The sequence below is a fragment of the Podarcis cretensis genome, assembly GCF_951804945.1.
Source record: "Podarcis cretensis genome assembly, chromosome: 3".
In the NCBI taxonomy this organism is placed as follows: domain Eukaryota; kingdom Metazoa; phylum Chordata; class Lepidosauria; order Squamata; family Lacertidae; genus Podarcis; species Podarcis cretensis.
In genome coordinates, this window is record NC_137172.1 from 83,251,027 (window position 1) to 83,323,115 (window position 72,089).

Sequence of the window (72,089 nt, forward strand, 5' to 3'; positions counted from 1 at the left end):
TTTAAGGAGGCGCATTTGATGTCAGGAGTGTTGAACAGGAAGATATCCTGAATCCAAAACCCAGCGGAAGGGCCCGGTTTACACAGGAAGGCAAGATGGGTTTCACACAGGCAATAAAGGGAACTCTGTAAGGGAGAGGAGGGTTGTTGCTGAGTATTCCCTAATCTAGATCTTAAAAGAGGAGGGCTCTTTGCTGAACCAGCGCCATTCACACAACCGGTGGTTCTCAGTCCTGGCTGCTAAGGAGCTTGAAAGCGGTTTTAATTTGTCACCTAAGGTCAGAACAAACCGGATCCCCTACAGAGACAACTTGTCCACAGCTTCCTTCGACTGGATTGCGGGCAGGGTCTCTAAAGAGTTTGGGGTTTGTCTGGTTGGTTCTTCTCCAGGGCAAATTTATCTTCTCAAGTGGGTCAGCCCACACCTCCGGACCCTCAAGACAGGACTTTGGGGCAGAGGGCCAGGGCGGAAAAGGCAGCACTTGCGTTTTGAAGGCAGAGAAACGAATAATGCGCGATGCATTGCCAACTAAAGAGCGGAGGGCGTAAGACCACGGACTCCAGATTTGCAAATGTCAGCGATTTCACCCTCTGTTAGAAATAAGAGATCGTATTTTGCCTTGATAGCCCTGGTGAGTTTCCACCGCCAGAAGCTCTATTAATTCCATTCCTCCAGAGTTTTTATCAGCCAGGAAATGCAGGCGAGAATAAAGAGTTTATTTCCGTCCTACAACCTTATCCTGGTCGCTTTGATCCTTTCCCACGGAAGGACTCCCGCGGCGCGGACAGGTCTACTTTTTGAGCTCAGAGTGTCAGGGAGCCGGCAGCCGACCCACCTTGCAGCGGTGTCGCCTCGGAAGTCAGTCCCGGAAATTGCGAGGCGTGTCCCCCCAAAAAAAACAAGTGAGAAAATCTGCGTGACAGAAGATTGCTGCGCGGCAGAAGATAGCCCAAGCGGCCAAGCCCCATTGAAGCCAGCAGGGCTTAAATATTCCCACTCAAGAAGCAGGCTGGCTCAACCAATTGCAGCAACAAGGCACGATATTTCATATTTTTATTTTTATTTTTATTTTTATTTTTATTTATTTTTTATTTTTTATTTTTTATTTTTTATTTTTTATTTTTTATTTTTTATTTTTTATTTTTTATTTTTTTATTTTTTTTATTTTTTTATTTTTTTATTTTTTATTTTTTTATTTTTTATTTTTTATTTTTTATATTTATATTTTATTTTATTTTATTTTATTTTATTTTATTTTATTTTATTTTTATTTTTTTATAAATTTTTATTATTTTTTTTCCATAAAAACTCCAGTCATACAAATTTCCACATCACATATTTTAACTTTTTGGACCTCCCTCAACTTCCTTGACAATCATTCGTAGTTCAATTTCTATCTTCACATTCCTTAAATTTTAGTATTGCCTTTAAATACAATATTTCTGTCCTCATTTACATTCTTGCAATATTCCTTATATTTTCACAAAGCTTCTTTAAAACACACTGGCGTTGTGTATTCCTCACATACAGTTTTCAAATATTCTGTAAATTTTCCCCAGTCCTCAAAAAACTTGTAGTCCCTTTGGAATCTAATTTTTCCAGTTAGTTTGTCCAGTTCTGCATAGTCTGTTAATTTTGTTCTCCATTCTTCCAAAGTCGGTACTTCTTCTTGTTTCCATTTTTGAGCCATCAATATTCTCGCTGCTGTTGTTGCGTACTGAAAAAGTTTACAGTCCCTCTTATTTATATCCATTCTTGTTATTCCCAGCAAAAAGGTTTCTGGTTTCTTAACAAAGCGATATTTCAGCATTTTCTTTAATTCATTGTATATCATCTCCCAGAAACCCCTTTACCTTCTTACTTTCCCACCACATATGCATAAATGTACCTTCTTTCTCTTTACATTTCCAGCATTTATTACAAGTTTTGTACATTTTGGCTAATTTTACTGGTGTCATATACCATCTATATACCATTTTCAAAACATTTTCTTTTAATGTGGTACATGCTGTAAACTTCAAATTTTCGTTCCATATTTTTTGCCAATCTTCCATATCTATATTATATCCTAGATCTCTGGCCCATTGAATCATTACCACTTTTACTTCCTCATCTAACGTGTGCCATTCCAATAAAATTTTGTACATTTTTGAAATTATCTTACAATCATTATTAACAATTTCTGTTTGAAATCTTGAGTCTTTTTCTTTATACCCTTTTTCTTTCACACCCTTTTTAAACATTTCACTTATCTGATAATAATGCAACCAATCATACACATGTTCTTTTACTTGTTCATATGGTTTCAATCTCCATTTCTCTCCTTCTTTCACCACCAAATCTCCGTAAGTAATCCATTCACTTCTCATATTAGTTTTTTTGACTCCTATAACCTCTAGTGGGGATAACCAATGTGGGACCCCCATTTCTAATATATTTTTGTATCTGTCCCAAACTTCAATTAGCGATCTCCGGAAGATATGGTTTTCAAACGATTTATAACCCTTTTTCTTTTCTTTCCATAGATGCGCATGCCACCCAAATCTGTTATCAAATCCTTCCAAGTCCAGGAGCTTTGTATTTTTAAGTTTTATCCATTCTTTTAACCAGCAAAGACATGATGCCTCGTAGTATAACTTCAAATCTGGCAGGGCGAAGCCTCCTCTTTCTTTTGCATCTGTTAATTATTTATATTTAATTCTCGGCTTTTTGCCCTGCCAGATATATATTTTTTTAATTTTTATTTATTTATTTATTTTAATCTTGTTGTTGTTACACCGCTCAATGCCAAAGTAGGCTCCTAGCAGATTTACAAAATCGATCAAATCTCCTCCAAACTAAAGCGAGCTTCCTGTCACCCGGGCCCCACGTCCATTCTCAACAATGCTCAGGCACACTGTATTTGCCTTTTGCACGGTGGGCCTCCGCTCCGTAGGATGAATCCCACTAGCTTGGTGAAGGGGGTTGCTTCTAAGCAAGGGTAGGAGGAATTAGGAGTCCGGGCTGATTTTGAAAGGCAAGCTTCAATCCTGGAGGACATGAAATAATAAATGAGTGGTCTCTGAGCATGTGCAAAGAACCATTCCCTCAGCAGGCACTCCGCAATGAGTCCGCCCCTCCTCGCCCACTCCCCTGCAGCTGAAATGGGAGAAGGGCGGCAGGGCTTGCATTTCATTCTTGGGGACATTCCTCGCCTCTCCTTCCTTCCTTCCTTCCTTCCTTCCTTCCATCCATCCATCCATCAATAACGGCGAATCACCGTTTCACCTCGTTCATTTCAAGCGGAAATGGAATCTGGAGTCCGTGTGGCTCCAAAGGCCTTGCAGAGTTTGTGCCTGGTTTAGCAGCCACATGGGGGGAGACACCTGTGCCCCTTCCCTCCGGGGTCTTTGCCCCAAGCCGCAGCCAGATCCGTGTTTGGGAGGAAGAGGAGGGCACGCTCCTCTTGCCCCTCCCTTCTTCCTGCCTCACGTCTGTTGGGACCTACACAGCACTCCGACTCCACAAAGAAGTTAAGGGTCTCTGTTGTTGTTTAAAAAAACAAAACAACAGAAAGATCCAGTAGCCCAGTTTGGGCACCAAATCCACCCGAGAAGCCTTCCCTCCCATTTGCTGTTGCAGTGTTTGCCATGACTTCGACGGGACGGGGCTGTGCTTTTGAGGACCGTGATGGCCTTCGCGGCTACAGCGCCCGGTTGGACGCAGCCGCGGCCTTAAAACTCACCGGCGTCCCTCGCATAGCTGTCAACATGTTTCATTTTTTAAGGGAAATTCCCTTCTTCCGAATAGGATTCCTCGCAAGAAAAGGGAAACGTTGACAGCTATGGTCCCTCGGAGCTCAGCGGGACGCAAACACCTAGGTTAGAGAACCTGCTCATACAGTTTCCATCATCCGTGCCTATCGGCCATGCCGGCGGGGGCTGAGGGAGCTGGAGGGTCACAGCAGGGCTGGGGAGATCCCGGCACAAATCCATCCCTGCTCAGCGATGAAGCTCGTTTTGGCTTGGCTTGGCTTGGCTTGACTTGGCTTGGGGTCATCCACTGCCCGTTTCTCAGTCTAATCTACACTGCACGGTTGTTGCGATGATAAATTGCGGGGGGAGAGGGAGGGAAAGAGAATTGCGTGCCTTGCTTTAAGCTCTGGGAGGGATTGAAAAATGTGATCAGATAAACATAATAAGGAATCCATCGCAAACCGGTTTAATTAGTTTAGAGGGTCAGGGTGATCCCCTTGCCCTGGCCAAACGTGAGCGCCTCTTTTGCCTCCTGCTGAGCCCAGCTCTGCTTTAAAACACCGGGATGCTAAGAAGCAAAACTCGGCGCCGCCCCCTTGCTGGTTGGGTGGAAGGAAGGATCTTTGGATCTTTGCGCGCGTTTCAAAGACCTCCGGGGATCTGCCAAGAGCGTCGCTCTCTGGCCCACCCGGGCAGAGAACGGCTGAAGCAAAACAACCGCCTGGATCAGAGGGCAGGGCTCCTGCCAAGAGTTACTCATTAGCGTCGGCGGGTCAGGGGGTTCGGAAGTCCCTGCGGAAATCTGCGGGACGCACCTCCACTGGAGCGCAACTGGGAGGAAGCGAAGCGACTCCTCTCGGAATCTTGTTGCTAAGCACACACCGACCCCACCACCCGCAGAGTGCACGCATAAGACGCGTTTTGGGGTTAGGCCCAGCGTCCTCAGGATTAGGGGCTGCAGCCTAGGACAAAGGGCTGGGCGGAAAATCGCGCTGCTAAACCTCGCCGGCTTTTCCATGGGGCTTGCGCAGGAAGACTGACCCCGCGTGCTTTGTGCAGCAGCACTCGTAGGATCGTTTGTTTGGGAGGGAGGGTAAGGACGCCTAGGATCGCATTCATTCCACATCTTGCAGGGCAGTGAACCTCACTTCCAGTTAGGCTGGGCCCTTGGAAACACACACACACACACACACACACACACACACACACCCTAGTACACCCTTAGCAAAGGGATGCTTACAAGCACTAGAATGTCTTCTGCTTATTGGACGGAGCAGGCGGTCTAAAGTGATCCAGGATGATGATCCTGAACATGGACGTATCCAAGGGAGGGGGAAGGGAGGGGCAGCTCCCCCCCCCATCAATAAAAAAAATACACAGCAAACTGAGGTTCTGAATAAATGTATTGGAGGAACCAGATGTTGATTCCTCTTAAACCCGCCTATTTTATGGAGAAAACAAATCAGGGCTGATACTCTTATTCCATTTACAACGGCGTTGTAGAAACTTTTCCGGGACCCTTTTGTTATTCCCTAAACAAAAGGGCACTTTTAAACAATCTTTCGGCGGGCTTAGTATGAGTCCTATATCTGATGCAGCCCGTGTATATAGTACTGTACTAGGAGACAAGCTGCTCGCACCACGAGTCCTGTCAAAGCCTCGGTGCTGACGCTGCTTGTACTGCCTGCGATGAACGCTGCCGAAAGTTGGTTGCTGCTGCGGTCCCGATGAATTCATCCTCGTACAGTTCTCAGATGAGACTGGAGGGGAGAAGACAAAGTTCGAGTTCACCTTTTCCTCCCAGTCATGGAAGTAAATTATATTTTATTCCAACAGATTTGTTTATTTAAAAACAAACAAACAAACCTCAAGTTCCAATAAACTCAAAGCGGTTTCAAAATATGCTCTCAGATCGGATGTCATTGACTCGACTGCAGGCGGGTGACAGGGGTTTGCAGATTGGGGCCTAACCCGCGGATGGGAAGTGTGCAACGGGACTTACTCGCGTGTAAAGCGGGTCCCGCTCAACGAGTGGGGATTAAGTCCGAGGGGGCGTCCTGCAGATGCACTCCCGTCCCTTGCCGGAGATGAAAAGCACTCGAGCGCATGTTAGATTTCACGCAGACCGCGAATCTGAAGGAGAGAGAGGGAGAGAGAGAGAGAGAGAGAGAGAGAGAGAGAGAGAGAGTCCTCAGAGGACAAATAGTCCACCAAGAGAAACCGACCCCTCCCCTTTTTAATTTTGATTTCCAATATGTTTCTTCCAGCCTCACGATCTTTGAAGTACCTTTTTAAAAAAATGTTAACGTTCTACCATTGCTTTGTTGGCTGATAGTGAACGTGCAACAGGGGAAAGGGGGGAGGGAGTGGAGAAGGAGAGAGAAGCGCTACAGAAGCAAAGGAGAAGGAGGAGGCTTAAGATTCCTCCTTGTTCCAGAGTCTGATTTGGCCCGCGAAGGCGAAAAGGAGAAAGTGTACTGTTTTCACAGCGAGCCACGCCACGTCTCCTGTCCTCGGTTTTGCAGCAGTCTGCGCGCTGCAATGCTTGCTAGTCATGGTCTACTCGGTCGTAAGCGCCACGGACTTCCATTGGAGACACATCCTGGACACTTGCATACAGGATTGCAACCCAGATTTAGCTCCCCATGACAATAATTCCAAAGCAAGCTATAAAATAATAGCTTAACTCGTTCTCTCCCACTTTTACTTTTTTTTAGCTCACCACAAAATAGACAGTGCCCCTGGAAATATTTTGATTGATCTTCCATAATTAGCAGACGCTTTACCTGGGAAACACAGCAGGCAAACAAGGGGTTTGTTTTGGAACTCAGATTCCTCCCCCCCCCCCAGCCATTAAAAAAAATCTACGCGTGTATAAGATGTATAAATAACAGAGGTAATGTCTGTCGATGGATTTCAACAACATTTACTTCCCAGTCTGTATATTTAGGATGTCAGGAAAAGGCACGTGAACGGGAAATAACATAACATCCATTTTTTTTGCGGAGGGGGAGATTTATTTCTTTTTACTAACAGGCTGGCTTCGGCTACAGTCTTGTGCCCCCTTACTTGGGACGTGACACGAGCTGAATAAAGTGGGACTGGTAAAAACCGTAGGATCGCGAGCTACACGATGCCCTTATACCGATTCTAAGCTAAAAGCGTTTAATAGGAGATTTCTCGTAACGGATAAATAGTATTAGTGATGGAATCCTGTTGATAAAAATGACTACCCTTCTTATCGAACTCATTGCAGTTCCCATCTTAGCATTTCATCTCAGTTGTTAAGACACTCGCATTAGGGGAACAGATGCAGCGTTCACAACATCTCATATCGGCGTCGCGCTGCAGTTTAAAGCCACGCGCGTCTCTGCAGGTTCGATCTGCATCAGCAACTTAAGAGACCAGCGGATGGGTCCTTAAAGGTATATTCGTCCCCATCCTCTATAGCAGCAGACTTTGCAAGACTCCTTTAAATCGATTTTTTGGAAACATTCTTTTTTGGCAGATCGTCTGCCTGAAACCTTGAAGAGGAGAGTCCGGAGGAATGAATGACAACCTTGCGGGTACCTGCACAAATTGCTTGGCGCACTCTCCCAGCTTTTTTCTCAAAGGGATGCGGAGGCAGAATTCGCCTTCCGTTGCACTTGTAGAAAGCCCGGCGAATCCAAGCATCTATTATCTATTATTTTAAAGACAAGCGGGACACTGACAGACAGCTGCGGAGCCCCGGGTGGAAAATCTGGGCTCCGGGAGGGAGCAAGTGACTGAAAGATCCCAGCATTTTATTTTGGCGAAACGGGACTCTCTTTAGTGGTGACGAAAGATGAGCCAAGGTGCCTTTCGTAGCACCGCGCAGCCGGATCCTGTGAGTGTGGATTTGGAAGCAAGCCTCCCTGTGTCGGAGGAGACTGACTCCCAAATAAATGTGCGTGGGACTGCCTGCCCCCTCCCCCCCCCGCGCCACCTTTTCTGTCCAGGACCGCAGTAGTGAGATGCTATGGTCTATTCTAAAGCCTTTTTCTCCTTCCTTTTTGCTCAGCGCAGATTCCTTGAGATTCTCTGTCACACTAACACGTCGTATTACACGCCGGGACACACTGACCTGCCTCGCTGAGTACAAGGTGCAGGGGGCCCTGCTATTTTTTTGGGGGGGGAGGACGGTACCCCGAAGCCTCATATCTCGGAACAAGGCGCCTCTTCAGCCCTGGAGGGCAAAGAAGCCAGTTCAGCCTTAGTTGTTGAACGGAAATTCGCTTTAATCGTGCCCTGTCAAATACTTTGCCCCCCTAGTAACTACACACACACACACACACACAGTGGTACCTCGGGTTACATACGCTTCAGGTTACATACGCTTCACCTATGCTTCAAGTTACACACTCCGCTAACCCAGAAATAGTGCTTCAGGTTAAGAACTTTGCTTCAGGATGAGAACAGAAATCGTGCAGCGGCAGCGGGAGGCCCCGTTAGCTAAAGTGGTGCTTCAGGTTAACAACAGTTTCAGGTTAAGAACGGACCTCCGGAACGAATTAAGTACTTAACCCGAGGTACCACTGTAACTATATATATAAACACGAGAATACATTTGTTTCAAAGTTATTTATCTCCCACTTCCCTTTCTTCTCCTCTTCCCTTTCCTGTTAAGGGGTCTTGTTAAGTCAAACAACTTTATATATATATATATATATATAGAGAGAGAGAGAGAGAGAGAGAGAGAGAGAGAGAGAGAAAGTTGCGTTCAATTGACATTGCTTTCTGCCGATTGAATATGTTTGTTACTCTTTGGGTCGATAGCTGAATGGTTAAACGGGTGCAGAATTTCTTAGATGCCCTTTAACACCAGCAAGAGATACCCAGGAAGGAAGGAAGGAAGGAAGGAAGGAAGGAAGGAGGGAAGGAAGGAAGGAAGGAAGGAAAGCTCAGAAGATGTAATCTGTAGCCTATTTCTATTCTGTCTCTCTCTTCCTGCATAAAGCGAAGCGTTTCCTTGGCACACGCATGTCTGCTTAAGAGTCACTTTGATTTGCTGCCAAGGAAGCGTGCACAGAACTGCAGCCTCTACAGATAAACCCTGTTGCTGATCCCCGCTCCCCCCCCCCCTGAACGACCCTTTATTTCTCCAAGAAAATACTAATAATGATCAACCCCCCGATTTACCCCTCTGGACACAAGACAAGACCGAGGAGGAAAAGTATTTCCCCCAGGAGACCCGTTGCTGCTTTAGGTTCCAGTGGAAAGGGCAGACCGCCATTGGCAACTGCTTGCCTGGGTGACCCCAGTCGAAAAGAGCCGCCCCACCGAGACCCACCAGCGACCTCTTTTCTCTAAGACTCTCGCAGGAGCTTTAAAGCTTAGCGCTCCTTGGGCGTCAGGGCCAAACGGGCTTAAATCAATGGGGCAGGGCTTGGAGCGTAGCTTTGTTGCTTGGCTAGCAGTATTAACAGCCCGATCCATAGCATAAGCTCCACGTTAAAAATCAGTGGCACTGACTTTTAACCAGGTTTGCTCAGGAGAGTAGTGATTATATATGCATGTGTGTATGTGTATAGATTGGGAGCGAATTATCACCGAAGCTGATAGACAAGACCGAAGTCCCCTTCTTGTAAACGCTGACCTCTCCAACTGCCCTGGCCGCCAAGGAAGCGACAGATGGATTTACATTTTTTTGTGACACGTTAAATTCCATCCTCCAAACGTTCCCATTCGCTCTGTTGCTCGGGCTCCAGAGATGCATCGTTTTAAGAGGAGTAAGGGCAACAATAAAAACAATATTATAAACGAACAGGAGGGAAACACACGCGCGCGCATTCAACTTCAGACTCTCAAAAATGTGCTCGGGGAAAGGATTGCTCATCCAAAGAGAGTAAAATAAATAACTACATCGACGCACTGTGTAAGAAAATTGCTGCTCCGCTGTGGCTTAAAAGTGGGACAAAAACTGAAACACGTATCCCTCTTAGATTAAACTATGCAGTTCATAATTCATTGTAGAATAAATTGAGTTAAAAACAACAACCCCAAAACCGACCTAGATTATTTCCATGGTGGGTTCCAACTGAGTGTGTTAGGCTGTGAGATTACCTGCTCCAGAGTAATCCCATTAACAACCCTGGGGCTCCTTCGGAATGATCACAGTATGCGAATGGCAAGTCACTGTGTCTGAATGCCTCTAATTCCAGGCGACCAGTATTATAACCTGCTTAGTTATAGAACAAAGATGTCCGCCCAACTGCAAAGGTAGCCTTATCTGTAAAAGGGAGAGGTGATATTTGCCCCTGTCTCGGTCTCCTTTGGGGGGAAGGGAGGGAGAGAAATCGAATAAAGGAATCACAATAGTAAATAACAACGTAAGGCCAAGCTGGCAGCGGGGCGGGGGAGCAATAAATAAATATTTAATAAATACAGTTTGGATCTGAAAATGATTACTGGTGAAATAAATCAGGTAACGATGCCCCAACTCTGTCAGGGATAGCTCTCTCTCTCTGGTGTGATTATTGTACCTAGAAAAAGGCTCAGCTGAAATCAGCAGTATTTTCTTCTAAGAAAATGCACGTTCACAAAGAGAGCAGAGGAGAGGAGAGAGAGATGGTTTTGAAGCCTGCTCGCAGTGTTGGGATGAAGCCCGCTTGTTGCTTATAAATTTAAGAATTTTAGTGAAAAAATTAAATTGGTACTACAAACACCCAGAGCAGGAAAAAAGCGTGCGCGCGCGCGCGCGCGCACACACACACACACTCTCTAGGGCTGTTCACCCGACTGGCTTTCTCCAGAGGCAATAAACAAATAACCTTTTTAATGACAATATAACAAAAAAAACTTATTTTATCTTCGCTTCTGAGAATGTTCGCAAAGATAGCGTACATAATTTTGAATAAGCATAACGAGGTCCACAGTTCAATTTGGAAAGTGTATACAGTGTGGTTAATTTGTATAATCTGCCCCAGGTTGTATGCTAATCGTTTGGGAAATTATCAATTAAATCGCAAAAGGGGGGGGGGGGAGTTTAAAACAGAAGAGGTGGTGCATGGATGAATATTTATTTACCAGGCACCATCAGAAACAAATTCATATGAGATTAAAATTATATTTTAACCTTGCAGTCGGTATATTATCCGATGAATTGTATCTATTATTTGATTAAAGCTTTCAGTCCCAGTTAGACTCTAAGGAGGAATATGAGGGGAAGGGAGACAGTGGGTGGCACTATACCCGCATTGACTTTATGGGAGTCGCAGACTCCTGGGAATATAACTGATGGAAATAAAAGGATCCTGCTTTCACCGAGGAAAAAAATCCTTATGTTCAATTCACATTTGAAAGAATATAGGAACAACGGTCTGTGCTCTTGCGCAGGAGAACTTCCCAGTAAATGGTGCGCTACGTCTTCAGTGCTCGGGTGCAGTTTTAAACATGTCTAAAGATCCCTCTATATGGAGGATTAAATATGTAGCTCTTATTCTACACATGTGGTGTGTTTTTTAATATTTAATATTTTTTAATATTTAATATTTTTAAAAACTAAACGTTCACTGCTCAGTTTATGCTGGAAAGGAACAAAACAATTGTCCTTAGGAAATATATCCATAAGAATGCATTAATTATTCTCTCCGCCTCTAAATAAAAAATTTGCCATACTTTAAATAAGTTTATATCTCAGTTTATTTATTGTTTATTTTGGGGTTGGGGAGCAAAGTGAAAAACGATTGCAAACGGCTTGCGCTATACCAGCCTGAGCTGTCTGTAATTTTGTAAAACTTTCTGAGACTTCTCCTTCTGCAACATTTACACTGCTTGAGCACACATTACCCAGTCGCGGTTATTTCCATTTTACGGATGGAGAACTGAGGCTGAAACACCAGGACTCTCCCAGAGCCACCCAACGGGTCTCCCCAAGGAGGTGGCACTAGAACCCAGCCCCCCCTTTCCTCCTGATACCACCCAGATCTGAATTTCTAGATTTAGTTGATTTTTGGTTAAATGCTAGATAAATCCAGCACCTTGCCTGGAGAAAGCAAAGGGCTGTAAGAATATGAAAGAGACGGGGTTGCTTTGGGGTGCTAGGAACGGAAGAGAGGGTGGCAGGCACCCCTTAGATTGCTCCCCCGCTCCCCATCCACTTGCTTAACCTTCTAAGGAAGAAGCAACCGGTTTTTTTGGGGGGGAGGGCGAGGGGACCCGTAATTTCTGATTGGCCGAGGGCACCTCCTGATTGACAGCCGTTCCGGTCCTTTGGGCTCCGCCCCGTCGCCGTCCCTTTATTGACACTAATGAGCAAGTTCTTCCCACCCGTCTCCTGCCTGGAAGTGCTGACAGATCAAGGCAACAAATTTCAATTACAAGCCCTAATTTGTGTCCGCAGAGCGTTTGTTACCCATGTCAGAGCTGTTTGGCCCCTCAGACGAAGCAGAGCTTGCAGGAAGAAGAAGAGGAGGAGGAGGAGGAGGGGGAGGAGGGAGAGGAGAAGAAGAAGAAGAGAAGCGCTGCTTTTCCAAAAAGGAATAGATCGGGCTTGGAAAGAAAAGAGGAGGGAAAGGGAGAAGAGGAGGAGGAGGAGGGGGGACACGAACCCCAAACCTCTTTGGGCTGCCTGAATTCGGATGTAAAAGAGAAGGAGGCGACGCGAAGGCGGACGGCGCGGCCTGGAAGGAGGCGATCAGGCGCCCGGGGAAGAGTGGCGGAGGGCTCCCAGCCCGGCCCGGGCATGGCGGAGAAAAGGCGAGCGTCCCCGTGCGCCATGCTGAGCCTCAAGGCGCACGCCTTCTCGGTGGAAGCCCTCATCGGCGCCGAGAAGCAGCAGCAGCAGCAGCAACAGGAGCAGCAACAGCCGCCCAAGCGGAGGAAAGCGGCCGGGGAAGAGGCGCCACCGGCGGCCGCCGAAGGGGCGAGCAGCTGCCGGAAGGGCGCCGCCGAAGGCGCGGACGCTTTGGCGCCCAGCGCCGAGACGGGGCCGGCCGCGGCCGAGAGGAGCTGCGGCGTCCGGGCTCTGCCTCCCGGTGAGTGAGCGAGGTAGCGCCCCGGCCTGTGGGGTGGGGGGGTGGGGAATGCCCCTCTCGGGCTCCCCTTCTTTCCGTGAAAGCCCGTCTCCCCAGGCGCCCCGCTTCCGAAGGCTTCCCCCCCCCGGGGGGGCGATCGTACTTTCCTTGCACCCAAACCGAGTGGCCTCTCCGGGGACAGCTGTCATGGCCCAGAGTTTGCCCTGGGTCCCCTGCTAAAAACCAGGCAATCTTCCATGTGCCCAAGTGCCCCCCCCGCAGCTTTCCCAGGTCTGAGTGGGTGGGCGAGTGGGGGGAAATGCAAGATCAACCCTCATCTGGTTGAGTTCAATGGGACTTGATCCCAAAGAAGTGCCCAAAGGCATGCGAACACAAGAGTCTTATGACGCTAAACCAAACGTGTTACGGTACTTGGTTTCAGACAGTGGGCACAAAATCAGGCCTGCGTAAATCTTACTGGTACAGAAAGGAATTATATACATGAGGGGTTTATCTTTAAATTACTGGTTGTGATAGTACTATTAGATGTTCTTAATTTTATCAGATAATTGCAGATGGTTTAAACCCTTATTTAGCCTGACATATATAGCTCATCCTATTTTATTTTAGAGCTGAGTTAATAAATCATCTAGTTTATACAAAATCCAGTCTTAACGATTTCTAGCTGACATATTTTTTTTTCTTAATAGGAATGCTCAAGCACACCCACTTATGTCTTAATTGTTCTGTTTAGGTGCCAAACTAATGAACAGATACTTAATAACATTCTCGGTCTTTTTTCCACAGTATTGTTTTCATATCTGCTTCAGCTTTAACTAATTAGAAACACAGAGGTTTTAAGTGCACCCAGAGTCAGAAGATGTTGGGTGTCTTTTATTAAATATCAAATAAACATATACGAATAATAATTATACGGAACAATACATTCCATATAATTTGTTTCTAGTCATTCATTTTTATTATTTTGGTGCCCTCCCACAAAAAATGGAACTAAAATGACTAGAATATTATCTTAGGGATTTATTTAGCGAGAAAATGGATTAACATCCTTTATAAAAATAAAGAAACCAGTTCCTTTTATATTTAATCCATTTTATATTTAATCCATTTCAAATCCTTAGGATTTATTTTCAAATGTGTTTTGGATTGGAATGCTTGGCTTTCTATTTTAGACTGCAATCCTATGCCCACTTATCTGGGAGTAAATTATATTGAACTCAGTGGGTCTTGCTCAGTAGCGTCTAGGGTCGCACGGGCAACCTAGGTGTAACCCACAGAAATCTTAAGAACGTCTCTACAGTACAGTTGAAACGCCGATTTTATTGCTACGATCATGTATACTTTTATAGCATTTGGGCCTGCGCAGTTTTGCACCTCATAATCCCCGAGAACTGTTGCAGAACCTGCCCAAAAGTTCCCCAGCGAAAATGCATGTCGTTCAGCGAAGAAAATAGCCGTAGTTTATGAAAACTCATACCATCATAAAGATGCTGCAAGACTCTCAATCTTGCAGAAAAGCCGAGGATCTTAAAACCGCTGTTGCGCGGAGTTGCGCTATTATGGAGGAAAAGATGAACCTCGAACTAGATTGGCAGCTCGATCCTGACCCTGGTTCGGGATTTCCACTGACAGCGACGGGCCTTCCTCGAAGCGAAGGCCCTTCGACCTCCCAGCAGACGGGCTCGAGGAGGCCGGCTTCCTTCAAGCCGCCCTTCTTGACCCGAATCGGGGATTCCTTCTGCTCGGAGGAAGGGCCACGTCTTTCGCAAGGACGCGCGCGCCTGCTCCCACCTCCCCCCGACCCCGGCCCCCTTCCGGGGCTCGTCTCCCTGGTGTGTCGGGGAGGGAAACGGGCACTTCTTCCCTTCCCGCCTTCGGCCGGGCCCGGCGGCCTTTCTGCAAGCGAATCCCTTTCCCAGCCCTCTTCCTCGTGCGTTCTGGCCCGGCGCAGAGAAGCGCGCCAGGCTGCGCCGAAGCGAGCCAAAACGCGGCGCGGGGGAAGGCGCAGGACGCACGTGCCGCTGGGAGAAGGAAGGGGCCGCCGGCTTGGGCCTTTCTCGGCTTGGCCCTTGATCCCTAGAAGCGCCGGCCTTTCCCGAGAAGGCGCGCAAGGCAGCAACGAGGGCACATTGCGCCCCTCGCCTCTCTAGGTTTGGCGCCGGCCTTTCCCGAGTAGCCAAAGACGCGTCAAGGCAGCAATAAGGGCACATTGCGCCCCGCGCCTCTCGAGGTTTGGCGCCTCCGGGCCTCGCGTTTCTTTGCCCGTCTAATCCGTCGCCCGCTTTCCCCCTCCTGCAGGTGGCTGCGAGGACAGCTTCCTGAGCGCTCCGTCGCCGCCGCTGTCCCCCGGAGGCCCCGCCAAGGCCAAAGGCTCCTCCCGGCCTGCTTCTCCCTTGCTGGCCCCGCCGGTGCCTCGCGTCGACCTGCAGGGCGCCGAGCTCTGGAAGCGCTTTCACGAGATCGGCACCGAGATGATCATCACCAAGGCGGGGAGGTAAGGAACGAAACGCGAAACAACACGAGCAAAGCAAGGCCTCCCGGACCCAGCCAGCCAGGCAGGCAGCCATAGGAAAGAGTGGCCGAAACACTTTGGAAAGAGCGGCAGGCCCGCAGCGCCCTTAGGCGCCTTCCCCGCTTTCGCCAACGGCGCTGCGCCGCTTGGAGAAGGGCCGAGGTTTTGTGTTTCCTCTCCTGGCAGGGATTTGCCTCCCCGCGAAATTTGGTTGCGAATGCCATACATCCATTTTGCGCACTCTTGACAGTTCTCTCCCTCACATTCAGCCGGAGGGGGTTGCCTCAAAACAGTACCATTCATCTCTTAATAGCCTTACTTTATCTGCTTAACAATCCTAAAAGGTGTTTTATTTCCAAGCGGCATTCTGTTACTCTAAACTACTTGTGAGCAGGTCTTTGTAAACTGTTGAATTCTGTGTCGTTTGTTTAAGGTTTGGTTATTAGATAGGTCATTCTGCCCCTGACCTAGAGATACTGATTTTAAAGTAAGTGGCAATAAGGCTTTGCAAACTAACAGCCTGATCTGGAGTACTTGAAATAAAATCACTTGATTTAAAATTGAATTGTTTACAAGTGATGGGGTCATTTTAGAAGTGAGCCATCTGCCTCTTAAGAAGTCTGTATTGACTCTGTAGAAATATATATAAGACGTGTATAATTACAGTGGTACCTCGGGTTAAGAACTTAATTTGTTCTGGAGGTTCATTCTTAACCTGAAACTGTTCTTAACCTGAAGCACCACTTTAGCTAATGGGGCCTCCTGCTGCCGCTGCAAGATTTTGTTCTCATCCCGAGGTAATATTTCTGGGTTAGCAGAGTCTGTAACCTGTATGTAACCTGAGGTACCACTGTACAGTGCCTGACATTTTTAGCATGATTAAAATTCTACTAGATGTTTTCTGAGTAGATTATTGCGGAAGATCAAGTCAAATCCATATATACAGGAGAACCCACTGATCTCTCTTGGTTTTGCAATGTGGATGGCTTAAGATGTTATATGTTGCAGCATGTTGTTTCACAAGATAGCTTTCTCCACCATCTTAATTAAATACAAAGTCTTTATGCTACAGAAGCTGGATGTTTAAATTGCCTCTTAATTTCTGTAATGCTTAAAGTTGAGAATACGATCCCAAATCTGTCAATATGTCAAAATGAATTAAGCAAATTGATTTATAAAGCTGGATAGGCCACAGTCATTTCAGATGATATAGAAATATGTGGACTTCTAGGTTTCCTGTTCATTATGTTAAAGGGCATGAATGCTAGGTTCTTAAAATAACTTTTTTTCTTCCCTTTCCAAAGGATACACATGGTAAAAACCTGCACAGTATAAAAGTATCTGAACTTATTAGAAATTACAAAAACATATTTTATTGAATCCATATGTTACCTTCTACATTTTCAGAGGGGTTTTATTAATGATTGAAGTGCAGTCTTAAACAGCACAAGGCAACATTTGTCTTAAAAGTTGTCCTGTCAAAATTTTTCTTTTTTATCTTACAGGTGCACTGAAATAACAGCAAGAACTAGTTAGCAGCAGCTAGTTTTGCCCTCTTTTTTAGTTAGCCATGATGTCAATAACTCCTTTCCCCCTTCCAAAATCTAACTTTGATTTCATGCATTTCCAACAACATCAGTAATACAAGAAAATAGCATTGAGCGTTCATTTGTATAGAAAGAAAAATATAGCATGCCTTTGTGAAAAATATCCTTCAAAACAGATGAATAGAGACAGGTATCGGGTATATGTTAATTTGAAAATAAAATGTATTTTAAACTACAACCTATAACCACTTCAGTGTGATTCTAGCAAAGCTTCACATGTGAACCTTTGTATTAGTGTAGATTTGATATCAATTCCTGTCCCTAAGAAAATGAACTTTATAATATCTAAAAATGAAGATTTTACATATCTTCTGAATTCATAGAACACATCCCTTGGCTTAAACGATCCCTCTGCAAGCCCAATTGAAATGAATGGGAGCTGTGCTCTTTGATTGTACTTTGTCTATACTAGTATAATAAATCCTATGGCATTGTCATGATTTTATATTTAGACTGTCATTCCATAGAATTCCATTATAGAATTGCTAATTGTTTGATATTGTTAAATAATAAAAAGGCTGCAGTCCCAAGCATATTTATGCAATCCGAAGAGAAACCAGAGTATATTTATTAGAGAGTAAGTTCCTTTGAAGTTAGTGGGATTTCTTATGAGAAAACAGGTTAGGATTGCACCTCAAGTAACTAATTCACCTTCTAGTGAAATCCTATTCATGTCTACACAGAAGTAAACCCCGTTGAGTTTAATGGGATTTACTCCCAGTTAAGTTTGTATAGGACTGCAACCTTAGACTTAAATTGTAGCCCAATCCTGATTGCATTTCTGCAGAAGTAAATCCCATTCATCTTAAGCATATAAGGAAAGTCCCGCTGGATCCGACCATAGACCATTTAGTCCAGCATTCTGTTTTCCCGCTGGGCAACTAGATGCCATTGGGAAACCCCTGAACAGGCAGTGGTCACAATGACACTCTCCCTGATTCATGGTTAATACTCTCTTAAAAATATTTTTGATGTGATCTAGGTAATCAGTACAAGCCTGCACTGGAAATAAGAAACAAGCATCACCCGTGGTCCTGCTCATGATTTCAATACACAGTTGTGTACATGGGGAAGATGTTCATTGCATACAAAGCCAGTGCTGGATGCAATGATCTATGTGGCTTAGAAATTACTTCAATTTGCTTAGAATCCAAACTTCAATCTCTGAAAAATCTGTTCTTTTGTGAATTACAGTTCCAAATTAAGCACATGTTTTCTTAGAATTACCTTTTTTAAAAAAAAAACTGCTAAAAGAAAATCTCCATTAAAAAATGCTTAACAATTGCATCTGAATGATTTGGCAGTTTGCTCTTTGAAGAAATTTCAGGGGAAAAACACAAGTGTTGTTCAGCAAAAAAAATTAAATCCATGGAGGCGTGTGCCGTAAGTCTATTTTGTGAATGAATATAATTATTTAAAAAGAGAAGCTTCCGGCAAATAACTTTAAATGAAAAAGAGTTGGAGGTAGATTCCACAAACATGTTGCTGTTTCTGTATTCCGTGTCTGTTTTTTATTAAATGCTCTTCTTTTTCTGTGTTCAGACGGATGTTTCCTGCAATGAGAGTGAAAATTTCAGGCCTAGACCCTCATCAGCAATACTATATTGCCATGGACATTGTCCCTGTGGATAACAAAAGATACAGGTAATTGCAGTATATAAGACTTTGGGATATCAGGAACTGCAAAAGAATATTGCTAGTTTGGAAATTAACAGAAGGTTGTGCTTAACTCCCAAATTCCTATCTTCATCTCCCTGCATGAAAAATAAGTGCCTTATGCCAAGCACGTGAGAACAATCAAGGCTTGTTTTATTGAACTGCTTTGTACATTGGCTCATATTTTGAACACATTCTACATTATTCAAATCGTACCCCCCCCCCCCATCACAAGCTGCTGTTCTTGAGCCCCCTTACTTGGGAATACTTATTGAAGCTGGGAAGACTGGGGTGGATTGTCCGTAACCTGTATAAACCACTATTCTAACCCAGTTAAAGAACAGCACTATGAGAGAATATTGCATATTTTCCGTGGCTATTCAGATAGCAGTTCTCTGCATAAGGTTATTAAACATTGATAAGTAAGTGCAAAAAAATTTGAATTCTGTGCTAAACATATAACTTACTTGAACTATCAAATTATTTCAAGAGAGTGCTTGTACGAGGCACAGGTTCGAGTATAATTGCAGAATAGCACTTTCGGTGGCTTTCTTTGTTTAGTTATTATTAACAGCAATTCTGTCTGTGCAGCCATTTGCAATAATTGGCTACTAGCTATCAGTAATCACTCCTTAAATGCTTTAACATAAGGTCTTGATCATGTAGACCTCGACCAAGGCAATGCACATCTAAGTAATCATTTCCCTCTAGAACTCCTGGCATGAATTTGTAGGAATGGGAACACAGTGACTTCTTTTAGCAATTTAAGAGATGACAGATCTGCATCCCAAGTATATTTGCTGTTGCATTAAAGAAGGGTTGCCCAAATGGTTCTCCCTGTTCTTGCCTATTAGCACTTTTAATGATACCATCATTAGAACAGTTTTTTTTTAATTCTTTCGTTAAGAGGCCCAAGTTATCGAACTTAAGGAAGATAGCTTCCTTATGCTTAACTTTCCTACTCCCAATCCTCTCAGTCTTGTTGTATAAATAGGTTCAGTCATGCCTTGTATATGGTCTGAAGTTTTTGCTCCTTTTTTAAACCAGTCATCTTACTGTACAGTACGTATTATGTGCCATTATTATTTCTGTTTTATGTTTAACAAGTTTCTCAGCAAATTGACATTTTAAAAATGAGGGCAAACTTGCAGTTCTGTTATAGACTGAATGATATTAAGGAACAGAGAATGCTTTTTGGTCCAGGCTCTGATATGGACATGGAATTTTGTATAAGCAAAGCCTGTGTCCATTTTTTTTTCCTGGCAAAGAATGTTGTGTACGCTCATACCTCATGGGTTTATGGAGCATTTACCACAAGTGTTGTGAAAACTGGGATGATTTCTTTTGTTGTTGATGACTTTCTTATCTGCCCTTCAACATAAGTGAGCTATGGCAATTTTTATAAACAACATTAAAACATTTTAAAGCAAATTACTGTTATAAGAATAGGGTAGGTACTGAAAATATCTCAGGTGTCATAGTCCAAGATGAAGAAGTGTGTCTTGAGCATGTGACAGATGCAAAATGAAGGTGCTATGTGAGCCTTTGCATTGACACAGAGCTCTGTACACTCATTGGAGAGTGTTACCATTTTTTGCTTGTAGCCATTTCATGAAAGTACCCATGAGACATGCTTCCAACATAATTTAGTCATGGTTGTAATACCAGGCTGTGACTCCAGCATTAATTTGGGGAAAGAATCTATGCAGCTTTCTTAATATATGGAATATTGCTGCTTTCAGATGGCCTGGTTCCCTTCTACTTTTTGACAGAATATATGGATTTAAATGGTTAATTTAACTGTGTCAGAATAATTAGGATCATTACGGTTTTACTTTATTTTATCTAGGTTGTGCCTTGCACTAGCAGGAGCATGGCATAATTACGCTTGCCTTGTGGGATAGTTGAATTTGTTTGCCCTTGCCACATTGTTATTAAATTTCCATCAAATATTTGTCCCTGTATATAAAAGGAAAACACTGGATACACTGTTTAGCAAGTCTTAAAATTGTATAACTGGCTGGATTGTAGTCTGTAATCTTTCCTTTGGCTCAACATAAATTAGATTGTTTTTTAAAGATCAGTGTCTTGGGTCTGAATTGGAATCAGATAACATTTGATGAGTTAGTCTAAGCGTACAAACCTAAATAAGGCTTTCTTCAGAGGAGATCCCATTGAACTTGATAAGTATTCGTGAACGCTCATACATTTGGCATATTTTTTGCAACGGCATATCTCTAAAGTTAGCAACAGCATATTTCAAGATTGAAATTAGTAATGAAATTAAATCACCAGTAGATTGGTTTGACTGAATTTTATGTCCGCGATTCACACACGCAGATGATTTTGTTGTACATTTCAGTCTTTCTATATGTCAGACGGCATACTCATTTCCTCCCCCCCTTTCCTCTTGAACTGAGGTAGAAAGCTTTTCATATAATGGATTTAATTAAAATTAAAATGACTAATATTATTTTAAATGGATTAAATGGGACCAGCGCTTTGTAGATTGTGTCCCTAGGATCAGATTCCGAGTTCTTGTGAGCAGAACATGGGACATTTCCTCTGTCTGTGGCGTGTGTGTGTGTGTGTGTGTGTGTGTGAGAGAGAGAGAGAGAGAGGTGTTTTTCACTGATTTCTCCCTTTTTCCTGCTATCCCTTCACCTCCTGAACATCTGCTCTATGGGGTAGGAGGCCATCTGGAATAGGTAGTGGTGGTGCTGGATCTGCAAAGGGAAGGGAAATTGATGAATCAGCCAGCAGGAGTGTTTTCTAGGACTACAACCTTTCAGGCAAATGGTATGAGCCTTTCCATTTGAAGAAGGGACACTTGGAATTCAAGCCAATGATCCCAGTTCTGCTTCTCTTGATGTCAAGGTCATTATTCAACTATAAACAGTTTAAAATAAATTTCTGATATTTAATAATTCATTATTTAAGCCCCGTTAATGTTTAATGCTGTTGTAAATATAAGAAATGAAATGTTGAGATAAGACCATAGTACAGTATAGTTTGCAAATAGAAAAATGACAGTGATTTAAAAAAAAGTTTCTGTAATAAAATAGATTAGGTTATGACCGCATCACTGCAATAGATCTCCCCATTCCAGTAATTGTGAGGCTCCAGTGCCCAGCTCCAGTGCCCTGAACTGTTTTAATATTCACTGCAGCCCAGCACATAATTCCAGCCTACTTGCAAGAGTTCTGTGTTTGCAATTGCATATAGATGGGCCTTTGGCTTGTGTATAGGTGTAAGAAGGCATCAATTTCCATTCCGACCTGTGTTTGCTGGGGGCAGTGCTGTTTCCAGTCTGCTGCAGTTCGGCTTCTGACAAAAGCTTCATTATTCGTCTTGCTTTCTTCTGTCGCAGAATTTTACATAGATAATTATGCAATTAATTTCGTAATTGCGTTATGTTTACATTACTCTGAACCGTTCATTTCAGTGCAAATGAAACACAGTGCAAATGAGATGAGGGGAGTTATCAATTACGTATCATTTTCAGACTGAAAACAAGAGCAACAGTGAATACTGATAATTATTGCTGGATTGATTTTTGTTCCAGTCATGGGATGAATAAGTGAGCACTGCCAAGTTCTCCCATTTCTGTCAGAATTCTCCGACATCCTTAGATTTTAAAAATACTTTTATAAGACAAAATGTCCATTTTGTCTTGATTGTGTCAGCTGTGATTACTTGTGCCACATTACAATTAAACAATTATATTTTCAGTGTGAGAGCAAATAGCCCTTACGATGTTTACTCGCTTTTAGAACTGAATGTCCTAAAATTAAAACGCACACGAAGAACTTAAGGCTGTTTTAGAATGCTTTAAAAAGTTTCACCTTACAGAGGTTTTTTATAACGGCTGAAAATACTTCATAAATATATTAATTGGCTCAGTTTTCAATAAATTATTTTAAATGGATTGACCTATAAGTGAAAATATTATTCTGGTTATAAGATAAAGCTTAGAATTATTGTAATTTTGTGGCCTTTAAAATATATCTTCCTAGAATTTTGTTTACAGTTGAAACAATCCATTTGTAATGTTAAATATTAGGCTACAACTTTTCCTGAATTCCTCCTGACATTTAGCTAACTTGTGCAACCCCCAGTTGAAGATTTTCAACAGCTAGTTTAATTTGGGGAAAAGGGCTGAATAAAACAAAAATAGTCGGTACCAAACTGTTTTTCTCCTTTATAAATAAATACTGCTGCCTAGAAGTGAGTCGCTCTTTCTCCTTCCCCCATCTGTTTTTTCTCCCTCCTCTTGCTTCTCCACAATGATTAAGCAATGCTACCACATTATTTCCATTCTTAATCTCATGCATATTGGGTTTCTTTCTACAGGTATGTTTATCACAGCTCCAAATGGATGGTAGCTGGGAATGCTGATTCGCCGGTTCCTCCCCGTGTGTACATCCACCCAGATTCACCCGCCTCAGGAGAGACTTGGATGAGGCAGGTGATTAGCTTTGACAAACTGAAACTTACAAACAATGAACTGGATGACCAGGGACATGTGAGTATATTATTTTCTACAGTGCGCATTTAACCATCAATTGTATTTAAAAAACAACAACAATTCTTTTTGACCTACACTCTCACATTAGCAAAAACTGATTGATTTTGTGAAGCTTAGGGCAGGTTAGATACAGACATGTTTCCCTTCCCCGCCACAACAATTCATCCGTAACTGTGTGTCATTTCCCCTCGTAGAATGATTTGGACTGTTGGAGAAGCAGAACTGAGCTTCCTAAGTAAGGGCTCATCTGTACTTCTGCTTTTCTAGCTGCCTTTCCCCTTTAGCGCTCAATCAGAACAAATGAAATTGGGTTTTCAGCAGATTTCTGTTTGTTCTGATTTAAAGCTAAAGAGCGGGTTTTCCCTGGGAAAGGAACAGGGCAAGGGAGAAACTGCTTGGATTCTTGCCTAGAAAACCGCTTGGATCTGTGCTTCCTACAAGCAGAAGTATGGATAGGCCCTAAATTAACTTAACTGAAAGTGCAGATCTACCTGAACACATTGGTATTGTATACATAGTCTTCAGATCCCCCTCTGTAAGGTGAAACAATATGTCTGTACTTAATGTGAACATCTTCGATATCTAGCAGCCTTAACTGGGCAAAATAAAATTCAATTAATGATTTTTTAGAAATAAAATCATTTGTGCGAAAGCCTCGTGAGGTGTTAATAACAGTATTTAAAAGGAGCAACACAAGAGCTACGTTTCCTCTGATAGTGATTTATTACCTACCTTATGGAGCAAGACCTTTTCACAGCTGAAGCTCATTACGTCTGCAACACTGGCAGGGAATTGTGCAGTTAAGTGTTCTGTTTGCAGGCTCCAGATTGTTTAGCTATGACAACACCTCACATGACAAAATACACTATGGTAATATTTCATTTTCTCTTCAGTGCTTATGAGATGGAAGATAGACAGGCGAATTAATACCTTTCAGTTAATCCTTAAAATATCCTGCCTTGGTAAAAAATTATATAAAATGGTTTTGAGACGGGACTCTTTGAGCATTTTGAAAATAAAGGAATAAATTAACCTCTTTTAAAGAGAACACTGAGGTGGATTTCTAAAAACTGAGGGATGTGATGGCCATCCTAATATTCCTACAGACATGACCAAACTTGTGAGAACACTTCCCTCTTGGGCGCATGAGGGAAGGATTTGCATGCTATGATTTCTTCAAGGCCACCTCTGCCTGTTTTGTAGCCCTGATCCACACTGAATACTCTAAGCACTTTTAGAGTCTGTAATTTTGTTTAATGAAGTTATGAATGAATCTGCTACTTCTTCTTCCACGAGCAAGTTGTTAGCCAAATTGTTGGGAATTACTTGTACAAAATCAGCTTCTTTTGAGTTCTAAGGAAGGATGGAATTTCAAGGTAAATGGTCAGTTGTTTTAGAATGTCTGGGAATACAGCGGTGCTGACTTTAGTTCAGTTAAGGCTGTATGGAATTTTGACGCACATAACTATGTTTTGCACTTTGCCTGAGTCTCTCCGCTCCCCCTCCTCCGAATTCCACGAGTAACAGTTCAGAGATAGGAGTTGGAAATTGGAATGCCTGGCCAATTGTTTTGTAAACGTCAATATGATGTTTTAGAAAATAAACGAAGCATCCCATAATACATTTTTGTAAGCCAGCTGAAAGCTAATTTTAACTTTTTGTCTCTGTAACTTTGAGCACTCGTTTGTCTCTAGATTGCTGGGGTTTGATTCTGCAATCATCAGGTGAATTAGATGGAAGAGGAATATTTATTTATTTAAAAATTATATGTATCCTATTCTTCCTCACTAAGGAGATCGGAACACTGTAAAGTAAAAACAGTAAAATATAACAGGCAATATATATATATATATAAAACCCAGCAGACTATTTCAGTTTCAGTTCAGCGAGCCAAAATATCTGAGAGAGCATATTAAAAAGAGAGGCTTTAATTTCTCTCCTGAATATAATCAGCAAGGATCGGAATGAATTTCCTTGGGGTGGGATGAGAGAGTTTCAGAAGTGAGGTTTGCTTTTTTCTGCATGGTCACCTTAATACCTGTAGGGACTGGAACTGTCTGGAATGCTTTAGTTCTAGGTCAGAATTATATAGAGAAAGACATTCAGACAAACTGGTTTCCAGCCACTTAGAGCTTTTTAGAACTCACACTTCAGATCGTATCCAGAAATTAATAGGAAGCCAAGGTAGTTAGTACAAAAGTGGTGCTTGGAGTGGGAAAAACATGAACCCTATATTTCACCTCCAAATCAAGTCTGGCTGTTGCATTCTGAACGAGTTCACATTTCTTAACTGCGTTCAAAGGCAGAGCGTCGTGTAGAAATCAAGATATGAGAGGTGACTAATACACAGATCACCATAGCAAGTTTGAAAAGAGATGCAGCTGGCATGTCAATCTTAATTCTGCAAAGGTGCTTCTGACTGAAGCCTGACAACCCAGGTCCAAAGCTGGGTCCAAACACATTCTCAAGCTGCAAGGCTGTGTTAGCAGAGGGAGTGTAGCCTCTTTTGTGGCACCAGTTGGATACTGAAACTGATACATTTTGTACTGAAGAACCTCTGTTTTGCCCAGATTTAGTTTGTTAGTCCTCATCCTGCCCATAACTGACATCTGAGCTAGCACTGGTCTAGAACATCTACAACCTCAATGGTATCATTAGAAAGAGATATGTAAAGCTGAGCAATAGATACAGGTGAATTAACTCTATTTCAGGAGCACTGTTGCATACCTACGGCTACTATGTATAGGAGTACAGTGGTATCTCAGGTTACAGACGCTTCAGGTTACAGATTCCGCTAACCCAGAAATAGTACCTTGGGTTAAGAACTTTGCTTCAGGATGAGAACAGAAATCGTGCTCTGGCGGCGCAGCAGCAGGAGGCCCCATTAGCTAAAGTGGTGCTTCAGGTTAAGTACAGTTTCAGGTTAAGTACGGACCTCCGGAACGAATTAAGTACTTAACCTGAGGTACCACTGTAATAGGATTGGATATTAAATAATAAGGCCACTTGTAAAGAAAGAAAGTAGGGTATAGGGTGCAGTATATCAGGCCCCATCATTTTAAATAACCTCTAAGAGCCAAACATGGGAGACTCCTAAAATTGAGTTTTATTCAGCAAAGGTTCTGGAGTCTGCAGCTGACCATGCATGAATTGATTACTTATAATCATTATTTTCATTGGACGCAGCAGGTAGACAAACCTCTGTGAGTTAGATAATGGTAGTCTACAAACAAAGTCTCAGGATGGAAAGAGCAAGTTTCCATATTGTGTGATAATGAGGTTTAACTTCTTTCCCCTCTGAATTGAAAACTCTATCGTGGTTGGAATTATTTGAGCACTCCACTTTAATGAGTACTTCAGCTTGGAGGAAAGTCAAGTAGCTTTTTCCTAGAGTATTTCAAAATACACATTGAACTGATTCAGTCCCGAAATGTGCCTTGAAAATTAAAATATAGGTTTTGGAGACAAAAGATTTTATAAGAAATTCATCTTTCTAAAATTGGAAAGTTTGCAAAGAATGTCATTTATTGTTACCAGAAAATGCAGAAATATAAACCAGAGAACTGGCTGTTCCAACGTGTATACTTTCATTCTTTTGCTTTACAGCAGAATGAAAAAGTGTTTTGAGATGGCTGAAAGATTGCCCATGTAGAAACACACAGGGGAAAATTTTTCTTCTATAAATGCAGGGAGGAAAGTTGGAGGTAGAGTTATACAAGCTGGTATTCAGAACCGTTATACTCTTGCAAAATAAATTACTGAAACATTCGTAGCACAGCGCTTATTCCCAGTTGAACCAATGATGAGTAAGGATGCATAAATATTTTGTGGATGGCACCCTGCTTGCTCACATTTGGATGAGACAAAGAATATTGCCATACTTACCTTACTCATTACTACAGTTGCTCCTTTCCCTAATTTAGTACAGAACCAGAGATGCAGAATACAGATAATTTAGTCTTTTTGATACAAAAGGTGCCTCCAGTTTTCATTATTATTTTTTCTTCTTGCTTTTTTTAAAAAAGGCAGATCTGTGGCACAAACAGTCCCTCAAATAAGTAATCAATTTGTTAAGTATTACTCTTCTTTGTATTGTTCTTTGAACCAGACATAGCGTAGGAACATATATGCCTGAGTGGTGGGCGTGCCTAACTTACAGGAATTCTGAACTGGTTTTTAGGGGAATGCAATTAATAGTGAATAAAAAAAAAATCAAAATAATGCAGCAGTTAGCCCTTCTTAATATAGTCACTGATGAAAATAAAGCTCTGCAAAACAAAGATTTAGTTTGTCTTCACAGCAGTTAATAGGCAACAATGCTAGCACGGACTCTGAACAATTTAGAGGGGCTTAGCAAAGAAAAGTAGTATACTCTAATCTGGCCTTATTTGAAAAATTGACAGAAAAGCGCTGACTAGCAACCACTCAAAACAAACACATAGATATCTGTTTGGTATAACTTTATTGCTTACACAAATCAGCAGCAAGTTGCCTGAAGAAGCCCACCGATTATATACGTCCGTCCACTTACAGGTGATATAGCAGCATCACGGAACACAGGGAAGATGAGGTTATTTTGCAAAAGGGAAATAGGGAAAGTTAAAATTTAGATTTAAGACTTTAAATTCAACATTTGAAGGTCACAGATGCTCTAATACAGGCACCCCCAAACTCGGTCCTCCAGCTGTTTTGGGACTACAACTCCCACCATCCCTAGCTAACAGGACCAGTGGTCAGGGATGATGGTAATTGTAGTCCCAAAACATCTGGAGAGCCGAGTTTGGGGATGCCTGCTCTAATATTAAACTCCACTATGTATTGGTCCAATATTTTCACAAGCATTACACACTCTTAAGACTGTTACTTAGGTATTATTTTCTGTTGCTGACTACCTGTTGTGTGTTTTCTTGTTATTTAAAACCAAGGGCAGAATGGGAAGCTTGTATGCCTATATTTTATTTACAGATTTGGAATTTAGGTGGAGGGTTGGTTGCTATATTTGTTAGTTTTCTTCTTCTTTTTAAGACAGTTTTATGGATAAGATAATAAATAAAAAACAGGGAATTATGTTAACTTTATTGATACTATCTCTGTATGTATAGTATGTATACTTTATCATGTCGTTTAATAAAAGAAAGTTTGAGAACTGCAAAAGAAAACATTTTTATATATTGTATCTGCACTTGTTCCAAGAATTTCAACAGTATTCTAAAATAGCCTCTTTTTGTCATGCTTATGAAATTACAGCTAGGAAGCATGAAAGCATCACTAAATAGAACACAAAAAATCCTGCCAACATATTTGCATTTTTAAAATCTTGCAATATCTTAAGTCTGTGATCCAGCACAAAACTAGTCAGGCTAAGCTTACTAATCTGTTGCCTCAGCTTTTAAGTGGCTAAAAATATAAACTGACAACATTTGATGATAGCAACACCTGTTGGTTGTCATTGACTCCAGCTGGTTGGATATATAGGTGAATGTTCCAGGTGCAACTGGGGTTCTAAATGTGGATTAACTGTTAATGATCCATCAGGTTTTTCATGTGCGGAGGCTACAACATGGGGGTGAAATTATGGCCAGGATCAAAAGATTACCGTAACTCCTGCATGGGAAAGCTGGCAACTGTAACTGGAGTTAACTGTTTTCTATTTCAAGACGTAAACAGAGATCCCCTTCTATATATCTTGCACAAGACATACCCACAATTTAGCTGAAGCAGAGCAATGAGAGCAGTATTTTTCTGCATGTAATCCTCTCGATCTTGACCACAAATTATAGAGCTGTAAAGTGCAATTTTGACCATCTACTGTTGCAAAGCTAAATGTTTGTGGGTGATGGATATTTTGGGTACATTTTGCAGAATATCTATAGTAATCTGTAACCACACCACTGGATTGGCTAGGTTTTAGCTGATTCAGGTTACAATCCTGTTCTCGTTCACCTTGGAGTAAAACTTGGTGAACTCAATGTAGCTTACTTCTGAGTGGGAACATACAGATTGGCACTAGCAGACCCACTGATTTCAAAGCTTTCTTTACAGTAAGGGTGCATCTCTATGCTACAAGACAGGAACACTGGAACGAGAAGTAGAAGAGGGAACACAAAGTTTCACAATATATTTCTCTCTTGTCTTTGTTGCTAATCCAAAATTATCGTGTGTGTGTGTGTGTGTGTGTGTGTGTGTGTGTGTGCATGTGTCTGTGTGCACATTTCTGTGTACTCAAATCTGAAGTTTACTAAAGATTGCCTGTCTGTAAAACTGTAGGTGTGGGGGACTGGTTCTTGATGCTATGAAAGTGATGGTGAAATCTAGCTTTACAGGTGCTTTACAAACACTTTAAAAATGTTGTATGCTTTAATAGAAGCTCTTTGTAATTTCGGATTTGGAATCCATCAGGCCATGCACAGCTGATTTTCTAATCTTGCATTATATCATTTATATCATGTATCAGTGTAAGAAAAAAATCAGTGTGTTCGGTAAGGATTATTTCCACGTAAACGTGTATGGAGTTGCAACCTCAGTCAGGGAATTCATCTTCCATTGCTGAATTTCATAGTGAAGATAAAAGCTATCTGCTCTCCACTTCCCTGAGCAGTGAAAAATTCCAGAGATGCAACGTTTTCCTAGGTTTGGCGTTGTTTCAAAATGATTTGCTATACGTTTTTTAGTATTTGAGCTCATTTGCAAATATGCATAGCTGAGTGGTGGTGGTGGAGGAGGATGGTGTGCTGCCACCAGCCATGGGACCTTTGGTCAGTCATGTTGTTGCTGCTTCCCAGGAGAGGGAGGGACAGCACATTGGGGAGGTTGGCATGGTGCTAACACACTGGCCAAGTCAATTTGGCACTCCTGCCAGTCCATTTGCACCGTAACAACCTCCCTGCTGCCTTGCCCTTCCATCTCCTGGCAAGCAGCAGTGATACGACCACCGAGAGGTCAGGTGAGTGGCAGTGATGCACCACACTGTCCTTTACTGTAGGTGAGGTATAAAGCAACAGTGCCCCACAGCCCCATAGAAGCTATCCAGAGAGAGAGAGCTCCCGAAGCAATGTACAGTGGTACCTCAGTTTACAAACTTAATCCGTTCCGGAAGTCTGTTCTTAAACTGAAACCATTCTTAAACTGAGGCACACTTTCCCTAATGAGGCCTCCCACCGCTGGTGCCCTTCCACCGTTCAGCTTCCGTTCTTAGACTGAGGTAAAGTTTGCAAACTGGGACACTACTTCCGGTTTTGCGGAGTTCATAAACCGAATAGTTCATAAACAGGGCTGTTCTTAAACCAAGGTACCACTGTATTCATCTGTCTCTCACTCTCGCCTGCTTCTCTCCATCTCGTGTTTCCTTCTCTCTCCCCGCTACATACACTTACTTAGATGATATCATCCTTTGGGGAAAAGGAATGGGATGGATATATATATATACACACACATATACATATACATACATATATATCCCCTGCCCCCTTCTTGGACTAGTTTTTTTCTTATTCAAAAAATGCCAAAGAGGTCCTGTGTCGACAAGCAATCTGATCCGTGTTCATCCATGAAGGTCATTGGGTGACGTTGGGCTGGTCACTGCCTCTCAGCCCAACCTACCTCACAAGGTCATTGTGGGGGTTAAATGAGGAGGGGGAGAACCGTCTAGGCCACCTTGAGCTTCTCGGGGGGCAAAAGTGGGATATAAATGATAATAATTATAAGAATAATAATATGCATGCTGTGAATGTGACAATACACAAAAAGGCATGCTGGGTCGAAGCCAGTGTGTTCAGGACTGCAGCATAATTTCTTACTTTTCAGGGTCCTTTAACAAAGCATAACGTAAAGATTAAAACCTTTCTTGAAATGTAATATTTAACCCAGCAGAAAGCTTTCTTGTATCTTGCTCTATATTAATGCAGAAGTTGGGAGATCTTACCTAAGCATGCTTTTTGGTTTTCTTCTGATGTAATGGTCTGACTTCAGTCTAGCGAAAGTTCAAGTATCCAGAAAGTTGCTTATCCAAAACAGTGTCGTGTTCCCCAGTGAGGAATTAATTCATATAAAAGCATCTCAGATAGACAATACCTCATTTTTTTTCTTTTATTTGGGTAATTAGGTTTCATGGTATTTGGCGTCCAGTGTGATGCCAAAAAAGGAGGGCAGCGGGAAGGATGACATACGCTTCTGAATTTAGTATTCTGTGGCTAATAATGAAACAGGAAATTAAAAAATTCCCTCCTTTTTAATTAGATTTTCTATCGCCTGGTGCCCATGGAACTGTTTATATATAATCTCCCCATGGGCTTCCAAAAGTAATAGTTAATGTTTTTGATTCTGAACTATTCACAGTCAATTCATATGCAACATAGAATGAACGCAAAGCTTTCTCAAAGTGAGTTTGAAAATCATGATTCATGCAGCATTATTTAGGCATTTGCTTCATTGCACGTGACTCGTTTTGAATTGGAGAAGGAAAGAGTGGAAGTTGCTAATTCAGGAATGAGAGAGGGGACCTCACAGATTCACTGGAAATGTTTTATTTAGTCCAAAGCATTTCCAGTTTTAATTATTTCTTTCAGGACTCTGGTTAACCAAAACTGTCTTCTGTACAGTGTCAGTGTAAACGTTTCTGATCCTCTTTGAGATCTTCTCTTGCTCTTTCTACTTCCAATTTTAAACAAGGTACGGTAACTAAGCATTTTTTGGGCCATTTAGCTAGCTTTTGTTCTGTTCAGCCTCAGTGATTATCACCAAATGCCTACATATAGACGAACCCACATATACAAATGAACAATGGCCGTTCTTCATTCTCTGGGTGGAATCCAGTGTTCCTTCTACTTACACAATAGGATGCCACCTTCCTCTCATTTCCTCCCTTGTCCTGCATAATCTGCTCAAGAGGGTCCCCCAACCATTTGGAGCAGAATTTGAGGGTGTTCAGAGGGTTTCTGGGAAGGAGGAGAGGACAAAAAGGCCTGTTGCACAAGTGGAAGTTCTTTCTGCTTGCTCTCTAGAATGAGGTATGTCTTAAGTTTAATCCTATAGTGCAGCTGAACTTGGTGGGGAGCTTTAGGATTTGGCAACATCCCCACTCAACCAGCAAAGCACCAGTTACATCATTTGCCACGACACCTTATACTGCCCTAGCCTATCAGGTGAACTTGGCTGGTGCGGATTGGTCCTGTGGGTTCCTAGGGAGAAACTACTTGGGTCCTGAGGTGATTGTGGTCAACAGCATTGTGTTTTCCTTTCCTTTTTCTTTTGGTTTATTGTGTTTAGCAAGCAGCCATTACACACATATAATAATAATAATAATAATAATAATAATAATAATAATAATATTAACAGGAATACTGCTACTAATCACAGTTGACATTTCTACTCCCCGACCCCTAGTGGATAAATCGTTTCCTGTTCCCCCCTCGAGTTTTATTAAGGCTTTACAGATTTGTGTAACAAGAAATTTAGATGTTCTAAAGCAGGGGTAGGCAACCTAATCACCTTCTCAGTCCAGCCTGCGGATGGTCCGGGAATCAGTGTGTATTTACATGAGTAGAATGTGTCCTTTTATTTAAAATGCATCTCTGGGTTATTTGTGGGGCATAGAAATTCGTTCATTTCCCCCAAAAAATATAGTCTGGCCCACCACATGGTCTGAGGGACGGTGGACTGGCCCACAACTGAAAAAGGTTGCTGACACCTGTTCTAAAGGGTATATCTCTCTCAACATCGGACAGCAAAAAACAAGAGACAACCTTCCCTTCTGTGATCTTAGCAATGGGTGGATATAATTCTTTCTGAAATCGTCATAGAAAGGGCACATAGAAAGGAGTATATGAGTTATGTCTTCTATTGATACAGAGTTGCATCCGCAAACTCTATCCTTCTTAGGAACTCCTTTATGTCGGCCTGTCCAGTCTGCTAATGAAAGGACGTTTAGTCTTGCCTGTGTAAAGGCTATCCTCATTTTAGCATTTGGTAAATCTACCAGATATCTTGGCAGGGATAATGGGATAAAAGGAGCATACAATTTATTAGATTGATGGATGTTGGTCTCGGCCACTTGTGATTGCATCTCATTGTCTCTCAGCCTTTGCAGTATTCATTCTTTAGCTCTCTCAAAACCCTGCATCACAAGAAAGGAGGCAGAGAGTCCTGAGCTCATGGCAAGCGTTGTGTTTGGGGACTTGAATCTTTTTCCTGTAGGGAAAGCTGTGCACTTGCTTCTATGCTGTGGTGGTTTGGGGGCCAGTCGTGGTGGGTTGGCTCGGTTCCTTTCATTTCTGTGCAGTTGGCGGGTGTTATCTCTGCCCCATCCTGGGAACTGGCAGCCATTGGTGGAGTTGCCAAGGACACCGGGGTGTGACTGGCATTTTTCAGGTCTTTTAAAATGTTTCTATCATGTTTCCCATTCCCCTTCTTGGCTGAGCTCATATTGGATACAGCAGCTGTTGGGCCTACATAGTGATGGTGTATCCCCGTCGCCCCTTGCTAGTTGGTATAATTGCAGTATAGGATTGCTCTGTCCATGGCCAGTGTTTGGCTCCCCTTCTGTAAATATATCCATGCTACATATTTCAATAATAACCGTAGTAAGAATTTAAATAGAAAAATTATAATGTTGTGTACATGCAATACATGAAAAACAAAACGTAACTAATATTCTTTGTAACTATTTATATGTTGGGCGTATTCAGCGGTTGAGTTTTCATATTTCTTCATGATTCAAGAAACAGAAAGTTCCAGAGTACTTTTTAAAGGCTTTGGACAGATCTGGAGGGAATCCATCTGCAATCTGGCCACATAAGTTCCCCTTTAGCCTCTGGTAACATGGTTATAAAACTATCTCTCATGGGCACTTTGTTGAACTGAAGCCAGGCTAATTTTGAGGTTGCTTATTTATTTCTTTAAAGCATTTCCCCCTTGCTCTTTTGCCGAAAAAGGCTCCAAGAGTAGCTGATGAATATCAGGTATAAGACCAGTTTTGAGATGTGTTACATTGCCTTTAGTTAGTTCTCAGACAGAACAAAACAGGAAGTGTTTAAAATACTGGCATAGAAGAAACAGGGAGTCTTTTCTTGCAAAACCCATTCTTTCTCTCTTTCTTTTTGATGTAGATTATCCTCCATTCTATGCACAAATATCAGCCACGTGTCCATGTCATTCGGAAGGACTGTGGGGATGACCTCTCCCCAGTCAAACCCATTCCTTCTGGAGAAGGAGTGAAGGCATTCTCCTTTCCTGAAACTGTTTTCACAACTGTCACGGCATACCAGAACCAACAGGTAACTTTTGCTCTCCTTCCTTTTTAATGCTCCTGATTTACTGGATTTTCATTTAATTACAAGCAAATGGCTGGGGAAGAAGGAACCTCTGTCTTGACACTAGGTGAGAAAGAAAACCATCTAATGTCTATTAAGCTAGTAGGTCCCAAACCATTTCCCCCTCATAGACCACTTCAGAATTACTGATGTTCTTGGCAGATGATTTTGCCAAGATGACTTGATGATTTTTTCTGCCTGTTGTAGCAATTATAACATGCCGTACTAGGAATGGTATTATTTTAATTGTATTTTTTTTTTTTGCTGCTTCTTTTATTTCTTATATTGCTTTTTATTGTATTACAATTAGCATTTCATAGAATGCAAATTGTAATGTAAAAATAAATTATAAAAATACAAGAGTCAATACAAATACGATTAAATAACAATATGAGTATTTAATGCAGACATGCCATGGACCCTTGGTGGTCCTATGGGCCAGACTGTGGGAACCCCTGTTTCAAATTATTTAATGGCATCTTAGTGCTTTGAAATATAGTTGTGATTTAGCAATGCAGCAAACATTCAGTATTAACAGAGTGGCTTCTAAGATGTACTTGTTTATATCTCTGGACCTTCGTCATCAGCATATTCTGTTGCCCTTACAGATTACCCGACTCAAGATTGATAGGAATCCATTTGCCAAAGGATTTAGAGATTCTGGACGCAACAGGTGAGCTTTGGAACACCTTGCAATTTATAGAACTCTTGCTGTTGATGATGGGGCTAGACTGTTTTAAATGCTTTAGAGAAGTTTCACCGAATTACTTCGCACTCCCTTTTGTATAGTGCCTTGCTTATGACTGGAGAGAGTGCTGTGTGCATTAGGGTTTTTTTTGCATGTGCTTTTGTTGCATTGCTTTCATGAGATTTTATGAGATTTGGAAAATAAAATCTACAATGCAAATTTGAATCACTTTTGTATCACAGGTTTGCTAACCCAAAGCAAATGCTGGCTTTAAAATAAATTGTTTTGTAAGAGAAACGATGGCTTTGTGCTTTAAAAGCTCTCTCTTCCTGTTGAACACTTGCAAAGTTAGAATTTATATTCTAGATTCTTCGCATAGGTCATAGAAAACGATCCTATAAAAATCTTTACTTGGGGGATATGAACATTTCTCTTTCTTAAGTACTTCAGGAGAAAAATATGATTGCTTTAGTTAAAGAAAATTGGCCATTTGGTAATATAAATTGGAATGGCGGTAAAATGTGAAAATGATTGAAAGCATCTTGTATAAATTATCACCTTGGCTACGCTCCTCCAGGAGGTGGGCTTTTATCTCTACTTTAACTACAAATGAAAAGCCTCCATTAGCATGGGGCGGGGGCAGACTATTTTTTAAATCCACATTTAGCTAATACTTCTGTAAATCTTTCCTGCAAAATTTATTCAATGTTTCTGGCAACAAAACCTTAGAGAAGCAGCATCATTGAACTGCTTTCAACTGCTGTGCTGAAATGCAATTCCCATCTTGATTTAACTTTCCAAAGAAAGCAAATCCCATAAGTTAATTGTGCATTGTATGAAGAAGTGTTGTGTTTTGTCTTGGCTGTCCAATGTCTACTGCCAATCAGTTTATTTGAGAGAGCCCCAAGCTGCAGGTGTATTAGAGAAATTGAACAATATGTCTGTTATCACATCACACATAATTTTCTAAACCTCTATCATGCCTGTCCTGCCATCATCTTTATATCAGACTAAAACTCCTTTAACTTCTTCTCATAGGAAATGTGCTCCAAGTAACCATTTATCATTTTGGTTGCCACTTTTCTGGACTTCCCCAGATCTATAAAATTCAAAAATAGTTTAAAACTTGTATACTTAACTCACATGTGCCATCTGTGCAGGCTTTTAAGTGGGCTTTAAAAATTATTTAATTACTACTCCTTTTAATAATGCTAAGTATTTTAATTGGGCTGCGGTTATTCTGATTTTGCTCTTTTTATGATTTTATAGTTTTATGGATTGCACTGTTAAAAAGGCTATTTATTGCTGGGTGTAGTTGTTTTGTGTTGTGGTTTTATGCTTCTGGTTTTAAATACATTGGTTATTATATTATTATTAATCTGTTTTCAAAGAGAGCCTACTTGGAATGAAAGTTTCCCTCAAAGGCAGGGTATAAATTTATTTATTAAATAATTGTAAATGTTTGGGTTTGGGGAAGCATATGTTGGCCAAGAGAAAATGTTTGTGTCAAATTTATAAAGAATGTGTCTGAGAACTCTCAGCATGCCTGTCCATAGTTCTCAAAAGAGATCCAGGTCCCATTCTTTTCTATGACTATGTTGATCTATTGAGTTGGGGAAACTGTTGTTGTTGTTATTGTTGTTGTTGTTGTTGGGGAAACTGTTGTTGTTGTTGTTGTTGTTGTTTGCCTCTATGCAAAAGATAGCAGATGGACATTCTGGCAATTTCAACAAGTGCTTACAAAACGACACAACATTAGGGAAGAATTTAATGTATTTTTAGCTTTTAAAATATTTGATTTAGCAGCAGCAACAAGGAAGAAAGCCAAAATCATGTGTCTTTGGCATATTCTTTGCGGGTCACAAGCAAGTTTATTGCAAATGGCTGTGAGGTCCAAACAACCACAGCTTGGCTGCTGTTTGATTGAAAATATTGTCTTGGAACCAGATTGTTTTCATGTAATCCTTCTACTATATGTGTGTGTATGAGAGAGAGACAGAGGCAGAGAGCAATCTTAAAGTACTGTGAAATATAATAAGAAATTATTATTCAACTCATGATTTTGTTTTGTTGTTTAGGATGGGATTAGAAGCTTTAGTAGAGTCTTATGCATTCTGGAGACCTTCACTGAGGACACTTACATTTGAAGATATACCTGGGATCGCAAAACAAGGTATGAATCTCACTTGGAAACCTGAAGAATGCTAACGATTACTCACTGAGGGTGCAGTCTTCCTCCCATTTTGGTCATTGGAAAAAATTACATTGATTTGAACGGATTTCACCTTTAATCGCACAATGGCACAATAATACAGTACTCAGCAATTCCAGTAATTTCATACATGAAAAAAAAATCTGTGATTCTCATTAACAACACAATTCTGTGCATCCTCGGAAGTAAACTCCATAGAGTGTAATGGGGTTTACTCCTAGGCAAGTGTGTATAGGACTTCAGCCTAAATATAATAACACTGTTATGGGCATAAATATAGCTTGTACTCTTATAATTTAATTTCAAAATTATTAATCCATGTTGCGGGGCTTACTAACTGATGTGCTCGTGCATCACTCTTGACATGTGGGCCAAACTAGAGTCAACCAGTTACATTCTGTAAGCGGCAGCTGGTGAAAATGTTTCTTGAAATGCAAATAGTACCTTCTAGGAGCGGACCTTTCTCTGGACTGTGGCAGGAAGAGAACTTCTCCCTTTCCTGGCCACCTCATACATCTCTGAGGTTTGCATGCTTTTCCTTAGCGGCTATTTAAGCCACCAAAAAATGGTCCATGCCAACTGCATTTTCCACATAACTTCATCTCAAGCCATGGCTAGCTTAGCTGCAAGTCAAATAAACGTAAGGCTACAGTTATGGCGATAATCAGAAACAGCATGACTTGCAGTGTGTCCCATCTACTTCAGGGGTAGGGTACCAGAAGTGGCCAACCCTCCATGGGCCACTTTGGCAGTTGGGTGTCCTCATCCACATGTCAGTCACCTCACATATGATATTACGAGATTTAAAATTCAAGCTGCAGTTGCAAAGGAAGAATTGGGAGCGCACTTCACCTGCACTCCTGATTCTTCTTTTGCAAGTAACAAATTTTCCTGGGCCTGACAGCATATGATGCCAGGCATGGAAAAGTTGGTGCAAGTCATTCAAAATAGCCCGGAAAGCTAGCCACTGAAGCCTTGTGGACTTACTTACACCTGATGCAAGAAGTCTCTCTCTGCCCTGCACCATGGATCTAGTACGTCAGGGTTTCTTCCAGCTCTGTCTTGCAATTGCCTCTTCAATTGATACTTGCAGCTACAGCTACAGCTGTGGTGGTACAAGAAAGCCAGGTATATGCAACTTAATCCCAGGCTTCGTTGCTCCATTGTAAAATGCTAAGCACCTCACACTTCTGGGGGGCGGGGGTGGGATCTATACTTTTACTTACTTATATACTAGTAAGGTAAAGGTAAAGGGACCCCTGACCATTAGGTCCAGTCGTGGCCGACTCTGGGGTTGCAGCGCTCATCTCGCTATATTGGCCGAGGGAGCCGCCGTACAGCTTCCGGGTCATGTGGCCAGCATGACTAAGCCGCTTCTGGTGAACCAAAGCAGCACACGGAAACGCTGTTTACCTTCCCACTGGAGCGGTACCTATTTATCTACTTGCACTTTGACGTGCTTTCGAACTGCTAGGTTGGCAGGAGCAGGGACTGAGCAATGGGAGCTCACCCTGTCGCAGGGATTCGAACCGCCAACCTTCTGATCGGCAAGTCCTAGGCTCTGTGGTTTAACCCACAGCACCACCCGTGTCCCATATATACTAGTACTCTACAATAAATAATTCAGGTCTCTGCCCAAAAGCAGTTTTTAATCTGAAACTAAACAGAAAGAAGGGACAAGGGACAGTAGGTAATTGGGACCAGTTATATACAGATGTGGTTCACCCAATTTGTGATGCTAGGCTAGTGCTGAACTTGGGGAGATGCAGGTTCAAACCTCTCCTTACGGGGTGAGCCTGGCCAGTTGCTCGCTCTCTTTTACCCTAACCTCTGTCAACTGTCCTCAGGGTTTTTGTAAGAACTAAAAGGCGGCAGTGGGGGTGGGGAGAGACATATTTACCAGTCTGAGCTTTCTTAGATGGAAGGGTAGAATAAAAACACAAATAAATTAACCATGGATTTCCAATCTCCATTTGTATATTTTGAGAGCCTCTTCAGTTAAACAAAGTGAAAAAGCTAAACTGGCCCTAAGCAAATGGTATGTTCAGAGTTCATTAGAGACACCCTCGGATTAATGTTCAGAACATGATGAGATGAGCAGGAAAAATTGCTGTTCATACCAAATGCTGAAAATTGATCTGGGAGCAGTCAGAGCACTGCTTCACTGCACTGGTAACTTGTACCGTGCCTGGAGTTTTCCATGTGCTTTGGGTTAGTTTTTTTGTCATGGGTGTCAGCCTTTAGTCATATTGAGTCACTTACCTCCCACAAGAAGGGGAAGATATAAGGTTACCTTTATTTTGCCAGCAGTTGACTCAAGATGCAAGCAAAACAATTCCTGATTGATATTTTAATTTTTATTGTTGCATTTATGATTAGATGTCAGAGTCAGTATTATTTCGCTCTGGTTTTAACATTCTCAATTTAGTATGTCCTGCTTAGCTTGCTGGCTAGTGGAACAAATTATGAAACTTTGCCAATTCTAAGCCTGAATTGCTACGTAATTCAGATATTACACATTGACTTAAAAAACGGGTCTGAGCTGAAAGTTCAACTTTAGTAAATGTGTCTTCAGTAAACCGCAAAAACTGATGTATTGCAAATCTTATAAAGCCCTTTCTATGAATTTTGCAGTGCAGTTCTCCAGTCAAGTAATGCATAGAAAAACGTATATAAATGGGTAAAGTGTCCATAAAAATGTACCTATTTGTGAAATAACATACCAGAATGCAATATTTTAAGGGTACCTGCCTGGCAAAAATGTGACTATTGGGCAGAATTAGTACTATAATGCTGATAAATATTCATGTGGATTTTATTTCATATAAAAGAGCCACAATTTGTTAAAAACTGAAGATGTGGAAACGTGAAACAGAGAGAAACCAAAATTGGCATATTCACCCAACCCTACATGCAACAAATGTTGCATTAACCTAGCATACATTCATACATCCTCATCAAAATTAATGTGACTTGAAAATGGTAACTTTGGCTGGACATTTTTGTTGATAGCTGTTTTGGCACCAGACATTTTTGTTGATAGCATGTCAGTCCCAGAGCATACCAAGATAATTTGTGGTATACACACCCACACCCACATATATACATACATATACTCTTTAGCCTTGTAACAACCCTCCTAACACCTTTTAAAGACTCTAGTCTTTAACATAACCAGAACTCCAATCTTCTGTTTTCCATGCTAAGTCATTTCAGAGTTATTTTCAACAACAGCAAAATAATAGACAATAAGGCAAGAAGTTATTTTCTTCTTCTAAAATCATTTGCTTCACAATTTCCATAAAAATCCTGCACTAGAATATAAGCATAGGCAAACACTCCAGGGTGATTCAATTTTGTGAAAACTATGTGGGGAAAATGAGTGTGCCAGAAGTATTTTTTTGATAGGAAGTTAGTTTTGGATCTGAAATCTGCATTATAGAGATACTGATGTAGACGTCCCTTAGGACTTTGCTTGGTGTTTTTCATTCCATATTAATTGCCAGGGATTATGGTGATGTAAAATAAATACCCCTCCTAAATACTTAAAGGAGCAGAGTTAGAAGAGAGATACTGTCAGGGGCTCAGGAGCAGAGGTACAGGGGAGAGAGGAAATGGAGAGCGAAGGGGAAGAATCTGAGGGCAGCGTAGGGGAGTATGAAAGTGGCCCGAGAGATTCCATGAGATTCTCCAGCGAATCAGAAGATTCCCAGAGGGGGGTGCCGATGGCCAGGGCAAGGGGGGGTCCCAGGGGGGACACACCAGAAGCAAGGGGCCAGCGGGGACTCCCAAAGCAGCAGCGGGAGATCAGGACCAGCTCCTCCACCAGAGCGTAGTGGGGGGGAAGAGTCCCATGTATCAGGGCCAGCTTCTCCTCCAGCAGGGAGAGAAGATGAATCAGGGCTGGCCACGCCTCCATCGCAGAGTGAGGGAACGGAGGGGAAGTCAGGTTCCAGCTAGCCTCTCCGAAGGGGGAAGCAGTGACAGGAGCAGTGTAACGGTCAGGAGGAAGGTTGCCGGTTGGGTGCGCGCGCCAAGTTCAAATGTACAGGCGCGTGGCACAGCAGAAAACCCGGATTGGGAACCAGGTCCTAAAGCCCGCCGGAGGGAGGGGGAAGACTCAGGGGACTCAGCGTCAGAAGAGTCTAGAAAGGGCAAGACCCCAGCGGACAGGCGGACCCAGAGGAGGAAAGAGCAAAGGAAGAGGTGGAGCAAGGTTAGAGTCTTAAACTGGTGTCTGGGGGGAGGAGATTCAGACGGAGCTTCAACGGTCTAGAGTTTAAGACGTAGAGCTGCGCGCCACGGCTTTGAAATCGAAACTGCACTTCAATAAAGACTTTTATATATAACAACGGACTGGCGTTGGTCCTTTGTGAGCTGGGACCTCGGGCAGCTCTGACAGATACCATTTTAATAAGTTTCCTACTAACTATGTATGGCTTTGTGAAAAAGAATCTTCTCTGTATTTCCTCCTCTTGCTTAGGGCCACACAAGCTGGTGTTAGCAGGTGTTTAGCATTAGAAAGAGAGCCCAAGAAAACTCTTCCATATGATACACTTCCCCATCTTCTTGGCTTGACATCCCCTTTAGAGAGTGTACCGGTGTCCTGTGGTCTTTAAAAGAAATAGGGAAAAAAATTCTAATTGCCCAGGCATTGGGACTTGGGAAAGGACCTTTGACTCCTCCTTATGAGATGCAGTGATCCGGATTCCAAAATTAATGAGAAAAACATGTTCATGTAATCAGTTCTAAGTGCTTCATGTGACTTTGCATAGCTGATACAAAGTGTAGCCTAAGGCAGGTGTGGACAGATGCAAGTGGAGTTAAGGCTTTTAAAAAGTAAATTAAAACAAAAAAGTACCCGCCACTGCCGTAGGAAGTATCCCCCTCTGAATAATTTCTGCCACCTCCCAAAACCACTGGATTCCCCTCTCCCAAAAAGAACTGTCCTTAGCAACAATAAATGTGTCGCCTGTGAATGGGCACTCCGTGTTGAACTTCGAAATTCACCAGCTGAGGCCAGGTAAAATTGAGCTGATTGGGCTGGAAGAAGACTCTGAAAGTTTGCTCAAGGGCAGGTTACCTAGCAGAACCCATGTAAACACACCTTGGTATGAATTACACGTGTGAGCTAAAAATAGATATCAGAGTGGCTACAGATTGGAGTCAGCACAGAGCTCCAAAACTGGTCAGCTGTTCTGCACAAGGGGAGGAGACTGACAACAGCTTGCTAATGACTTGTATACCAATCTAAAGGCAATGTAGCCAGTGGACTGCAGTCAGTTTCTGTTTAGTGGAAGCTTCCCCCACCCTCCCCCAGTCCAATCACGTGTGTGTGTGTGTGTGTGTGTGTGTGTGTGTGTGTGTGTGTAGGATTGTGCTGAGAAGCACCATGAAAGCCACCCAACCTTATAAATGCATCATAGTTGCAGCAGTGTGAAATGGTGTGACTAGCAAGAGTTGGGCAGCTCCGTGACCCTACTAGACAAACACTCCAGGATTGATTGATTGATGACATTTGTGTACCACTTAATCATTAGAATTTCTAAGCGGTGTACCTAAATAGTAATAATTTTAAAAATCTGCTGGATTTGCTATTTGGATTAATGGATACTTCTATATGTATATATTTTTTAAAATGCATGCTACCCTTGGGGGGAAAGCTTCTACTAAACAAAAAATTACTGCAGTCCACTGGCCACTTTGCCTTTAGTGGACTTAAAGCGGTGTATAAAATTATGTATCGTATGAACAGAGAGGTTTTCTCCCCCTCTCATAGTACCTGAGATGCTGAATCCAGGAAGGTTCGGGGCACACAGAACTTTTTCAATTTTTAAACTATGGAATTTACTCCTACAAGACGTAGCGATGGCCATCATCTTGGATGACGTTCAGAGGGAGTTAGATATGTTCATGGATAAGGCTAACCATATCTGTGAGAAAGGCCAGAGGCACTATGCCTCCGAATACCAATTTCTGGGACCCATAGGTTGTCCTCCTTGTGGCCTTGCCAGAGACCTCTGGTTGGCCACTGTGAGAAGAAGATGCTGAAGTAGATTGGTGTGATCCAGCAGGACCCTGCTTCCATTGTTTATTATCAGTCATCTTGCTTGGAGCTTCAGTATTGCTCTTTGAGATTTGCATTGTAGAAATATCTGGGTCTGCAGGGGGGGCGGAATGGGCTGTCTTCAACAAAAGTACCGGTAACTAATACTTGTGTGCTAAAGTATAGTTGTACTGTAGATGTACCATTTGAAGGGGGGAAATCTGGATTCAAATCCATCCTTAGCCAGGAAGTTTGATGGGTTACTTCGACAGATCTATATCAGTCTAACTTACCTTACAGGGGTATTGCCAAAAGAATAGAGTGTACAGTCATACCTCGGCTTACAGATGCTTCAGGTTGTGTTTTTTCGGGTTGCGGACCGCTGAAACCCGGAAGTACCGGAACCGATTACTTCCGTGTTTTGGCGGTCATGCATGCACAGAAGCACTAAATCGCGCTTTGCGCGTGTGCAGAAGCACCAAATCACAACCCATGCGTGTGCAGACGCGCTGCTGCGGGTTGCAGACACTGCAGGTTGTGAACGTGCATCCCGCACGGATCACGTTCGCAACCCGAGCGTCCACTGTAATCCTATTTACGCCACCTTGAGGGTCGAATACGTATGTAATAAATAATTCTCTTTTCCTAGGATGCCATTTTATACTTGGATATTTTTCTTCTTCTAGGAAACGCTGGCTCTTCTACTTTGCTCCAGGGAACCGGAAATGGAGTACCAACCACTCACCCCCACCTGCTCCCGGGGTCCCCTTGTTCTTCTCCTGCCTTCCACCTTGCTCCCAACACTAGCCAGCTCTGCAGCCTCGCTCCAGCTGACTACACAGCTTGTGCCCGTTCCGGTCTAGCCCTTAACAGATACAGCACTTCCTTGGCTGAAACCTACAACAGGCTTACAAACCAATCCAGCGAGACCTTTGCAACCCCAAGGACTCCCTCCTATGTTGGTGTGTCGGGCAGTTCAACCGTGAACATGCCTGTGGCAGGCAGCGACGGCGATGCGTTTGGCTGCCCTCAGACAGGCTTATCGATGCAGATTTCAGGGATGTCCCCGCAGCTGCAGTATATCATGCCCTCGCCGTCAGGCAATGCCTTCGCTGCAAATCAAACCCACCAGAGTTCCTACAACACTTTCAGGCTGCACAGCCCCTGTGCTCTGTACGGATACAACTTCTCCACATCCCCCAAACTGGCTGCCAGTCCTGAGAAAATCGTTTCTTCCCAAGGAAGTTTCTTGGGGTCGTCGCCAAGTGGAACCATGACCGATCGGCAGATGTTGCCCCCTGTAGAAGGAGTGCACTTACTTAGCAGCGGGGGGCAGCAGAATTTCTTTGACTCTAGGAGCCTAGGAAGCTTAACGCTGTCATCATCTCAAGTATCTGCACATATGGTTTGATAAAGCCTTTTAAAAACAAAAGTACATTGGTTTCTACAATGTATTTCCTTTTCGGGATTATGCTAAGGTGATTAATGTGCCTAGTAAGGTGTTTATGCTTTAAAAAAAAAGTCATCAAGGGAAGTTTGACTTAATCTTTTGACTTGCCTATCGGCAGATATTTGAATATGTGCTCGTGTTCAGAGTTAAGCCGAGTTTGTTTGCAGAGCAGCCCATTTAGTTTCCTGGTAGCAATAGACTTCATTTTATAACACGTTTGGCCATATGCAACAAATTAAGAAGGGCTTCCTGCAGCACTCTTTCCCCCCACATCTTTCCCTCTTTAAAGAACAAAACAACACTCAGGTCTGATTTAGATGAAACAAAAAACACTTTTAAAATATATATAACTACCATTTTGTAACAGCTGTCCTTAAAGCGTTCTTACCACAACGTGCTGGTGCCACAATGCACGCATTACTTCTCTGTTGTAAGAGAGATAATCAACATATGTGGGCTTGCATTAGGCTTAGTTCAGAAGTCTGTCAAATCTTCTAAATAAAGGGACAGGATGATCTCCCTTCTCAATCTTTGTGGTGTGTATGGCTTTTCATTGGCACACCATTGCTTTGCGAACACCTAGGAGCACTATGAAGAGACAACAACCTAAATTAAGCATTGGAACAAGCAACACGGCCTATTTTTCTGTACAGAATGAATTTAAAGGAGGCTTGCTCCATGTGAAGAGAGTATAAAGATGATAGAGATTTTTATATTTTAAAATATTAAATATATGTTTGCAAATATAAAAGACAAGGCAGGACTTCTACATATTTCCATAAGCTTTCTATTTAAGAATGGTGTTAGGAACAGTAGCAGAATGGTGGAGAGGGAGGGTGGCACTTGCCTGAGCTGGTAGGTGGGTCACTGCTGCTTAAGAGGAAGGAGAGAAGCAGAGGGGCAATGGGCTAGGCAGGTTGGCACTCTGCAGTTTGTATCAGCAGGAACACCATATTGGCTCCACCAATGCATTTGCCCAGTGGCCTGCCTGCTGCTTTACCCCTCCCTCCTGGTAAGCAGCAATGATCTACCTGCTGGGGCGTCAAGTAAGCCTCGCTACTATTTCCCACTATCCACTCCAGGGTAGGGTGCTGTGGAAAATCACCCTTTCTGTTTCTGTAGTTCTACAAATCATTTGCTCACACACCTTTGTCACAGTATAGCTAAGGCTGCAATCCTATGTGGTACACCCTTTTCTACAAGGAAGCCCCACGGCACAGTGGTGCTTACCTCTGAGTAGACATGCACGATATCACACTGTGAACCTTACTGCTAGCTTGTTTTGAGTGTGTTCCCAAGAGCAGAAGAACATACTGCGTAGGTTTGGGTCATCTGAAGCCTCTTCTTTCCCTGCAGTGCCCTGCAGTGTGTTGACAGACTTCTGCCACATCTTGTGGTGACACTGGTAACTGGTGTAATGCAAGGAGCTTCAGTCAGAATGAGAAAATGGCCATGCTTCAGTAGATGTGCAGAAGCGGCAGTGTACATTTCTTATAACCTCTTCGAAACCCTACAAGTATGATGTTTCTAGTTTCGGGGTAAGAAACCTAAACTGTACACATTTTCTGCTTGCACCACCACGGGCAAAAGTTGTTCCCCTTCAATACACAAAACTTTAGCATTTCCCTGCCCCCATCCCAACAAACACTTGATTATAATTTTTTTCTCCTGATTGTTTTCTGAATATTTGTTTTGCCCGTAGACCTTAAAAGGAAGAAAAACATCAATGAGACACAATTAAAATAACTATACCGCTGTGCTATGTAGAATACTAGAACTGCAACTGCAGAATAAACTGTTTGTTATCCTTTTAGCAATCTTACATCTGCAGAGCAGTGAAACGAGAGTAGAAGTATTCAGGTCCAGAAATATTGTGTCTGGCTATTCCAATTGCAGGTAGGATTTGTTCAGACTTCAGCAACGGCTCTTGTCAGATAAGTTCTGAGAAGTTCTTGTATCCGTTATACCTGGTATTTTGAATTTGAATGCCCAATTTTAAACTTGAGCCACATTCTGGTATAAGAGGTTGGGATCCAAAAAGCCTTGTGAATGAAGAGGGAGTGTTTCCACAGGTGCATGGGGCTGGTGTCAAGAGTTTCCTTTCAGCAGCATGTTTTCACACCACTTTGGACCCTACTCTGGGGAGACCACAAGCTTCCAAGATTGGCTTTCTGAAGGCTGTGCGTGGCTATAGTGGAAAGGGCAGGAAATATGCACAGTGTTCTATGCACGGCTCTTTGGATCCTGGCCAATATTGTATGGTTCCTTAAACCCATAACATCAACCTTGCTTGTGAAGGTTTATGTTTCAAGCATTAGAAGTATACTCGGCTAACCTGCATAACTGTAAATCTTGAAGTATATTGTGTGAACACTCAACAAGCACAATGCCATAAAAGCACATTAGGTTTATAGTTCTGGACCCTCTTACTGTAGCAGCAAACCCTTGTTTCAGTAGGATTTCCTACTGAAGATGCAGGATCGTAGTTGTAAAAGTGTTGGCATGACAAAAATGGTTGTGCCAATAAGTGGAAGCAAATACGGCACCGCAGATGATGTTAAACATGTATCTGAATTGCAAAATTTGAATTTAGGATTCTGGATGAGATTCTCCTTGAGTTTGGATGTCTCATATCAGTGTCTCACACATTTCTAATCTAAGGTTGTCAGATATCCTGAACAATTGTTTTATTTGTTGCATGAATGCTGTTACAAAGGCAGTCAAGTTTCAAATAACAAAAATATATTAATTAAGATCCCTGCATTGCAGGGGCTTGGATTAGATGATCAGCTCTACAGTTCCATGATTCCAACACAGTTACAAGGAATCCTGCTATAATTGAAAACATTAATATTTAAGTTACACGAAATCTTAAATGGACATAATGCTATATTTAATTTTTTAATGCAAATGAATTATATGCTGCCACCTTAAAGGAAACTATGCTAAGAAGTGATGGGGCAAAATGGACCATGAAGGTCAAGGTCATGCTGTCTTGTAGCAAAAAAATGCAGCACAACTGAACCCCCTGGGTATGTATGCACAATTATAACAGTATCTGCTTTGTAATTTCTATTGGATTTCCATTATCCTGCCTTTTTTGCAACATTTCCCCCCCTCATATATTAATAAAGCCATGGTATTATAATTGTAACACCTTTTCTCTTAAAATGCAGTTGCTGCTGTACATAGTAAATGGTGTATGATTACAAAGTCCAGCTTTTCATGGAATATAATGAATGCCAAATATGCAGTATATCTGTAATTATATATAGCTGTATTTTGTTTTTTAAAGCCACAGAAATGATATTAAAGTGTGTACCTAAAAACACTTTTTATTAAATTTTGAAAATAAAAATCCTTTAAAACCAACAACAACCCTAAACCTACAGCCATCCTCTTCAGAAAAGTGTCATGCATTTTGACTGCGTGTTACATTTCTTCTTGAGGAACTCTCAGTGTGATATATCTTCCTGTCACTTTCCCCCTGCAGGGTGTTAACATTTTAATATGGTAAACGTAATACAGGAGTAGAACTGCCCGCCTCCTTAGCTATCTTTAACATAGTGTGAAACAAGAAAACTTTAAGCACCTGGTACAAGCTTACCTTCGGAGGTGGCAATCGGAACTCATAACAGGAATTCTGTACAAGGAAATCATGGTCTGACTCTACAGCCTTCTAGGCATGGGCAGTGGAAAATTCTGGTGTAAAGAGAAACCATGCAGCAAACCATGGGAGAGATTTTTTTTCATAATCCGGTCTCAATATGCTACTAAAATTAGGGTATAAATGCAACCAGCTGCAAGCTGCAGAGGGATGGGGGTTTGCAGTCACACAAGACATGAAAACCCTCATGTTGCTGTAGAATATGTAATGGCTGCATTATTAAAGGCCTTATCACAATCCATTTCCCTCAAAACACTTGTCTCAGGTGTAAAAGTTGAGGAAATAAGTACCACTTGGATGTCATTAGGCACACAGTCGGTAGGCTTGCAGAGCGAGAAATATATGTGGAGTTCTTTTACGTGCTTAAATTTAAACCTGTTGCTATCTGTCCCCTCTTGTCATTTGAAGGTGAAGGTTGTGATAAATGTTGAGCACATGAAGAGTCTAATGCAGGCAGCCAACCAGCGACGTTTTTATTTTGGAACACAGGAATGAACGGCTTGCCGAGCTGAACTAGCCCCTGACAGACCCTTGCTATTTTGCCACATGCCTGAACTCATTCCAAAAGATGTGACGATAGGATGAGAGCTGTTTATCAGCCAGATCTAGAAAATTAACACTCACATGCATGTTCCACTTGGCTTCTCCCCCGCTTTGCACCCCCTAAGTATATGGTCTGTTCTTGCTGCCTGATAAAAGGAGGGAAAGATACTACTCTGCTCTCCAGATGTTTTAGACCACAGCTCACATCAGGCCAAGAACATGGTCAATGGTGGTGGGAGTTGTCCTCAACATCTGGAGGGCACCGTGTTGGCTACCCTTGACTTAAATGTTGCAGAATATATTGATTCACTGGCAAATGTAAGCAAAGGATGATTGCACCACACTCAAGGAAGTGAGGAGGTAGAAAATGGCATGGTGGCAACCAGATTAGCATTATCTGCTATAATATGCATGGTCCTTGGAAACCCCTTGCAAACACAGCTATTGCTTCACCTGGCTAAACCAGGTGGGGGTAGCCAATGCGTCTCAAATTCTCAGTGACTTAGGGACTTAGGATAGGTTCCCATGGATTGAGCAGATGAAACCAATAGTGGGCCCAACACTCCAGAAGGTGGTTTCTTTACATGCTGTAGAGGGAAGTGAGGGGCACATGGGGCTCGTCAACCTGGAGAAGGAAAGCTCTGATCCTTCTGTTGTCATGTGGAATATCTTCAGGAGAAGAAAAGGCTAAGGCGTAAACCCTTCACTATATATAGCTCTCCTGAAATCTGGCAAGATTCAACCACCCGCCCCCAATCAGGCAGGCCGAATATGCCTGAAAATTTCAAACAAGTCTGCCAAAAATAAAGGTATACAGGTAGATTGTTCCGCTATATCTAATCTCAAACTTTTTCACAGCACAGCACAAAAAAAGCCTGGACCTATTTGCTTGTAATTTTGTAGGCTTTATCCTACCTACTTGATGACCTGCAAATTTCATTTACTTCTGCAAAAAACCCCCACCAAATACTGAAAGTGAGGATGAAACTTCATCCCCCCCCCCCCCAAATTGGCCTTGGCCCCCAAGCCAATTTTTCCAGCCTCCAAAGTACTCAATATCAAGGTGAGCCATTTACAAAAGTGCTGAATCAAGATATTGTGGTCTCTAGTGTATTATACAGCACACAACTTCTGGGCTTTTGATGACACATCTTTCCATTTAGTTTTTTGTGTCTGATACTACTGAGTTATAATATTAGACTGTAGATTTCAAATTGTATTTTATTTTATAGTAAGCTGCTTTGGACATTTCGGGGGGGAGTGTATCTAAATAATTTAACAAATTAGTAGCTAGTATAGGTATCCCACATTGGGTAAATAGGCCTGATGCTGATAGGAATTTCTACACATGATCATGTGTCTCATAGAAGGCAACTAGCAAATCTCTTCAGAGATCACTTTGCTCTGACAAAATTTCCTCAAATCTTTTATTGCTTAGCACTGTTTCTGACATAATCATTATATATGTGTGTAGGTGCACTACCTTGGGGGCCAAAGTGCCTTTTGGTCAAAAGGCAGGCGTAGAAATAAACTACCTACCTGTATCATCCATGGTAGCTGTTCTGAGTCTGCCCTGTATCACCAAGTCCTTAATATACTATGTGTCATATGCTGCAGCGCTCCATTCCCTGCTTCACGAGTGTATGGGATGGATAGTGTGTATTATTGACTGTCACAGAAAATGGAAGGTTTCCTTGAAGTTGCTTTGGCCTATGCAATAGGAAAAGAGACATCAGGGTGGGGAGAGTCCACTCTAAGAGTTCAGCAAATTGGCCTATTACTTTATTTCCCTTTCAAACATTAACATTTTTGCCCAGGTTTGGTAAAGCAGCTTAAGAGGAAGAGGTGCACAAATAAACAGATTTGTGGACATATCATGTTTTGCACTATTATTGTGGTAGTTCTTGTAGACTATGGTAATCAGGAGATCTACACAGTCACAACAGAGGGGGCAGAGCACACTAAATGGTTCTCTCCAGTAGGTTTCACCATCCTGGTGCACCCCTGATGTCATGGACTGCAACTGTCTGACCATTGGCCATGCTGTCTGGGGCTGATGAGAACCGTAGTCCAAAGCATCTGCAATAGAAGGGCAACTGGAGAAACCCTAGTGTGTTGCACCAGCTTTATGAAGTGATCCATGTAGGATTGCATGAGGCAGCTACACTCATAGTCCTTGCTGTGTTTCTTGTGCTTGTGAAGTGAATAACTGGGAAGAGAACATACTGTCTAAATTTTCCACAACCGTGCTCCAATGGATTGCGCTTCTGGCAAGCTTGCTTTGAGCCAATAGACTCCAATGTGATGATTTCCTCATGCTCAGAGAACCCCTGAGTTGGTGGTTGCAGCTACTTTTCCTATGCTGCTGACTGTCGCGTAGGCTTACAGTAGGTGAGTACAGCAGTGGAGCACCAGGAATGGATTCTGGACAGCTTTCTTGGCCTGTTAATGGTTGGCAGAGTATTTGATGACAGTTGCAAGAATCCGATGCACAGCAGTATCCTTTACAGCAGTTTAATCTTTGTCATCAAATCCTCCAGCAGCCATGATTAATAGCAGCACTTGAGCCTAGTTTGAAAGTTGTATATTTGGCAGCTATGAACTTTGATCTATGGTTTCACTTTAAAGAATCATTATGACACAAACGTCTCCTGTGATCCTTCCCTCTAATTAAACCACACACAAATACAACATGGAGAAATCCGATGCTATTGATATAAGCTCTGTGTTTATTACGATATTTTAGGCACTTTATTAAAGTGGACTGTCCTTCCCAGCAAGATAGTAGATAAGCTCCCTAAGAACAATAATATCAACCAGAAGCATCACAAAAAGGAATTTCCCAAGGCCAGAGTTGGCTTGAAATTGGCTCTGTTGGTTTATACAGCACCCAAAGCTCAGTTAAAGGCTCAGGCTTTTTAACCCAAGCTGACATTAGTTTAATTCAATGATCCCAGCTCTTGGGCAGGCTTTTCCACAAGCCATTTCCCTTTCCCTGACTGACACACAGTAGCTACCCACAGAAAGCAGAACTGTGGGCGGGACAAATGTACAAATGCACCCAGCACCAAGCTACAAAATGGCTGCTCACAGGGGTGGCCTTGCAAATACGGCAACTATTCACAGCAGCTGCCCACTCGACAATGCAAAAGAGAGGCCCACAGAAATGAACCATTTTGTCGGTCACACACTGCAACTGCTCGCCAGCCTGGAGCCTGCACAACACAGTTTTGCAGAGACGCAAGCACCGACATGCATACAGCACCTACATGCAGAGGTGTGCACAGAAGCAGACTGCATATATGTGCACACAAAATGCCCACACCTATTTCAACCAACCACAGCATGCTGCTCAGCACAGCATCCATGATAGACAGCTGCACAAACATGCTTGGCAGCCAGCTGGACAGATGCACACAGCAGCTGCCCCACCCCAAGGTGTGCAGCAGCAGTCCAGAAACATCCACAGAGTGACCCACAAGCATCTACCCACCTACAGTAGTTGCCTGCACAAGCAGGCACAGCAGTTGCCCATGCACACATCTACAACAGTAGCTCAAATAAATGCACAACTCCATGTGGCGTCTGCCTGCACTACTGCACTCTGCGCTTGCCCATAGCTCCCCACACAGATATGTACAGCAGCAAACAAATGCATCTGGCTTGGCTGTCAGGAAGCATGGTCCACCCATATAAAATGCTAGGCTCTCCCATTTCCCCCCCTCCTTTTAACATTTATTAATTAATTAAAGTGTCTGTTCCTAACTGGCCCCCTTCTTTAAGAAGACAACAGAAGGGCATGCTCTGGATTTATTAACCACATTAAGATGCTTGCCATTTTATCTTCAACTCCACTATAATTATTCTAGACTCTGGGTTGCTTCCTCCTCCACCACCATGGAGAGAGAAAAAGGAACACAGCAAATCAGGAGCACACCCAAAGACACTGAAAAAAAATACATAAAAGTGAAATATGCATAAGATCCAAAAATGCACAATAAGATCATACAATAAAATGCATAATGCAAAAATACTACATTCCCATGGAATCCTCTGCATGTTTAAAGGTAAAGGGACCCCTGACCATTAGGTCCAGTCGTCACCGACTCTGGGGTTGCGGCGCTCACCTCGCTTTATTGGCCGAGGGAGCCAGCATACAGCTTCCAGGTCATGTGGCCAGCATGACTAAGCTGCTTCTGGCGAACCAGAGCAGCGCACGGAAATGCCGTTTACCTTCCCGCCAGAGCGGTACCTATTTATCTACTTGCACTTTGACGTGCTTTCAAACTGCTAGGTTGGCAGGAGCAGGGACTGAGCAATGGGAGCTCACCCCGTCGAGGGGATTCGAACCGCAGACCTTCTGATTGGCAAGTCCTAGGCTCTGTGGTTTAACCCACAGTGCCACCCACGTCTGCGTGTTTAGTTGGATGCAAATCCCACTGTGTTCAACTTCCAGGGAGTGTGTATACCTCAGACCTGGGGCCAAATGCAGCCCTCCAGACCTCCATATCTGAACTTCAGGACTCTCTCTTGTCCACATGCCCCTCTCCCAAGCTACAGATTCTACTGGTCTGTTCTGCATTGTCCTTGAGTGCCTCTGGCTGGCTGGGATGAGTCTCATTGACCTTTGTCAATGCCTTTTGTTTGCCTGGATGTAGAGGTGTGTACATGGGATTTTTTAAAAAACCTACAACTTTTGCATGGCCTTACTGTAGAAAGGTAAGAGTCACATCTGTTTCTCCACCCACTTTCGTCTTTGGCTCCACGCAATATTGGCATGCAGCCCTCAGAAGACTGACTGGCCATGAGGAATGCAGCCCCTGTTCTGAAATAAGATTCACTGCTCCATATATGTATGACTGAAGTCACATAGCAACTGGCCTAAGGTCACCCAGATTGCGAATTACGTGGGGCCTCACGCCATCCATTTATTTACTCTATAACATTATCTGGACAGTGTCCATGTGACAAGAGAAGGATGAAATTACAGGTACACATAAGTAATACAAATTACTGATAAGCCCCCTCTCCCAGTCAACAAGTTCAGCAAAGGTGCAGAAGTTCAATTCACCTTTTTCTTTGACAGAATGTGACTTAATATTTTACCATTGTCTAGTCTGTTTTTTTATTTGAGCATAGCTTTTGTATCATTACTATTTAAAGTTATAAGTCAGTCTTTAAAAAAGAAAAGAAAAGTATCTTAAAGCAACTTACAGCAATATAGCACAAAACAGAACAGAACCCCCCCCAAAAAAACATTTTACGTAATAGGGTGACTTTAATTTAGAAGAAAGGCACATGCAGCTTTACAGGATATTTTCTTTGTTGCAAGTAAATTGTTATGTTACAGTTTAACCTTGCCTGGCAAAGGAATGGAAGTTCTGGCAAAAAGAGGCTTCCTGTGACTTTCCCCACATATCTGAAACTCGATCCATTTGGTCCAGGACCAACCAAACCCACAGATTTTCTCCAGTGACCTCAGTGAAGGGTAAATTAATTGCGCTCATCGGTGCCCATAAGTGGTGTGTGTGCCGCAGGTGCCTCTTCAATCACCAAAATGACAACATATGCACGGCATGTACGAAGCCTTTTTTCTTTTCCGACACCTCTGTACAATCAAAGTTTGAAACCCGGCTGGAGCTCCTTTAAGACATCCTGGCCCCAGTGCTGTCAGCCATATGTTTCTCCATCAACTGGAACTACAAACCCCTGTAACTCTATGACTTACACTGCACTCCGATGTAGCCTGTTCTGCGTTGGCTTTGACTGACAATCTTTGGTCATTGCTACAGATGCCAGAATTTATTTCTTTGAAGTCTTGTGTATTTGGGGCTTGGGGGGGCGGAGGTGGGGGAGGGGAGGGGAGGGGAGGGGAGGGGAGGGGAGGGGAGGGGAGGGGAGGTGCTTTCAAAGATGTGGCCCAATGTTATGTTTTGCATAAGCAGGTTTTGCGCAACATCTGTCACAGCTGTGGCTGATGCACTGATGTCCACTTTCCGTTGTAGTCTATCTTGCTAAATTAAAATCAGTGATGAGGTAACTGAATACACAAATCATGCAGCACAGTTGTACTGACCTGGAGCTTTTTGTGGCTGGCCTCAGTAAATGCAGCAGGAGGAAAGGAGGAAACGTCAATGTCCAGACCTCTGGATTTTGGGTCAGCAGACGGTTCTGTCACTTCAAGGAGGAAATACAGGATGTTGCAGGGCATGGCTGGCATTCTGCCACTCAATGTAGCAATGGCTTTATAAGAGGGTTAGAAAAATTCATGGAGGATAAAGCTATCAATGGCTTCCAGTCACAATGGCTGTACGTAAACCTCAAGAATCAGATATGGTATGCCCATGAATACAAATTGATGGGGAACAAGAGTAGTAGTAGTAGTAGTAGTAGTAGCAGTAGTAGTAGTAGTAATTTATTATTTATACCCTGCCCAGCTGGCTGGGTTTCCTCAGCCACTCTGGGCAGCTTCCAACAAAATATTAAAAATACAATAAAACATCAAACGTTAAAAGCCTCCCTAAACCGGGCTGTCTTCAGATGTCTTCCAAAAGTAAGATAGTGGGGGAGAGTGCTATTGCCCTCATATTCTGCTTGTGGTCTTCCAATAAGCAATGGCTGGCCACTGTGGGGGAAAAGAAGCTATATTAGATGGGTGTTTCCTCTGTTCCAGCACAGTTCTTTTTATGGTGAACCATGGCCGCCTTCTTTAAAGTGGTCTAGTGGCAACACACAAGCACACACACACCATTGTAGCAGCATCATTTGAAAGATATTTTTGCACTCAGAACTTTCCAGAGAGATGTCTTATCATTTCCTGGCCATTAAGCTCCATCAGAAAGCCAACCACTCACCAGCACTGGTTTGGCCAATCCCAGCATTGTTTCAAGGCAATATTTTGTGGCAGCTGCAAAGCAATGGCTTTGGTTCACAATTCTGGGATGCTATTCTGTTCTCATGCTTCTGTGTCCAATGACTTGGGATAGGAAACTAATTCAATTCATTTCACTTTTAGAGGTGACTCTATCTAATTTGCCCTTGCACCATTGCACTTGATTCTTGCATCGTTTTCTGAAGCAGACACTTGCAAGTACAACAGGACCTCTGTAAAAATTCTATTACCGTCCCAGGGTCAAAATTCTGTAAAACTGAATACCAATTAACCACTCTTCTGATTTCTTCTCAAAATCATCCCCCAAGCTGCCAAAACCCTGCAAGGGTTCCAGATGTTTGTTTGCAATGTCAGGTGTGATTTTCTTGGGGGGAGTAAGACACTTTTCCACTACTGCACTTCAACCGAAATCCATAGTCGTCTGAGTGTGCTTTTTGATGTAAAAAACAAACAAACCAACCCAAAACTGATGGGACTTTAATACATGCATGCATGTAAAGGGCAATTTACATCTTAGGGCCAAAAGAGAGAAAATGACAGGAAATCTATTATCATGCCTCCCACTTTTATTTAGAGGGCAGATAGTACTCACAGGGTGTGGGCATTGATTTGGATCTGGAAAACCAGAAGGAGAAACATATTAACCTTCCCCCAGCAGCACAACCCTGATCCAAATCGCACCTTGCCCTTTTGGAAAAAAATGTGTGAACTCCCACTGTCTTATCTAGTTACACCCTTAACATACTTCACTGAAAGGAAATATCAGAGTTGACCTTTTTGTTAATTAAGCTTCGGCAGGACAATCCTGCAAATGTCTGCACAGCTCACCTACCAATGGTTGTGTACATATTACTGACTTAAAATTCAGCTAGAGCATTCTTTCTATCAACTTGGATCAGAACAGGTTTGAGAGGGAATGCGTCAAAATGCGCTATTTCATATAAAAACACTTGGACGGATAAAGGGAAGAAATGAATTGTGACTAACATTGTGTATGTACACCACGTCCTAAAGCAGTGTCAGGAGCACACTGGAGTAAATAGGAATGTGTACTCAGCCTGTGTGTGTTCTAACCAAGACACCAAACTGAAAACCGTGCACTTTGATAGCACTGACAGAATCCTTGAAATTTACTATGTACATGGAAGTCACTCACACATAATGACCACAACACTTCATGACAAAGTTTCCATGCTGGAGAATAAGCACAAAGCTACTTTTTGGTGTTAGCTTGCTGGCAATTGTTCCACTGTTTACAACAACGCAACTTGATCGTTCATGTGGTTGTGGTATAAAATAGATGTGTGGACTTATAAATATGGTGATAGTCATATTGGAACAGCAAGAGTTGCTCTAAATTTGAGACACTGAGGCTAAGCTTGAACCTTTAATGAGTTGGGAATGAGTATGCCAGAACATCACCTCATACCATTTGTTGTTAAAAATTAAGGGCCATAGTCTGCAGCAATGGACACCCTAGTTCAACCTAATAGCCTTGAGTATTACACATGAAGCACAGAATTCACAGAATCACAGAATCAATTGACTATGTCCCACTTCAGAGTGGCAAAAGACCTCATAAGTCATAGATGTGATGAAGAGAGAGGGAAAGGCATGTGCCTCTGGCTGTTCCTGGGTTACTAACTAGAGCTGAATTGGATTCCACTTACAACACAAGGGGGATTCTCCTACCCAGTCCTATGAGCTGCTTGTGAAAGTGGAGTGCCTAAAAGACTTGGGGTTTTGGAGAGACTGACACTTAAGTAAGAATAGCTTGGCCATGCTCCAGAGTTTGCAACAAAAGGCAACAGCAACGCGCTATGCTGTCTGACAGAAGTAAGAAAGCAGAGCTGTTGAAATGACAGACATGATTGCTAAAGTCTGCTAAAGAGATAACAACACTTCCACATGAGAAGGAGGGTGAGGAGAGAGAGAGAGAGAGAGAGAGAGAGAGAGAGAGAGAGAGAGAGAGAAGAAAGAAACCCAGAGCAGCTGTTAGACACAAAAGGATCTTTGGCTGTGATAAAGAATTTCTCAGCAGGCGGATAATTAGACAGAATCCAGGCACCAGTCAGCAATCAATGCCACATTACATGAATAGAAAATAAAGAAAACCTAAGGAGAACCTGTTTTCTTATTTTAATTTATTGCCCACCCTTCACCTTAAGGGCCTAGGGTGGATTACAGCAATTTAAAATACAACACAGAAGGGACATGAATGTTTCCCCCCATAAATACCGTTCACGTCATAGTACAAAGCATGTTTGCTATGGCTGCATGTTCTTCTGTATCTTGGTTATACTGAAGTAAATGTTATGTGTGGCTTCATAGATACACATAAGATGATGGCTGTGTGCATGGGATGTGCAAAAGGTGTGCACATTTGCACCATCCTTCTTGCTACCTTATTACACCTATGCAGTCACAGGAATCCAAAGATCTCCGCAAGTATCACAAGGGGCTTGTTTGCCTTCATTGAGAGCACATTTATTTCATGAAGGCCACAGTCTTTCAAAAACTGTCAGACATTTTAACCATCAAAAGATGTGGGAGAAAGATTGCTGCTGCTGCTGGCATCTGTCTGTCTTGAAAGACAATGGAGTGTGCCTCTGGGGGTGAAGCCATACTGTTGCGTTGGCAGCGCCAAAGTGACCTCTCCGGGGTGCAAGCCTGGGTAATGTGTATGGAGGTCCTGGCTACCCAAACAAGACTCCTCTCTCGGCCTTGCTGATGTGGTCCAAAGGACAGTAGAAAAATATGTCTGGCACAAGCTTGGCTGCAGGAGCTGCTGGATAGGAGTACAAGGTGCCATCCAACCGCCTTAGAAACTCCACTATGGATTTGTGTAGAGTTTATTCCTTAGCCTTTTCTTCTACCAAAGATAGCCCACAAGGCAATGAATGTTAAGGTCAGGATTTTCCTTCTCCTAGATGGGCTACCTTTCCAGGTTGATGAGCCCCATCTGCCCCTCACTTCCCTCTACAGCATGTAGAGAAACTGCCTTAATGACCATTGGACTCACTATTGGTATCATCTGCTCAATCTGCCAGAGCCCATCTTTGCATGCAGGGAAATGCAAGCGTTTGAGACCCATTGGCTCCCTCACCTGGTGCAGTTGGCCAGTCGGAGTCATCTCCCAGGGTGCAGCCGCTGTTGCATGCTAACAACTTCTAGGAGCCACAGTAGATTCTTAGGAGCATGCTTTCTTACAATCTAAGCCAATTATGCTTAACACATCTGCATGGAACAAGAGGCACTGAAATCAGTGGCTCTGGCTTCCTGGTACATTGGTTCATTTCGGAACTCTGAATGTTCCTGTGCAGATAATGTCTCTGTCTCTCTCATATAACTTGTGTCTGCATATGTATTTGACAACATCTCATCAACATTTGGAGAGAGATCATGTTCATACTGAGATTAGGATGCGCTGTCCCTGCCTGGAATGTCACTTGATAGGTTCCAGCAATGCTCTTCCCTGCCCTGCTTCAAGCACTTCGACATTTGCTGATGACTCTGTGGATAACTGGCATGATTTGCGATGTGCTTCTTAGCAAGCTGAGCAGCAGAATACACTAATGTGGAGAGATTTGTCGCCACCAGAAATAGAAACTTCTGCAGACAGCCCACTCATCTTGCTGCAGTTCCCTTGCCTTTTGACTTCAGCACAACTCACTTGGTGTTAGATGAATGTGTAAAGATACAGTGAAGATTTCATGATTCAGTTGAAAGATTCCATTTTGACACTATCTTTCGGCAATTTGTTTCAGAGTGACACCCAGTATTGCTTGTTAACAGCATGTATTATTAAGAAGCATATCTCAAGAGAGGTGTCCATTTCCTTGCTCAAACAGCTTTTGAGTTTTTTGGAGCATCTAGGGACCCCTGCAGACTGGTGTTTTGGTGGGTGCATTCTGCAACAGGGCACAGATACAACAGTGCAATTGTGGTGGATTTATACTGGATCATTCAAATGTCATTATGCTTTATCAGCTGCATTAGTGATGCTCCCCCAGCTTTGCAACATTATTGGAACCAGGACGGTCAACAAACGCAGAGGGGGAAACAAAAAATCCAGAATGCTTGTGGTATAAACAGTTACAGGATTTCAGCAGGAACATAGGGAATGTAGGATATCCACCCTCCAACTTTTGCAAGCACAAACAGTATTGAAAGTAGGGTAGTGCTTAACCTCTCTAAAGATATAACTACCATTATGAGTACAAATACAGTGGTACCTCAGGTTACAGACGCTTCAGGTTACAGACGCTTCAGGTTACAGACTCCGCTAACCGAGAAATAGTACCTCGGGTTAAGAACATTGCTTCAGAATGAGAACAGAAATCACGTGGTGGCAGTGGGAGGCCCCATTAGCTAAAGTTGTACCTCAGGTTAAGAACAGTTTCAGGTTAAGAACGGACCTCCAGAACGAATTAAGTTCTTAACCCAAGGTACCACTGCAGTCATGAACCCACAATAAAAAGGTGTCCGGAGAGGGTGGTTGTAGTTCAGGAAAAGAGCTTTTAGCTCAATCCTGAAGCCTGTGTTGGCATGCAAAAGTCCTAGCATAAGGTAAAAGATAAAGGACCCCAGACAGTTAAGTCCAGTCAAAGGCTACTATGGGGTTGTGGCACTATCTCACTGTCAGGCCAAGGGAGCTGGTGTTTGTCCACAGACAGCTTTCCAGGACATGCGGCCAGCCTGACTAAACAGCTTCTGGCGCAATGGAACACCGTGATGGAAGCCAGAGCGCATGGAAACGCCATTTACCTTCCCGCCAGAGTGGTACCTATTTATCTGCTTGCACTGGCATGCTTTCAAATTACTAGGTTGGCAGGAGCTGGGACTGAGCAACAGGAGCTCACCCCGTTGCGGGAGTTTGAACCGCCGACCTTCTGATTGGCAAGCCCAAGAGGCTCAGTGGTTTTACACCACAGCGCCACCTGCATCCAGGTCCCAGCACAGAGCTGGGAGAAGCCCCTAGAGAACCACTGCCACTCAGTGTTTGTGGACAAGGCTGACCTTAGATGGACCATTAGCCTGACTTGGTATACTGTAGCACACTATGTAGCATTATATGGGGAGATTATCCAAAGCATGGACAGATAGGCATTTTCCTGCAGGGCTGTGCTTCCTTGAAGGAGCTCCAGAAGCAGCAAGTCACTCCTGCTTTTTCCATTGCAGCTTTGGCAAAGTGTCCATGCAAGATACATGCAATCCCAGATGGCATATTGAAGTGGCCCTGAAGTTAGTTCTGGTTGCCTAATGAATTACTGACAGCACAATGCCTTCTGTTCTGAAATTAAGAGATCAGTGAGCCTTGCTCCCAAAGAAGTGGAGCTAGGATTGTATGATAAAATGGTGCATAAGCTAAGAAAACCCTAAAGACCAAAATAGTAGAGCCTAAGCCTTTTACACTTGTGAATGCCATTTCCTTTTAAGGGTTGCAGAACACACAAGAGCTCTGTCAGAAAGAAAGAGTTGCCAGTTAAGGTGATAAAACTCTTAATTAGGTTAGCAGAACAGGGTGGGGGTGGTCTACAAGCCAGTGGAGTTTCGTTCTTCGAATCAACTCTTTCTTTCTTTCTTTCTTTCTTTCTTTCTTTCTTTCTTTCTTTCTTATTCTTAGCTTACTGTTTTCTTATGGGGAAAAAATTGACATTAAAAAACCTGAATACAGTAGATTGTGGGTATTTTACACTCATAGATGTCAGAGCTCTGGATGACTTTGTCCTGTCAAGCTATGCAGCAGCAGCGATTCCAGAGCTGCTGCAGCACCACCTTCTCCTTTTGGAAAAGGATAATCAATACCCCCCCTCTACTTCCCCCCATATCCTTTTTAAATATCCAAAGGGCCACCCATGTAGGCAGCTACCATGTTTGGCTGTCAATCAGAGACATAAAATCTGAGCCAGAACAGGATAGAAATCTTTTGCAGGTTGTGTAGAGACAACTAATTTTAGCCTTGGGATGATATGAAGAATGATTGGGCCAGGCACTTGTCCAAAGCACAGCAAGGGTTGTGGCAGCATGATGACCAACAACTGCATAAATATGAGATGGGCCACGGCTGTGGGAAGAGTTACCACAAATTATCTGAAGCGAGAAGTTACCTCCTCTCTCTCTCTTTATTTTTCCAGCTCTTTGGTCTAAGACTATTGAAATGTGGTGCTTACTGTCAGTTGCTTCCATGTCTGGAGTGATTTTTACAAGCACCTCTTTTTCAGCATCAACATGATGAGGATATGGTCGTTATTTTTTGCAGGGTTACTATTATTTTAGTAAAATATGTTCAATGCAGCTAGTGCTGGATCCTGCACTAGATGGGACATGCCTGATCCAGCAAGCCCTTTTTATGTTCTTATTTTCTAAGTGAAATGGCTACATTTGGAAATACTGTAAATTGCTCTGTGATTAAAAAATTAGAGCATTTGGAAATATTGCAAATTGCTCTATGACTGAAAAATCAGAGCATTTGGAAATATTGTAAATTGCTCTGCGATTAAAAAATTAGAGCCTTCCTATAAAATAATCAACCGAGACTCTGAAGATCAAAGCTTTTTTTTTTTTTTTTGCCAGAGCTCATTGGAGCTCAACTCTGGCACCTCTCAGGTGGCTACAATTGCCATTCAAAGAAAACAAGGGAGAAGTTCATTGTGAGCTCCAGCACCATTTCCCCCTAGAAAAATAGCACTGCTGAAGATCAAGATGGCAATTAATGGGTCATGTTCAAGGTTCTCCAGTCCTGAGTAAAAACTGCATTTTAAAATAGCACTAAAACGGACTCTACCTCTTCATTATTCCAAGCACGGTACCTATTGTTTACAGGAACTTCATTATATCTGCCCTCTTAAAGGTTTAAGGATAAGGCATTAAAGCACCCAAGGAAGAAACCTCCCTGTATTTTGGAACAGATATCCAGTTTAAATAAGGCGTCCCATTCTTAGAATTAAGACACAGCAAACCTAGTGACCCAGAGGATCAAGATCCCTGGGCTGTCACATACAGCTGTTGTAGGTTGATATCTATCCATCTCTGTTTACCAGTGTGGTAAGGCAGAGTACAGAAGAACTGCTGAACTGTGGACTTCATCTTTCAAGTGGGGGTGCAGTTCTGTATAAGACCACAAGTAAATCACCATTTGCTTTCCCAACTCACAGCACTCTGAACTCAGTTTTTTCATCCTCATCCACTCCAGAACCACCCTACTTTAGCTCAGAGAATGAAAATGAGACGTAGAGTAGAAATCTCAACTGTAATGAATTCAAACAATTTCCATCACCCCAAACCACCCAAAGCTGAGGGAAGCTACCACCTGCTCCAGCACTCTGCTCTTAAATGGCAGATTTGAAACTAGGCAGAAGCAGAGTCTACTTCAGCATCGTTCCCACGGGTCATTCCACTGTGCAGCTCCTGAGGCTCAGCAAGTACAAAGCATTTTTGTTAAGAAAGCCATGTTGTCTACCTCCCAAAATGAATTCAACCTTGGAGGATATTTTCATTCAACACTGAAAAGAAATGACAAAGACTCTCCTCCCTGGAAGAGAGGGGAGTGGTTGTGGGCGGGAGCCCGAGCTCTGCCCCTAGCAGGGGGCGGTAGCCCCCTGCCTCCCCCACTCACCTGGCTGGCGCCCACGCCCATCGGCAGGCACCCAACCACCTGGTGCCTCCGAGGGGGCGTGTTCAGCAGCCTATGTGCTGCGGCGCCAGCCCCTCCTCGGCCTCATTCTCCTCTCCGTCGTCTCGTCGCGAGTCACCCACCCTCCACTCCCTTCAAGCTCAGGGTCTTAGTTCCTTGGCCTTGCTATGGACCTTAGGTTGGTCGCCCTGGTTGTCCAGGGGGCCTGGTAGGAATTTTTCCATTTGGCATTAGGCTTTTTGGTTTTTTCGCCTACCTCGTAGCAATTGTCACAACTTTCGTGGTATTGGTGGGTAGGTTAGGCATTGGAATAATGTGTTGTGGTGTGTCGAAGAGCTAGGTGTGGCCATCGCCTATGCCTTCAATTTTTGGGTATTCCGTTAAAGGAATCCGGCGGTCGTGTACTCTGTCCGATGCCTGCTTGGCGGGAGGCCATGGCACGACCCTCGGTGACATCAGGGGAGAGCCTATAGTTGGATTAGCATCAACAGGCTCCACCTACTGGTGAATAAACCCCCTTGTTTTAGACATCCAATGCCTAAGCCAATACCTTATCACTGCTGTAATCAATAAAGTTGTGGCCTTTTCTTGCCCATTAACCTTATATCACGTGTCCTTGTGTATTCATTCCACATTGCGGGGGTCGGGTCCTCGAACCACAAGTCTGGGTTAAATGCTTTGGCCCAATCCTCAATGCTTAATGACCAATGGCATGGAGAGTGGTTTCATGGGATATATTAAAGTTTTCAAATACTCAAGCACTTCCCCCCTCACACCTGAAAAGGAATGAAAAATCCTGGATGACCAGCCAAGGTGGAGGATGGTTTCATGAGCTGTATCAAAACACCCAAATACTGAGGCAATTGATAACTCCCTCCCCCCAAAAATGAAAAAGTCTGGGCTGAGTACACTGGTCAAATACTAACCAACCAAGGTCAAGGAAGGGTGGTTTCATGAGATATATTAAAGCACCCAAATACTGAGGCAATTTATGTGTCACTCACAAGGGTGGTGAAAGGAATGCCATCATTCTCCTGGGCTGTCATCGAAACATGGCAGCCTGTCTCCATAAGCCAAGTGTCCACATGCCCCCTGATGTGGGTCAGGAAGCCTGTTGTGCTTAACTCCTTGCGCTGCCAGTTCCCCTACACACCAGTCAAGATAGAATAACAGCTGATTCACGCATCACTGTCTTGCTTGTACAAGATCTAATCCTGATAAACTTTTGTTACTTCGGTTCATGTGCTGGGCAGAAAAAGTATGGAATCCAACAATTATTTAGAGCTCTCAACAGGCTCCCCGCCTTTCTACTTGTCAGTCATATTTGACATGCATGAAATTTGGGAAGTGGGCCTAAAATCAGCACAATGGATGTTTTTGTTTGACAATTCCTTTATGAAAGATTACAGGTTTAAGTGCTTGCTTTCATTTCATGCAATACTGGCAGCAGATGGAGACATACAAAGAAATCAATTTCAGCTTACTTGCTCTGGTTATTTGGATCTCTTCCCAACTCACTGTTATGGTCCAGAAGCCTAAGGAAAGAAGGAAGAAACAAGATGTATCACTGCTCTGCGATCCCTAAGTACTGTCTTGGATCTTAGTGACCAGAATTCCAGCTTGCTCACAGCTCATTGACATTTGACGCAAAGCTGTTAATTTAGAATCTAGCAACTGAATGACTATGTTACTTCATCTATTGCAGGCACGTCCAACTGATTCTATTGGTATCAGTTTAAGCTTGCCTCGAGGGGCCAAAAAAATGTTCTTTAAATTCAAGAATTCCCCAAGTTCACCTGGTATATAAATCTAAGCAGTTCATCTGTTTGGGGTGGAGATGTTGTAGTTTTGACACATACAAGAACCCCAATGAAAAAGGTCGCAAGAAAAATTTGTGATATGGTGAGGGAAGGAGTGAAAAGAGTTGCAAACAGAAAGGGGCTGTAATTTCTATCATCCAAGGGAATCATTCCAAAAAGGCTTCTGGGTGTGCTAGAAATAGTGTGCGTCAATTCCCTGCACAGCAGGGTTCAATCTGTGACTGGGAAAGAGCAAGCTCTTGAGTGTAATCATAGCAAAGTGGAACAAAAATGTATTACCATTTTCAACAGGCAGCCCTCTGGAGGTAAAGAAAGAGCACTCTTAAAATTATGCTGGGCAGAGCCTATACCCTGCACATATTTCCTCTTTGTCTGTGGCTGGGTCCCAGGGATGAAGCGCTGACTCAGGCTTCCATGTGCTCATAGGTTCTGCTCCCAGGTCTGCACTCAGCAGAGATAGGTAGGTTCATAAAATACTTTCCTTTGCATTAGAAACAATCCAGAGTCTTGCTGCAGGAACAGAGCAAAACATACGGCGATCCCTTCACTCTCATAGGCACACAAAGGAAGGCCAAATAAAAGCCACACTCACTCAGTCGGACTAAGATGCGTAACTAGACAGTTCCATTAAAGGTAAAGGGACCCCTGACCATTAGGTCCAGTCGTGGTCGACTCTGGGGTTGCGGCACTCATCTCGCTTGATTGGCTGAGGGAGCCAGCATACAGTTTCCAGGCCATGTGGCCAGCATGACTAAGCCACTTCTGGCGAAACCAGAGCAGCGCATGGAAACGCCGTTTACCTTCCCGCCGGAACAGTACCTATTTATCTACTTGCACTTTGATGGGCTTTTGAACTGCTAGGTTGGCAGGAGCAGGGACCGAGCAATGGGAGCTCACCCCGTCGCAGGGATTCGAACCGCCGACCTTCTGATTGGCAAGTCCTAGGCTCTGTGGTTTAACCCACAGCGCCACCCACGTCCCTCAGACGGTTCCATTACAGGCCCCTAAAAGGCACATTTGAGATATCACACAATGCATGGGTACTCCTCACAGAGCACATAAACTAGCTTGGCTTTCATTGCTGTAAAAAGCAAATCAGAGTGTAAAGGAGAACATGAAGATGTCTGCTGGAGGCCAGCAGAGGCTGGTCCTTTAGGGTGAAAGAGGTATTGCCCCACCAAATTCATCTTTACTTCACCTGCGTACCTTTCCCCTTACAACCAGTCCAGAGAGTGATGCTGCCCATCATTAGCTCTGATTCTGCCTATCATTAGCTCTGGCTCCACCCACTGTTGAGTGGAGCCAGTCTGTGGGAGCACATACATTTAAAGATCAGATTTGGGGACTGTTTGTGGCCTTCTGGCAATGAGCTGCAGTCTGATCCTGGGTATCCCATGTTTCCATCACAGAATATAATGGAAATACTCAGGCTCTGCATGCACAGAGATCCCTGAGAAAAAAATGCCCCCTCGCTGGTAGGCCATGGAGTCCTGGCCCAAAGTGGGGGAGAAAATGCCACCCAGGGTTTATTTTTAGGTTGGAGCATAGATAGTGCTTTGGAAATCCAGGCATTCCTCCTAATGTTGTGCTTGCTACATCCTTGATCTTTGATAGCATATATGGTAAGGTTGCAAATTTTGAGCACCAAAGAACCACATTTTTCCATAGATAAGAAAGATGCTCTTTGGCAGTCATTATATCTGTGATTTACAAGGAACATACAGATCTACATTACCAGTGTCAAAGTCCACCAATACAAAGCCAGCAAATGGGATTTTTTTATCTTTCAGCACAGTGCATAGTGGATACATATGATACATTTCTTGGTCTGCATGTAATCAATCTAATGCAAACCATCAACTTCAGGACAGGAGGCTACACTTAAACTGCTTTTGCACGGGCTGGTATCTTAAATATGTTTGACAGTCACAGTTCCCATGATCTTTTGCAAGCTGCACATGACCACAGCAATATGTTTGTCTCTCTGTAGCGTGAAACAGTAACCCGATGGGGGAAAGGGAATGTACTTCCAATGAGCATGCTGACAGGCCTAGGAGTGAACACTTAGCAAATATCAAAGTGCCTTTTTAGTGTGCATCAAAACTGGTTTCAGAACTCTTCAAAGATGAGAAAAATATGTCCAGAACCAAATCCTCAGGTTGAGAATAAATTGCTGTTAAGCCACTGGAAATATCATAAGACAACAAATAGAGCCTGCTGGATGAGGATCCAAAAAATAGCCAGATGCCTATGGAAAGCCCAAAAGCAGGATCTGGGCATAAAAACACTCTTCCCTCCTGCAGTTTCCAGCAACCAGTAGTCAGAAGCATACAGTCTCCAGAAGCTTATCCATCAAGCTTGGTTGCCACTGATAGCACCATCCTCCATGAATTTGTCTAATCCTTCTATAAAAGCCACCCAAGTTAAACAATGCACCTTTTCATATTTGTAATAATCTTGCTTTTGTCCTCTGGAAAGAAGTGTTTAGATAGATCTGGCTTTTGGCTTTTCATTGCTTACAGTCGTTGAAGGAAGGGTCACTTCTATGTATGTAAAAATCCACCATCTTCTTTCATTAGCACTGATAATATCCCGAAGGAAATTTAGGTTGAAAAATTCATTAAAAGGCAAAATTTGGAAGGTTCAATGCTTCAAGGCTGGAATTATGCATTACACTGGCAAATATCTGTTTCACAAAAAGGTAACAGTAATGTGGACCAAGGGATATTTGTGGGAGAGTATTACCAGTGAGGGATGGCAATGAAAACTTCCCCTACTTGTCATTCCACTGCCGCCCCCCTGCAATTCTTTGATGTAGCCTGACCCCCATTCCCAATTCCCCAGTTGGGTATATTTTCAGAGTCAGAAAGAGCTGTGGGGGTGTGAAGAGAGCCAGTGGGAATGGTTTGAGGTGGGCAGGAAACCCATCTCCAAATGGAAGGAAGAGGGAAGATATGCTTCATGTCCACCATAGTGACATAGCTTCCCAAAACACCCATGAGAAAGGAGATGGTTCTTACGTAGGTCCAGTTATACATCAGGTTTTTTGTGTGGAACTTTGGATCACAACACGAGTGACTTTAAAACAGAAAACAGGGCATCACTGCCTAGGACTGCCCTACTTGCCAGAAATAGGACACTTCTTCAACAACGGCAGTATAAGCCATTGTCTACCCTACAGCTAAAGCAGATCTTTATGACTGGCCACAACAGCTGTACAGTACAAACTACCAAGAACTCTCTGCTGTGGTTGCTTCTCCCTTTCATTAAATGAAACAGAGGCTTTCCAGAAGCTGTGCTTGCTTGTGCTGAGCCCCTTTACATGCTTAGCACAGGGGGCTCCATTCAGTTTGTGCCACCATTTTGAGTTATGTTCTCCTGCCAACATTTGATGAGATGAGGGAGTGTGTGTTTAATGTGAATGAGAGGTCAGCAGTAATCTCTCACTCACCATTTTTGCTGCATACAAGGCCTTTGGAGAGGTTTATGATTTCACCTTTGACCCGGGTAATAAATACACAGTATGGAGGTTATGGGATGCGTGCATTGGGTGTTTCGTCCCTAAATGCTTTCTAAAGCATTTGAGAAAATGTAAGAGAGCTATATTTGTTGGGAATCCACTAAGTTCCTGGATCTACTCTGGGAAGATAGGATAGGATAGATAGGATGTTTCCAGTCAGAGGCTTAATATTATAAATGGGTACCGGTAATTGAGAAATTGCAAATGAGTCATTGGCAACAGGTTTTGTTTTTAACTTACAGGCTCTCCTTCAGCAAAGGTACATCAGGGTTAAATGGGGGGAAATGGTGGACAGGCATTTTGATGGCAATGACATTGTGTGGATGTTGCGAAAACATTACTGCATGCATGAGAAGCATCAATTCCAAAATAAACATTCCTTTGGATGTAAAAGTTGTATACAAAGGGTTTGATAAATTAAATAAATTAAGGTGGCAATCATATGCACACCTGCCTGAAGTATTTTTCCAAGTAGGCATGCATAAGGTTTGGCTGCACATTCATTTGCAGAGGGAAGACCCTGGACCTGATTAGTCTTGCATAGCTGGCAAAATTTGCTCATATGTTTGGGGGCTAAAGTGAACACTTAGGATCTTGCAAAAGGAACCGGTGGTGGCTCCTTGTGTGCACAGCTCAGTTCTGCCACTGCATCCGATGATTTTTTACAGTGGCTCAGTTGCTCCTGATTTCTGCACAGTGTCTCAGAGGGATTTTCCTTATTGGAATTATGTATTCCATGACTCTTCCCACACCCCACCGCTAGCAAAACCTTGGATGGTATCATCTATATTTACAGCTAAAACTTTCCTAAGATCTCTGGCTAGCACACTGGCCTATCAAATATACAGTTGGAAATTATGGTTTCAAGTACCCCTGTAGATGTAGACTATCAGTTACATTTGGCAAGATTCTTCCTCCATGTTTCCCATCCGTGAAATGGGAATCCTAGTGACCTATCTGGCAGAATTACTGTGAGGACAGACATAATAAATACTAGAGATATGATTAATAAATAACACATTAATTTAAGTTATATATAGAAGTGAAATTACATTTTAGGAAAGGGAAGACGCATTTTGTAGAAGAATGCGAGTTAAATTACTGCTTGGCTTTAAATGTTATGACTTTGTTCTACTGAATATTTCCTGTGTAGCAATGACCACATCACTGATCTCCATTATTTCTCCATTTCCACAGCTATAATACATTCATCTGCTGACAGTAGCAGCCAGGAATGTATCTGTGCTTGCAGAATACAACCTGTGCTTGGTACTTCAAAAATACTTTGGTGGAGATGTATAAGATACAAGGCCTAGTGCAACTAGTTTGCTTATTAGACAATCTAGCTCCATACCGCAAAGCCCTTGGTAGCTGTGGCGTTTGCCCTCCTAGATGTGTGACATCACACTGGGTTCATAAGGAAAAGTAAAATGACTAACCAATGGGAACCCAAGGTGGCAGAGTTAACTGTGTATAAGGTTTAAGCACAGGGAGAATTTGTTAAGAGGAGTTAGTGTTAGGGTTGTTGAGAAGACAGACTGGAGTTAGGAGACACAGAGAAGATAAGTCTGTGGGTTGGGCTAGTCTGGCGTGAGAGAGGGAGAGAATTTGTTAAGAGGAGTCAGTCAAACAGTTGAGATAATCAGTCAGAAGGTATTAGGAAGGAATAGGCCGGTAAAAAAACTAAAGTTAAGATACTGACAGGAATATTATCTGAGAAACCATAAACTTGTTAATGTTTGTAAAACAAACTTGGTTTTTTGGTTCACTTTTAACAACTGACTGGACTCAGTGTTTTACCAGAGAGTAACTGGTTGGTGACAGTGGGAAAACGGGCACAGTGGTGGCACAGGGATCAATAGACCATTAAACGTCCGGGGACACTGTGTGATCGCCACAGTAGCCAACCACTCTTCTGACATATCATGCCAGGTTTGAACTAGGCACGACAGAAGTTCTCTTTTTATATATATCTGCAGTTTTCTCTTTCTCCTCTTAAGTGGAAATAATTAGTGCACAACATTAGTTTTGCCATCCCTGATCCATTCGGATGGTTGCCACTTGCAGAGATGGGGAAATGCACAGAATGAATTTTACCTGTCGCATCTTGAGCATTCATAGATGTTCAGAGAGGACCCAAGACTTGTTTCCAGCAAAACTAATGCTGTAGAAATCCATGTTGAAGGGGGGGGGGGGGATTTCATTTCCCCCCCTGAAGAAGTAGATTTATGACCACCCTACTTCTCCTTAAAACCATAGTCTCAAAGATAAAAGATTTCAGTGAATGACAAGAGGTTCACACAAACACTACCAAACAGCAGACTCACCCTTTTATCGTCTCTGGTTATTCTTCTGAGTTGCTGAGTAAATGACAGCATTTCAGGCAGGGTAAAGAGTAATGAAAGTAAGCCAGTATTTCAGTCACCTGCCTATCAATCAAATTGTGGAAGGCCAGGGGTTCAATTAATTGATGGCACCTTTGAGGCTCTCTTAGCAATTAACAAGTCAGTAATAGAAGGTGGAAAAACAAGCATCCCATTTTCTTTCCTTTAATGGAAACAAAAACAGTCTCTTGTAGATATGCTGGAAAAAAGTTCCTCTTCTAGTGTGCTAACAATTGTTGCATACTTTGCACTTTGAAATGCATGCTTTTCACATAGCACAAAATCCCGCATATTTCAAACCCTGATTTTCTTTGAACCATGTTTCAATTATAGCTATATTGCATGGGGGGAAGAGATTGCTCAGGGAATGGGGCTGTAATCATAAGAGCAGAAACAATTATAATTGTTTCTGTTTGTTCAGTCATTTTACAAGTAAGGAAATTTCTAAAAAGACAGCTGTCGGCCCCAGCGAGCTTTCACTTTTGGCAATGAGGAAGATAGCAAAGGAAGGCAAATAGGGATGGATATGAACCAATCATGATGTACGTACTTAGGTGCTGTTTTAGTTGGAACAGGGGAGGCCTAAGGCAGTTGGCTGCCTGAGGCAAAGGACAAGGTGGCATCCTATTACAGTATGTACAGAAGCTGGCACAACTGGCAGTTGGATCCCACTCCCTCATTGGGGCCAATATGACTTTCTTGACAGCAACTAAGGGTCACAGACTAGCTTAGGGGTGAAGAGCAGGCTGTGTGGCACACACAACACTTTCCTCATGGCCACTTCTCCCAACACTGCTTCCCCTCCTGCAAATGGCTGCCTCATTCTGTAACACATCCTGTCTAATAAGAACACAGGAAGCTACCTTATGCCAAGTCAGACCATTGGTCCATC

At 42.8% G+C, this 72,089-nt stretch overlaps 1 protein-coding gene and 1 long non-coding RNA gene across 2 annotated transcripts; one reads left to right on the forward strand and one right to left on the reverse strand.

Moving 5' to 3' along the window:
- The first annotated feature begins 11,992 nt into the window (after positions 1-11,992).
- On the forward strand, positions 11,993-48,120 carry TBX18 (T-box transcription factor 18). The gene is made up of 8 exons (XM_079970471.1): positions 11,993-12,730; positions 15,029-15,224; positions 18,392-18,493; positions 22,859-23,030; positions 34,136-34,303; positions 34,948-35,012; positions 37,106-37,200; positions 43,972-48,120. The coding sequence occupies exons 1-8, from the start codon at positions 12,439-12,441 to the stop codon at positions 44,694-44,696; spliced, it is 1,815 nt and encodes a 604-aa protein (XP_079826597.1). The 5' UTR covers positions 11,993-12,438; the 3' UTR covers positions 44,697-48,120.
- A 3,571-nt stretch (positions 48,121-51,691) lies between these two features.
- On the reverse strand, positions 51,692-59,121 carry LOC307212988. The gene is made up of 3 exons (XR_013837330.1): positions 58,944-59,121; positions 55,022-55,188; positions 51,692-52,891 (listed from the first exon to the last, which is right to left on the reverse strand). It is a non-coding gene; the product is annotated as an uncharacterized lncRNA (long non-coding RNA).
- Positions 59,122-72,089: the final 12,968 nt, after the last annotated feature.

Coding starts and splice junctions, on each gene's coding strand:
- TBX18 (XM_079970471.1), top strand. CDS start 12,439: ATGGCGGAGAAAAGGCGAGCGTCCCCGTGCGCCATGCTGAGCCTCAAG. Junction 15,225..18,391: donor ATCATCACCAAGGCGGGGAG/GTAAGGAACGAA, acceptor TTCTGTGTTCAG/ACGGATGTTTCCTGCAATGA. Junction 18,494..22,858: donor GTGGATAACAAAAGATACAG/GTAATTGCAGTA, acceptor TTCTTTCTACAG/GTATGTTTATCACAGCTCCA.